Raw genomic sequence first — 72,089 nt, 5'->3', positions numbered from 1 at the left:
ACAGTCCTACTTCGGTAACGTCAAACCAAAGGCCACTAGGTTCTGAGTATCCACCAGACCAAAACAACGGCATCCCACACAGCCTTGGTGGTCTCTCTCTGGATGCTCATTTGATTCCATGAAACAGCTTCTTCACTTCTACCTGGTGGTTTTAATCACTGAGGAATCCACAGCAGAAACCCTGCCCCTTTCCTTTTTATAATGTGCTGTGGACATCGGAGAGATCGAGAGTTGCTCCCTTAGAGGACCTGAGTTCCATTCCAGCACCTTTATCATGAAGCTCACAACCACCTACAACTCCCGCTCCCTGGGATCTGACACCCTCTTCTGGTCTCCACAGACACCCATGCCCCTCTACACACACAAATAAAAACAAAATCTTTTTTTAAATGAATTATGCTTTTAATTTTTAATTCTTGTTTGATTTTAAATTAGTTTTAAAAGCAATAGGTTTTCATATGCCATTTCCACGAACACTTCATTTTAAGACCAAGTCTCCCCAACCTTCCCCTTCCCTCAGTACCCTCCCTCCACCCACCTCACCCCCAGTGCTGTTTGCTGCCAGACATACTTTGCCCAGGGTGAGTGCCATCTACAGGTGTTGAATTAAGAGTCATGAGTTTTTCCGAACTCCAGGTGTTGGACACAGACAAGACTCCAAGCTAGGTTCTGTTATCATGCAACAGGTCTTAGTGTATACTAAATGACCATCGACCCCATTCGCAGACATTCCTTGGACCTTCCCACAGCCCAGGCTTACTCCCACGGACCCTAACAGCAAAGGAAGCCTTGATCCATGAAGGTTGAATGAGCGATATTTGAACTGAAGAAAAAAAAAAAGGCCTATTTGAGTACATATCCAGTGTCACATGACAGGGTCGAGAACCATGGACAGGTGAAACTATCAGAAGGGCGTCGCCTGTGACAACTTCTTATCCGAGGCTCTCTGTCTGAACCACCTAGCTGGAACTCAGGCTCTCTCCTCTCCCACAGAACATCTGGCTGGATCCTCTACTTGCTTTCCAGTTTGTCTATGTCCCTCCATGTCTCCACAGGGTTTGCAGCTATTTGCTTGAACCTAGCCCTGAGGTGGGTTCAACCCAGCTGGCAGCATCCCTGAGCCACAGGATCAGCTTGGGTCTTGCATCTTGAATTTTCACCCGTATTCCTAGTTGATACTTCCATTATGGAAGGTAACAAGGGAGGAAGGGGCAACTTCTGTTTGCCCTTGAGCTCCAAGTTATCTTTGTGAAGGAACATCTGGCCTCTTATTTCTACAGCGGGGCAAAAAGGATTTGCTCATGTCATAGCTATAATGTGATACATTATAATGTAAACTGTATAATATATAATGTATATATTATAATGCATAATATACAATCTAGAGGAGGCACTGAATGCAAGAAGAGAACTTGTCTCGTTTAGTGCCCAATAGATTTTTGCAGTGGATGGATCTTCCCAGCCTTGGCCAGTCACAAGCCAGGAACTGCTACACCACAGTGGTTCTCAATCACAGGTGATTTTCCTAGTTACATAGGTAGCGGGTTCCCAAGCTCTAATAGGCTAGAGGCCAGTTATGCTGTTGACTTCCTGTGATGTGCAACACAGTCCCTTACAAGAAAAGGATCATTTGGACCAAACATCAGCAGTACCAAGACTCAGAAACTGTGCGTGGTCCTAGCTGCCCACCTGGATTCCTTTAGCTCTTCTGTTAATGTACTTTATGAGCTATAGTGACTGTGGTTGGTCTCTATGCCTGACTCCTCCCAAGTCTAGCCTATCCATTCCCTCCTGAGCTTCCCAGAGCTCAACTGTTGGATTCTTTGCAAAATGGCCAACAGGTTTCATTGCTTTGACCTGAGCTCATCCCAGCAGGAGACAGGTAGAACAGCCAAGCTTTCTCGCTGACCAGGAACAGGCAAGAAACCGGTTCCTGCAGGGACCTGGCTGAGAGCCACAGGAAAGCAGGCACAGCCTGGAGCATTCCACCCAAACTGGCTCCACACCAGACCCAGCCAGTGAGTCACCACCACATGCTGCAGCCTCCCCCCCCCCATGACCTTTCTTTATCCCTTCATTAGCTGTAAATCTTTAGGAGTAAAACAGCAGAGAACAGACTGGGAAAGCCTTGGCAGACTAACACCCCAGGCAAATGCCCAAATCAAAATTCAGAGTTAAAAACCCGGGCTCTGAATGAGTGCCAATCATGGCAAGCTAGGCTCTACAGAGCCATCTCTGCAAACCAGAGATGTGGACAAATGGAGCCTGTCTCTCTGCATAGTTTAAATCGTGTGGCAACCCTGGAGCATCCTTCAGGAGAAGGAACAGATGTGTTTAGCAATACCCAGATGGTAGGGGACAAATTGAAGGACCTCTGTAACGCTGGCCAGTAACTCATGCTTACACCAAACCGCACTGTACCCTGAAAGAAACCACCCTCTCATCCCCAGCTCCTCTTGCATCAAATGGAATAATGAAGTCTCCCCACACAGCGACAGAGAAACAATAACACAGATTAGCAGGCCATGTTTTGGCACAAAAGAAAGCAAAAGTGATTTTCTGCTTTGTGGTTTTTTTTTTTTTTTTTTCCCTCTGCCTCTTGGGGGAAAAGACCAGTGAGAAGAGCAGCTGCCTTCCCCAGGGTTTTTACCCAGCTTGTCCTTTCCTGAGCTGTCCTTCTCCATATGGAGTCTTCAAAGCAGCTGCTTTGGAAGCAGCCACAGAACTTGAACATTCTAGGGCTATCCCAAGCACCCACTGGCTCGGCCTTTCTTCTGATGAGGCTTTAGATACGCCTTGTAAACACACCCTTCACTTCGATTTTACACCTGCCAAAGTCTGAGAACCTTCGAACTGAACAAACCCAGCGTGACCCAGGAGCCGCCTGTTCCCAGAAGAAAGACCAACTCTTTAGCATGCTGTTTTTCATCTCTCCGCAATGTCACTCCAATCATTTGCAGGTGGAGCTCCTGGCCAAGATAGGACAGATCCAATGACTCATTTGAACGAGGCTGTTCCACCCGCACACTTCTGCTGACAGCCACGTTGCCATTTGTCCTTCTGGGTTTGGCAATTCCTGGTAACATTGTTAAAGCGGAGAAAGGGCGGAATGTTTTCCCTCTGCTGTGGCCTCCTTCTGCCCTGTGTGAGATCTCATCTCCCTGCCTTGCTACCAAGCAACAGGTCAGGAGTAAGCAGCCCTAGCTGTAAATTGATCCATCTCTCCCTTGATCATCTCAACAGTTGTTTTGAGTTTTCAGTATGTTCTCCAAGTATTCCACATGTTGTGCTCTATATGGTCTTGTGAGAAGCCAGTTCTGTAGATGAGCAACCAAGGTGACCATCAAACAATAAATAGCAGTGATACATGCAGAGGCTCTCCTCCAAACCCAAGGCTTGAGCAGCTGGCCTGCACCTCCTGCTTCTGTCTGAAACACAACATTCTTTTATTTGTTTGTTTCTTAGTGTATACTCAGAGTGCAAAGTATGGGGTTAAACAAGGGCATTTCCATACAAGGATACAAGGTATTTTGAATACATTTGCCCGAATGTCACATTACCCCCCAACCCCCAATTTAGTCTCCTTGATTTCTGGACAGTTTTAGTTCTACTTTCATGTCATATATACATAAATGATTTTTGTGTATTTTGCATATCTTATGTAGATTCTTGTATATAAAATCTGGGAACCACAAATGAGAAAAAAAAATGTGTATTTGCCTTTCAAAAACAAATTTACCAGTCTCTCTCCAGTTGTATCCATTTTCCTGTAGATAATGAAACATTGTTTTTTCCCTTGTGGCTGAAAGAACAAAACCATCATTCTAAGTAACTACTCACTGCGTATGGTTATCTAATGATAAAATCCTTGGGCTTAGCTAGATGAGTAAGCAGTTAGAAGTGTTTGATGTTCTCTTGGAGGAACTGAGTTCAGTTCCCAACGCCCGCACAGATCAGCTCATAACCCCTTGTAACTCTAGCTCCAGGGGATCTGAGACCCTTTTCTGGCCGCCATCCAAATGCATGTGGCATTTGTTCTTACAGATGCACACACACACATAAATAAAAATAATTTTAAAATTTAAAACTAAAATAAAATTTCCTCACCCTTGTTTGATTATTGTTTGCTCGCTTGATTTTGTTTGGTTTGGTTTGGTTTGATCTTTCCAGACAGGGTTTCTCTATGCAGCCTTGGCTGTTCTGAAACCCACTCTATAGACCAGTTGGCCACCACCATCTAGCTTCTTGGTTGGTTTTAAAACAAGGTTTCACTTGCAGACCCGGCTATCCTGGCACTCTCTAGGTAGCCCAAGCTGTCCTTGAACTCATGGTGATCCTCCTGCCTCAGCTTCCACACTGTTGGGATTATAAATGACAGTCAGTTCCTGGCTTCAATACACCATTAGTAAGCATACACATGCCAACTACCCACTATGGAATTATCTGATAACACAAGGCATCAGCATCATGTGACTTTGTGAGCTTGTAAACAGCAGCTGACATGGCTGAAGTACTTACTCTTACAAAGACCTGTCCCAAGGACTTTAAGTCTTGTAACTTGTTTCATCCTCCAACCATCTCTGAGGTGGGAACACCACTGTTTCCTCTTAACAGCTCAGAAGAACACATCACAGAAATGTTGTCCACACAGCCTCTCAGTGGTCTGGGAAGCACAGCCAGAGCCTATGGTTCCAAAGCCAGTACTTTAACTAGCCCTCTTTACAGTGACTCAGTATAAACACAAGAACCACAGCTGTCCAAAGGAGGAAGGAGGAAGCTGGCCTCATCCCACACACTGCTTCAGGCCTCAGAGAACATGAATTGTTTTACGATATGGACTCCACTGCTCCTGAAAATGGAGACCCATAGTGGTGTGACACTCTGCAAGCTGCTGTCACCTAGGGCCATGGATTAGGATTCTTACAACCCAATTTAAGGCTGAAACCAAGTTGAAAAAAAACTGAAAGTAAATTGAACTCAACCCATGAGCCTAAAAGTTGACTTCCAACTGTTTTAGTGACTAAGAAAATGCTGAGAAAATATACAAATGACTTTAGTGACTTAACAAGTGCTAAGAAAATATACAAATCTCTAATTCATGATTTACTTATACTCATGATTTACTTCTACAAACTAGAAAGGACTGTGTTGGAGAACTGGGAGCTACAGAGATCCTGCTGCCCTTTCCGATGGGGACCGTGATGAAACCTTCAGATAAGACCTTTGATTTAAAGCTGTGTCCAACAACTTCACTACTGCTTGAAGTGGATCCCAGCTTGGATGGAGCACAGGTCATTCCCACATAACAGCATATCTATCCAGTCAGCCTGGATCTACAGCATCTACAAGGTTGTTTCAGAGCCAGCATGCTTCACCTTTGCTATGCATTTTATAGAATGCATTTCTCAGTTCTCTTGTTACTATGGACAAATAGTTGGCATGAAATAACTGAAGGGTAGAAGGGCTTGTTTCATTTCAGTGTTTATGGGACTATAGCCCGCCATGGCAGGGAAGACTGATCAATGAGAAGCACAAGGCATCTGATCACATTGTGGCTAAGGTCAGGGAGCACAGACACGGTGCTCTGACTCCTTCATTTGTCCTTTTTTATTCAGTCTGGGAACCCAGACCTTGGGATAATGCTGCCTTCATTCAGCGTGGGTTTTCCCTCTTTGGTTAATCTTCTCTAGAAACACCTTCAAAGACACACCCAGAGGTGTATCTCCTAGGCGATTCCAAATGTAGTCAAGCTATTGTAAAGATGAACATCTGTACAGCTTGCCATGAAGACCAGAAATCAGAGTGTGTGTCTGCTAACCCCAAAGATAAAGTTTGTCTCTGACTGTGTCTGAAATCTTCCAAATTCCTCAACTCAGAAGAACATTCCAGGGATGCTACTGTGGTCTGTTACTAATTGTAGAATGCAAAGACCAAATGCTAAGACCATATTTGGCCAGAATATGTTTTGCAATTTTTATAAGACAATGTGATCAAACTAAAATCTAGACAATATCACCCAGAAAAATGAGCAAAAGACTCTCTTATGCATGAACTTCAGCCCTGGGGTTCCCTTCTCCCTAACTCTGCTAGGTAAAGCTAGTCACACCCTCTTCTGGGTTCCCACAGCATCTGGTTTAGATTCCTGCCATAACATTGAATACAGCGTGCTCTGTAGTCCTTTTTACACGTGTGTTCCTGGAGACAGAGACCACTGTCTCAACAGTGAATGTTCTTGGTACTTAGCACAATTCACAGTTACAGTCCATGAGTATTCAGTGAGCATTCACCAAAGAAAAGAATTAAAGTACAATGAGGGTGAACCTCTAAGCTCAATGGTCGTGTTAGCTCTTGCACTAGGCCAACACTTCTGTGTCTGTCTCCCAACCCACTCATTCATCATTGTATCTGGTCCTCTTCAGATATGACCTGTATACTGCAGACTAACCAGGGACCCTCACGTTGAGGCGACATGTACAGACATGACTTTTCAATAACCTGACACACTATTTAGTGGATTTCTTGGAGCAAGAAAATAACTGGCTAATAAATGAATACCTCCATTGCCCTTAGGAAACTAGGTATAATGCATCTGGGTCTTTTACATCCTCTTTACTCCACCAGAGCAGGGACAACCAGTGTGGCCATTCTCACACAATCCTTAGAAACCAAATGGATCTTTTGTTGACACCCTTAGTCCCCTAATTTGTCCCTAATACCTCAAGCATCATTTAATACAGGGGAATTGTGACTCTGCTTCCAGATGGCAGACATGGTGAAGACCCCATCCCAGAGCAAAAGAAGCTGGAGAGGGTGGCAGGACAGGGCAAGAGTAAAATTCTGTAACCTTTGCTTCCATGGCTTCCTCCAGATCCCACAGACTGAACATGCTTAGAGGTAAAGCTGTGTCCCAGATTCTCTTCCACCACATATTAATCAGCCCTTATTTCCTAGATGACAGAGATTTATTAACACGTGAAGTTTCTTCAGCCCCCTCAGAAGAGGAATTGTCTTTGTCAGCTCACTTCATAAATCTTGTCTGACATGGAATCAGAGGATGGGAGTGAGAAAGAAACTCAGGGAGGCGTGAGAAAGCAGACAGAGTCTAATCACAGAGCCTGGTAGCCTACCTCACTAAGCCGGGAATGGGGGTGGGGGATGAGTCTGGTTGGCATCAAAAAAGTTGGGAAATAGTGAGTGAAAGGGAATTAGAAATGAGAAGAAACATGATTTTATGATGTATGACTGGCAAAGAATAAATCCCCCTTTAATGCACTTTGAGAAACTCATATAGGTTGAGATAACTTTGGGGTTATTTTTGTTCTAGGCTGGGCTCATCTACAAGGTGTTCTCTGCAGTGATTGGACAATTTGAGCTGTCAGTGTGTTTAGAATTATACCTGCCACTAGCTAATGCAATAACACCTTTCCAGCTTGGGAAACCTGTCTATGATGTGAACCACTTTACCACACCCTTCTAATACAATCCATAAGAAGCCCAGTCAGATTCAGAGAGGGTAATTACACTCATTTACGAGGACTACATAAAACTAACTCTTATGTTATGGGCTTACTATTCCCCAGACATTGTGAAGAATGTTTTAAATTTGTGTGTTCACATATGCATTTTTATTTCATTCTGTCTCATTTCAGAAAGATTAAGATCTGTAGAGTAATAATACATATTAACATTATGGAAAAGTGAGAGCCAGCTTTTGAAATGGCGAGCATGTAAACATGAGCAGCACATGCGGCCAGAACCATCTTATAATGATGTGCACAGTTGATGCTGACGGACCACACGCTTGGCACTGGGCTTTCTAGCAGCTGCTTTAAAGATGAGAAAACAATCACTTGTATAAATCACCAGATCCATGAGATGAAAGTGCAGGAAAGAAAAAATGACTGCTCTCTGGTAGGATTGCCAAATGAGAGGGGGACACGGGGACACGGGGACAAAGAATGCAGCATCCTATAGCAGTTTCAAGAGCAAGCCTCATGTGCTGTGACTTAGAGTGACTGACGTTGGCAGCTCTGCATCTAAGCTACATGGGGATACTACTGTCTAGTTTGATCAGTGAGGTGTTTGAGGTTCAGAATGTTAGATGACTTGCCCATACTCACCAGTGAGGTGCACACTGGGATTTATGCAGCACCACCTGACCCAAAACTGAAACTCTCTGTATCCCTCCCGCAGCGTCAATCCACATAACGTGAAGAATCTCCCCCATCCAAAGTTACTCTCTTCAGCCTTTGCATGGACACACATTTCCCCTTCAAAACCTTGGAAAATTGGACTATGAGGAAGCAAAATTATAAGCCTTTGTTGTAAGAGAAAATTCCCCCTTAACTTTGGGGTGCCTTCTGTTCTAGCACCCATGAAGTCAAAGTGTTGGTTGAAGTAGGACAGGAGCTTGTGAGTTCCAGCTTGCAGAAGCAGCTGCCCCTGTGACTGGTGCCAAGAGCCCCTGGTCTTCCCAGCTGGTCTCCCACAACTGGCAGGTGATGTCATCTTTGGCAGGGAAGGTGCTCATGGGAAGAGAAACAGAAAGGCCAGTGGGAGGGCAGGCTGGGTCACACTGAAGGGACTCAGTGGCAAAGCCAAGGATCAGGGATTCATTTCTCATACTCAGCAGCCCATAGCCAGGGCAGCAAGCCAAGGCGGCCCACACGTGGGGCAGGAACAGCTAGCTAAGAGCACAGAGCTTTCCAAAGATGTGTTTGCACCCCATCCCAGACCTACTGAATAAGGATCCCAGGTCAAGCTGACCTCAGATGGCTCAGAAAGGCAGAAACCTAAAACCTGACTCAAGATCAGTTCTTCACACTCTGTAGTATTTATGAAGGCCTCTTAAACATCAGACTCCAGGCTAGCCACAGATGAGAGAGATAAACACAAGACAAGACCTGGTACTTAAGTGCACAGTTCACCAGAGGAGACAGAAGTGAAGAAATATACACAGAAACACACATAAAATTACTGACATTTCCTCTCGCCCAGAACCCAGGCTGTCTACCGCAGATGCATCAGCTGATTCCCCAGCTCCTGGGAAACTCAGTGCTATCCATCAAAAGGAGTTGTGTTCAGTAAGGCAGAACTTGAAAGGAGGAAAGCGCCCTCTGGCGGCCTTCTGAGAAGTGGCCACTTGCAAGAGCCCCAATCCTACCTAGAGTGGAAGGTGGCTCCAGGTTGGTGGACAAAGCAATTAATTAATCTCAGAGTAGCCAGGAGCAGAGAAGATTCTGTTTTGCTTGAAGTGTCCAGTTAATTTCACTCTTCCTTGTGTATTTTGGTTTGGGGGGTCATGTGTCTGAACAATTGTCACCATGCGCAGCTACGCTATCACGTGACAGGTTCTACAGCCAGGCTTCGCTCTAAGTCCCTGTAACTCTAACACACGGAAGACACAGCAGAGAAGCACTCAGCACACATGTGGCTGAGAAGCAAGTGAACTGCACTGTCCCAACCGGCCCAGCTGTGCCCGCTTTTTTATTTTTTGTAGGCTCTTGGGAGCAGGACAAATAATCACACTCCCGAAAGTCACTGAAGCCTCTGAAAATAAACGAGTTCCTAAAATATTTAAATATAATCTATGTCCTTCCTAAGAGTCTCTGTGAAAATAATATTCATAAGGGGTAAACTTTGTGCTTGGAGCTAAGCCTGGTATGGCTTAATTTGCAATAGAATAACATGTAAATTTATGATAATAAACTATATTATTTAAATGAAATTATAAAAATAAGAGTAGCTCACTCATATTCAATTTTCATGAATGCTGACACCTCTTGAAGAACATGGCAGCATGATTTGTATTTGGGCCTGGGTTGGAGAGGGATCCACAGGAATCCGGGAATGTTGGCTGAAAGCATGGACACAAGAAGCCCAAGCAAATCCCCTCGTGGTATATTTAGCATTTCCTATACATCTTGACCCAAGAAGCCATGAAAGAACCCACCAGCACAGGCACCTGTGTTATGGGGCTGACATCACTCACTCTACATCGATTCTCGCAGGCTGTCAGGAATGCAGAATGGAGGGAGTGCTTCTGAGGGTATGGTGGGGGATTCAGGAGAGCAGGTAGAAAAAACACAAGGAGAAGCGTCAAGAACTGTTTGCAGTGGGCTGCTTAACGTATGTCCAAAGGAAGCTTTCCTTTTGAGACACGTTGATTCTCCCTAACTGAAGCTTGTGAAATTCTCTCCTGAATGAAGAAATAACAGAAACTATGAAGTACATCTGCCAACGACTTAATACATCTGAGTTGGAAGACAGCAGCAACACACAGGCAAAGAGATGGTTGGCTGAGCTGCTCATCACCGGGCAGCGTGGTCCCTCACTGGATTCCACCTGTCAAGAGCCAGGCGTCGATCTGTCCATAGTATCTGGCTGAGCCCAGGGTGTCAACCCAGCACCTGTGTCTGGGAGGTACTTGCCAGGGGCTGACAGTGGCCAGGGAAATGGCTCCAGTCACCTCCAGATGACAGACACCAGTCCTCATCATTCATAATTTTGGATTGTGCCTTTGAGGCTTTCTGGCGGTGAGAAGCCTGCATGACTCCAGGCACCACTCTGGCAAAGACTACGAAAGAGAGGGTGGTTACAAATAACAGTGTTAGACTTGGAGTCAGCGACTCAAGGGTTGAAATTCTATGCTTGTCAGCTAACAGTCATGCTTCCGTGAGCATTGGTTTCTTTGTTAAAATGCCAATTTTAAGACATTTACCTGAGTAGAGGAGTAAATGGTAACACATGCGTGAACGTGCTCTCAGAGGTCAGTCACCATGAACTTCCCATGACTTGTCTCTTCCCTAAACCTGAAGTCATTAAATGGGGTCCCTGAGCAACTCTGCATCATTTGCTCCTGCATATCATAGGCCAGTTTTGAAATATATTTTATTAAGTCTTTGAGAATTTCATGAATTCATTCAATATATATGATCCTAGTTGCTCCTTAGTGTCCCCTTAACTCCTTCTAGAATCACCACAACCCTCTCCCAACCTCATGACTTTTTTTTAAATTTGTGCTGTTCTAGCAGAGTGGTGGTGGTGCATACCTTTAATCCCAGCACTCAGGAAGCAGAGGCAGGCAGATCTCTGTGAGTTTGAGTCCAGCCTGGTCTATAGAGTTCGAGGACAGCCAAGGCTACACAAAGAAATCCTGTCTCAAAAAAAATTTTTTAAAAAGCAATCAAAACAACAATCAAAAAAATAAAATAATGTGCTACCCATGTACACAGACAGGTATGGGACCACCCAACCATCCAGGGGCATGGTGGCTCTACCAGGAGCTGCACTCGTAGAGGAAACCGACTCTCCCTCCCTGAGATGCCATCAGCTACCAATAGTTCCTCAACTAGGGGTGGGGCGGGGCTCATGGGGCCCTCCTCACTTCTGGCTAGAATATAGATTGACCTCATCTTGAACAGATCCTATGCTGTTGATTCCTGAGTGCAGAGGATGGACCGTTTTTAATTTCTGTTTTTATTATGCGTTATTTTGTCCCTCGTCTGCTCTATTAGGGAGTGCATTAAATTTTAAAGGAGGCTTGTTACATCAACTAAGCGTGTTGGCCTTTTCCGAAGCAATAGTTACTAGTCACCCTGCTGTGTGTCCAGGCCTCAGGGTCTCAGACCTGTAAGGTCAGGGACTCAGACCTGTAAACATGGGAAGGATTTTGAGAGTAAAATTTCACAAGTGTCCACACAAAGTGTTTCAATTAACTCAAATTTTCTCGATTTGATATTAACCTTTAAAATAGCAATTAATCTCAGCCGGTGGTGCTCTGCTTCTTTCTTCCGTCAGAATTCAAGCACTTACGCCTGGGAGATGGTCAGGTGGGTAAAATCACTACCTAGACAAGCCTACTGGCCTGAGTTTGATCCCCAGGGCCCACATACGCAGGACTCGCTAGCAAGCATCTGGAATCCCAGCACTTGTGTGAAGAGATAGGGGATGCAGACAGGAGACTTGTCTGGAAGTTCACAGGCCAGCTATCCTGCAGTACAGAGTGCAGAAGCAGGAACAAGAAGGTACCCTAATTCACCAAGATGGAAGGAGAGACTGGACTCCCAGAAGTTGCCCCCACCCTCCACACCGATGCTGTGACCAGTATGAACTCACACTCACACATAGACACAGGATCCCGCTGTCGCTTTCTCTATCTCCTGCTCAGTCCTTGGCTCTGAATCAGGCTGGCAATCGTGTGTGTGTGTGTGTGTGTGTGTGTGTGTGTGTGTGTGTGTGTGTGTGTGTGATGTGATATGTATGTGATACTTCTTGTCATCTTGGAAGAGGAAGCATCTGTGAGAAATTGCCTCCTCCAGGCTGGCCTGGGCTATGTCTGTGGTGCATTTCCTTCATTAATGATTAATATGGAAGTGCCCAGCCCACGTGGGTGGCGTCACCCCTGCACAGGCAGTCCTGGTTATACACAATAGTAAGGTGAGCAAGCCAGGAAGCAGCACTCGCTGTGGCCTTGACTTCGGTGCTGATACTAGGTTCCTTTCTTCAGTGCTGATGCTAGGTTCCTTTCTTGACTTCCCGCCTTATCTTCCTTAATGATGAATGGTTGCTTATAAGCCAAGTAAGCCATTTCCACCAAGATGCTTTTGGTTATGGTGTTTACCACGTCAGGATAAAGCAAACCAAAATACCATATACCTGATGCCAATGAAGGCAACTATGATAACTTTTAGTTTAGGGAAAAGGGAACTGTATTAAATTGAGTGCTAAATTTCATTTTACTAAAAAGCATAAACACAAAGAGAAGTGATCAAAAGCAAGTATCTTTGTGGCTACTGTGACAAGCTCAGACAGCACAGAGGGAGGGAACTAGCCTCCTTGAGTTCCTGGACCCATACAGTGGGTTTATTATTTAATTTAGTAATTAAAGCATTGAAGTAAATGTACACTTTCAATCACAATGTGGGTACATGAGAAATTGCCAATCATATTTCCCCTTCGCTGGCTCATGAAGGATCTCACCAGTGTTGTCCTGCCTTGTCTAACTAGCTCCATACTGGCCACCACTACTGGTCACAGACAGTCCTCCAGCTAAGGTCATAGAAAATCCTAACTCCTTGTCTTGGAGTCTATGCTTAATGATTAAAAGTCTATAAATACCTCCAGCACCAACATAATGTCATCGTCCCTCCCTTTGAGCTCACTAAACCCCGACCACGCAGTGATCTTTATAAAGAAGAGGAAATTATCCCAACTAAGTCCACCTTTGTCATAGCACTGTACCCAGTGTGTGTTCCAAGATCATCACTTAGCAGGGTATCTTGGCTGTGACACTCAATCCACAACTCAATCAATGTGGTGAATTACTGACACTTGGGTTTCCTTGTCTGTAAAAGTGGGATGATGATCACAAGGGCTTTTGTGGAGAGTGAAGGAGACAAGGCAGGAAGATGGCAAATCGGAACACTCAATAGATGCCCATTATTGGTACACCCCAAGAGTGACTCATCAGGGAGCTATGTCCTAGCATCTTTCTCCATGGGTGGAAGCAGGGGCACCTGAAAACACATCCTGTTTTCCCAGACATTACGCAGAACACTATCAGACTCTTATCAAACTAAGTTCGTGCTCTTTTTCTGTTTTTTGTTAAAGCACATAGGACCTGCTTCCCCGAAACTAATTTGCTTACCCAAGAGAAAGCTCCTGTTTGCTCAGCACACATATTTGCAAGGTTCCCCTCTCACTCTTCAGAAGGCTGGAGACATTTGCAACAGTGTAGCAATCTCAGCAGACTATCAGGTTAGTGAAACGGTCCACAAAGATGCCTTCCGGTGTCTGCTTCCACAACAGTTCACAACGATGCCACTATTCACACACCTACAAGAGGGACACACATCTTTGAGGTCCCTTTCAATTACTTTCAATTTAGTTTTCAATCATATTATGAGTGTGTGTGGGTGTGGGTATGTGCATGTGAGAACAGGTGCTCAGGGAGACCAGGGGCATCGGATCCTCTGGAGATGATGTTGAGGGTGCTTGTCAGCCACCCGGTGTAGGAGCCGGGAATCAAACTCTAGTTCCTCTGGAAGAGCAGGTACATGCTCTTGACTGAAAAGCCATCTCTGGAGCCCCTTGACTTATTTTTAAATACACAAAGGTTATGTCTTTACATATATAGTAGATGTGACTTTCAGGCATTTACAGTCTGCCAGCTGAGGCACAGTTGATTTATCTCAGAGATTTTGGTTTCCTGGTTCTTCCGAGCCTCTTTCCAGGGAAAGGCTCTCAATCAAAAAATCCTTCTTCCTATCTGGGGTTGCCGGTTTCCTTGAGAAAAGCAAAGACAGCTGCTGCTTCTGACTTTATCATGAGACTTTCCCTACAGCCAGGAGTGTGCCCCGCTCTCCTCCTCAATGCCCCTTCTCCTCCTCAGTGCTCCCTCTTCTCCTCAGTGCCCCCTCTTCTCCTCAGTGCCCCCTCTTCTCCTCACTGTTCCCTCTCCTCCTCAGTGCTCCCTCTCAATGCTCCCTCTTCTCCTCGGTTCTCCCTCTCCTCCTCTGTGCTCCCTCTCCTCCTCAGTGCTCCCTCTCCTCCTCGGTGCTCCCTCTCCTCCTCAGTGCTCCCTCTCCTCCTCGGTGCTCCCTCTCCTCCTTGGTGCTCCCTCTCACTGCTCCCTCTCCTCCTCACTGCAAGCTCCCCAGCTCTCAGCTCTGTGCTCAAGTTCTACTGCTTATCACCCTTCCCCCACCCCAGTGCTGCCCTCCACATTTCAGAAGACCGAATGCCCACAAGGCCTTCCCCATGCTCTTCAACCCTTCTTGACAGAACAGCATGTTGAAAGAGTACACTGAGACGCTCTGGAGCACTTTCTGTATACTCTTGAGGGCAAGGTACAGTTTTCCCTCATTCCACTCCGAAGTTAGAGTGCCCCATACAGTTCTCAATGTGGCCATGCTTACCTTGCTTCTCAAAGTGCTCTACTCTTGGGCCCACACTCGAAAACCACCTATAATTCATAAAAGTGAAACAAAAGTATTGCTCTCCCGAAGCCTCTTGGCAACTCCGTTCTTTTAAAGAATATCTGCTTCCACATCTTGCTTTCTAGCCTGAAAATGTCTTAAGAGCTGGATCTTAATTTTGTTCATCTGTGTAGACTTAACAAGTGCTTACTTTCTGGAATACAATAGGCAAGATGTTTAGATGGATGGACAGATAACTAGATGGATGAACAGGTGAATGGTCTGAAAAGGCCATTTATCAGATCTACCTTGAACAAATCTAACCTTAGCTTCTCTTAATGGTGGTGTTTCTCATGGGGTTCCAGCCAAACTATTTTTGTTGGTGTTACTACCAATACTACGAAGGTTTGTGAGTGTATCAGTTGCGTTCTCACTGCTGTGACAAGATAACTGGTGACAATAAGTAACTTGAGGGAGGACAAATGCATCCACCATGCTGGGAAACATGAAGATTACAGAGAAGCTATTATAGCCAGAGGCTCTCCTTCCTTTGTGGATGTCCAGGTCATTCCCATCACAGGAGTCCCATCAAGCCACTGTCTGTCCTTTTGTATGTTTGTTTGTTCTGTCTTTTAACAGAGGCAGATTTCCCCTGTTGGATATTCTTAGCCTTTCTAAGTTAGGGATTTTTAAACAACTCATTGCTTCTGTGTTGGAGAGCCCAACCTTGTCAGATTGCTCCTCACTGTCAATTTGAGTGGATTTAGAAGGACCTGGAGACACTCCTCTGTGTATCTGTGGGGGCTTGGGGGAAAGCACTGTTTCCAGAGACTTAACTGAGGTGAGAAGACCCACCCAGAATGTGGGCTCTGGGCCAGACTGAAAAAGGAAGAAGCTAGCTTTAGTCTAATCTCCACTTCCTGACTGAAGATTAAATAGAGGCCGCCTGCCTGAGTGCCTGCTGCCATGTTTCCCCGCCATGATGGATTCATTTGTCCCCCTCAGACTGTAGGCCAAAATAAACCTTGTTTTCTTGAGTTGCTTATTGTCGTCAGTTATCTTGTCACAGCAGTGAGAATGCAGCCGATACACTCACAGACCTTTGAGATACTGATATTAACACCAACAAAAGTAGCTGAAACTTACTGAGAGGGAGTCCATGCCACACACTGTGATAGAGTCTGACCTCCATTGTTTCATGTAATCCTGTCAAGTAGATGGGGCTTAGACAAATCACGTGCGTCAGGTGACAGGGATGGGTAGAGACACTGGGGGATCCAAATTCTGACCTTCTAACATTCAGCTCGCTCTATGTGTTTAACCTCATCTCTGTGATGAAATCTGCCAAGTTCTGTCATGTAACTATTTCAAGAGTATTATACTTATTTTTTATTTACTCATTTTTGATACAGGGTCTCACTACATAGCCCTGACTGTCCTACAATACCCTGCATAGACCCAGTGGGCCTTGAACTCACGGAGCTATGCCTGCCTCTGCCTCCCGAGTGCTAGGATAAAAGACATATATATATCACACTCTTGGTGAGAGTTTTGCTCTTAAGGATTAATTAGTTTCTTCCACTTATTAGAGATGTAAAATATTTCAGATACACTGATTCAATTATTAAGTCTGTTGATTAGTCATTTTATGTCAACATGACACAAGCTAGAAGCATCTAGGAAGTGGGAATCTCCACTAAGAAACTGCTTCCAGAAGGGTGGGCTGTGGATAAGTCTGTAGGGCATTTTCTTGATTGGTGATTAATATGGGAGGGCCCAGCTCACTGTGGATAGGGCTCTCCCCCTGGGCTGGTGGTCCTGACTTGTATAAAAAGCAGGAGGAGAGCAAACCAGTAAGCAGCACTCCTCTGTGGCTTCTGCATCAGCTCCTGCCTGCATGACCCTGCCCTGACCTCCCTCAGCAATGGGCTGTTCTCTGGAAATATAAATGAAATAAACCCTTTCCTCCCCAGGTTGCTTTTGGTCATGGCATTTGATCACAGCAATAGAAACCCTAACTAAGACACTAAGTAAGACGTACCTAGGAACTAATTTTCTTCCTAAATTAACCCCATGAAATGAGAATGACATCTATTATCAAGTGTCTTTGAGATGAGAAATGGAACGGGAAAGCAGAGAAACCAGGCTAGCCATCGTCCTTCAGGAGGGAGCAGTGAAGTCGAAGGGGATCACACGCTCTGTAAGGCAACACGTCTCTATTAATTTTTTAAAAAGGAAGGGAAGGAAACTATAGCCCCTGTTCAGCTGACTTGGGCACTGCCGACAATGGGTGGGATGCTGGTGTCGTCTCTCACTGGCTTAAACTGTATAATGTAACTTGTGCCTACTTTGAATTTGGGGAGGAAATTCCTCTATGAATTCCTGGTAATGTTATTAAGTCTCGGGACATTCACTCTCCTATAACCTAATTATTCATGCTATTTTCAACCACAGATTGTGACACCACCAATTCTGTCCAATGACTAAAATAAAACAATCTTTGGAAAATTCCTGTGGCGTGTACATCAAAGCGAGAGGGATGTGACCTTCAAACGTCTCGGTGAAGCTCTTGCTCAAAGAGCCAGCATTTTCGGCACCTCACGTGCCCGAATGAGCTCCCCAGCCCAGACTGTTCATAACTTCATTTTCTTTGACCCACCCCACCCCCACCTGCTTAGCAAAAGCCTTTCCCTGCCAGGACATGCCACAACTTGTAGAAGAATTCTAGCCGATAGGAAACATGACATGATCAGTGGCTATGAATAAGCAAGTTGGGCCAGGTGTTTGAATGTTGTGAATACCATCCATGTCTGTCTATTTATAACACAAAGTCCGGGCAATGGAATGTACAGGCTTATTAGCTGCTTCCCAGAGTCATGTTGTATTTTAGTTCGTATCACAGGCTAAACGGAGTTTTGCTCAAATTTTCAGAGGAAGAAGAAGGAGTTTAAAGTATACGGAATACCACCTAAAGTCCAGGCGTTGCAGGAAGTGTGACGTGGGTTACTTCTCTAATTCTTCCCACAGCCTAGGAGGGAGGCATCACCATCTTCATCTCACAGATAAGGAAATGCAACCTCTGCATGATAAATGTCTGCCTCGGGTTAAGAAGTAAAGCAAGGATGGAAAGTAGATGGTGTGGACCCAAACCTCTTGCTTGTTGTAGGTGTTAGGTCAAACTTAGCCACACTGCCTGACCCAGGACCAGGAGCCCCGTATGGACAGTCTGTGGTCTTTCTGGGTGCTTTACCTTGTTTGGGTGTATCTAGTTGTGCAACCTTTACCTCTTTAAATCTCAAGATATCGTCTTAAAACAAAACAAAAACAAAACGAAACAAAACAGAAATCATGGGGATGGGGAGACAATTCCATCCATACATCGCTAGCATGAAGACCCGTCCGTGTTCACTCCCCAGAACCCACATTCAAAAAAAAAAACAATGTTAATTGTAGTGACACATGGTTGTAATCCCAGCAGTGAGGAGGCAGAAACAGGCAGGTCCCTGGGGTGCACTGGCCAATTGGTGAACTAAGGGCCAATGAGAGACCCTGTCTCAAAAACCAGAGCTGAAGAGACGCTGAGTCAGCAGAGTGCTTGCCTCCAAGGAGTGAAGACCTGAGAGTGGATTCCCAGAGTTCATGACCTTTCTCATAGTCTCAGTGATGCTGAGAGAGACCGGTAGGCCACTGGAAGCTCAATGGCTCTGATCTAATCTTTTCTTAAAAGATGCATTTCTTGGCTTTTCATGTTACCTGTAGTTACAATGCCCAACGAGGCCAGAAGAAGACACTGGAGACCCTGAGAATGTAGTTACAGACTGTTGTGAGCCACCATGTGGGTGCTGGGTATTGAACCTGGGTCCTCTGTATGAGCAGCAAGCACTCTTAACCACTGAGCCTTGTCTCCAGCCCCAGGTCTATTCTTCCTGACTAAGCCCTTCCTTCTTGCACCAGTGAGAAACTGGTGTCAAACAAAAATAAAGAGGGTACCTCAGGATGACACCATGGTTACCTGCTGACCTCCACATGACTGCATATACACGATCATGTGTACACACACACACACACACATGAACACACACATGAACACACACATGAACTCATGCACACACACACACAAAAGCTGAAGGTGGATGAACTGTGCCCAACGAACAACACCTAAGGCTGGTTGTCCTTTGATCTCCACACACATGTGCACATACATGAAAATAAACACACTTGAATATATATATATACACAAAGTAAATACCATTATAATTTTAGCCCATACATTTTAAATATTTTTGACAGTAAAATAATCATAATTATTTTCTTTTCTAACAGGCTTCTTCATATTTTAAATAAAATAATAGTACTAGCTAATGTTACTAAATGCTTGTTCCAGGTCAGGAACCACACCTAGGGCTTGCATTTAATTTACACAGGCCTCTAATGAAATAACTGCTAACACTAATAATAATAGCTAACACTTACTGAGCTCTTACTACATGCCAAGGTCTATTTTAAGCACCCCACTCATCTAAACTGTAACAATATGTACTCATACTGAATAGTGAGTAACTCAAACACCCAATATTAATGCCTCAGGTTTGAAAATAATGAGATAGACATCCAGAGAGGGTAAGTATGTTATCTGTGGTCACACAGCCAGAAAAACCAGGGCCTTGCTGAGAACCCAGACCTGGGAATTCAGTCTCAGATTTCACTTTTGTGCTTGTGCTTGTGCTTGTGCTTGTGATTGTGACCAGGGCCAGCACAGGATCTTTGCATTAAAAGCTCCCAAATGCAGGCCAGGCACAAAGGTACGTACCTTTCATCCCAACACTTGAGAGTGAGAGGTGGGCAGATCTCTGTGAGCTCAAGGCTAGGCTGGTCTACATAGTGAGTTCCTGGTCAGTCAGGGCTATACAGTGAGACCTGTATTTTTATTAAGGGAAGACATAATATCCTGTAGCCAAATGCCCCACTCGTCTGCTTTCTATTGCTGTGATTAACACGATGATCAAAAGCAACCTGAGGAGGAGAGGATTCATGTCCATCTCCACTCCCAGGTCACACTCGCTCGCTGAGGGACGCCTGGGCCAGTGTAGAAGCAGGAAGTACCAAAGCAGAAGACATGGAAGAGTGTTGTTTATTCTCTCTCTCTCTCTCTCTCTCTCTCTCTCTCTCTCTCTCTCTCTCTCTCTCTCTCTCTCTCTGCTGTTTATTCTCTCCCTCCCTCCTTCCCCCTACTCTCCCTCCCTCCCTCCCTCTCTCTTACTTATCTTGCTTTCTTATATACCCCAGCACCACCTGTCTAGGGCGGCACTGCCCACAGTGTGCTGGGCTCTCCCACATCAATCATCCAACAAGAAAATGACCCATCTACTTGCCTACAGGCCAGTCCAATAGAGGCATTGTCTCATTGAGGCTCCCTCTTCCTACATGACTCCAGCTTGTGTCAAGTTGATCCCGCCCAAAAAAACTCACCAGTACACATGCAAAACTCCAGAGTAAAAGCCCCAGAATGTAACTGAGGGGATGAGGATGTGGCTTGTGGGTTCTAGGGAAACCCTCCTTGAGAGCATGCGGCTTTGTTGGAGGCTTACAGGATTAGGGGTGGGAGGAAAGCAATGAGGGGGAGGCCTCAGCAAGAGAAAATGGAAAGTGTTTGACAAAGAATGAGGAGATACAAACAACAGAAGGTAGGAATCGTGTGGGAAGGTAGGGATAAAATTAGACGTGAGAATCAAGAGAGGTCACGGAAGAGCTTGACAACAGCCTAAGAGCATGACGTCACTTACAGGAGCCACAGGAAGCTCAGGTCTGGAGGAGGAAGTGACGAAAGGAGATAGTGATAACACTCCATCGCTGACGGGGGGGGGGGGGGGGGGGGGGACCAGAGAGACCAGAAGGCTCTATAGGCATCCAGTTTGGACTGAGGTGACGGCAGCTGACAAGAGAAAGGCTGAGGCAGACAGAATCAGTAGACTTGGTGAAAGACCAATGAAGGAGAAAGCAGGCCCGCCCCACCCCCTACCTCCTGCCTTTGCTAACGACCAGCTAGCAGGTGTAGATGCCACAGATGTGTATGTTAGATAAATGAGTAAGTAGTCTGGCTTCAGGCCCAGAGTCTTCATCCTGCACATGAATGAAAACATCCTGGGCTCTGGGTAACTGCTCAGTTGACAGCACTTCCCATGTGTGCACTCAACCTCAGCACCCATGTAGAAAAAGCACCATGTAGCACTGGACTGTATATACACCAGCACTGGCAAGGTAGAGATAGGAGCATCCTTGGGGCTCACTGCTCAGACAACCTAGCCAAATTGGTAGGACCTGGGACCCAGTAACAGACTGTCTCAAAAGACAAGGTGGGTGGCCCCTGAAGGAAGGGAAGGTTGACCTCTGGCCTACATACACATGTGCACCACCCCTCACACACATACACGCATGCACACATCACACACACACACACACACACACACACACAAGATCTTGGAGTTTATATAAATTAACTGAATGTTGTGTGGCCTAAAGAATTAAACTAAGTCTTCAGATCTTGACAACTACCCTAGGCTTTTTCCTGCTCTAACATGCTGTTAATTTGAGAACCCTAATATCAATAAGAGGTGACATCCATAGCAGAGACCGAGGTGTGAGGAGAGACTTCTGGGGTTCTTGTTTAAAATTTAATTTGTATTTTGCATGGCAAAACTTGCAGCTAGGAATCCTCTCAAAGCATTTTCAATTTGAGACCGGAGTAGAAGTGAGAATTAATGACTAAACATAGATATATTTGAGAATCATAAACAAAATTATCACTGGAAGGCATTTGAAACACATTTTTTGTCATTACAATGCATAAAATGTTCCTGGTTTCTCATTATTTTAAGGAAGCACTCTCGGGCTGTGAGAGAATTGTTGACAGAGCGCCACACTTAGCTACACACGGCAGCTCGTGTTGCTAGAATGACCTTGCTTGCTCATGTCAATCACTGACCTGCCTGTACACAGAGCCATTTGTGGTCTGTGTATACTGCTGAAAGGCACTGTCCGGCTTCGGGTATGTCTTTGTGGGTCTTTTTATAGTTCGGAAATTTTTGATCTATCATGTCAACCATTGTCTCCAAAGGCAAAGGAAAGTTTTTGAAACTTCTCTGAGGGTCACAATTAAGCCTCGATCATAACGGAAGCACAAGAAGCCTTGGCTATTTCTGCCACTTAAATTCTTTTTTTTTTTTTTTAGAATTCTTTTTTTAAAATATTTATTTTTACTTTAGATGTATGTGTGTTTTGCCTGCATGTGTGTCTGTGCACTGTGTGCCTGCAATGCCAGAAGAGGCCAGAAGAGGGCATCAGATCTCCCTGAAACTGGGAAACTGTTACAGATCCTTGTGTGGGTTCTGGGAATTCAACCTGGATCCTCTGGAAGAGCAAGCCATTCCTAACCACTGAGCCATCTTTCCAGGCCACTTAACCATCTTTCCAGGCACGCTTTAGACTTTAAATTTGAGTAAACACACCAAAGCCACCATCTGCTGTGGATGAAGCCAGACATTGCTAAATTACTAACATTTATAATAATATCTTTTTTTGGCATGTAAGATTCTCACACAAATCTCAGTTCTAGTTACTGAGCACTGAGTGCTCCATACTATTTTGTGGGATAGGGTAAGGAATCCTAAAGTAAATATATACAATAAAATACTGTGGTATAAAAATGCATTTAAATTGTATTTAAATGTATGCATCTGTTTAGAAAGAGACTAATTCACAGGTCAGAAGAGCCAATCTGTTGGAGCCTATAGTGACTAGTGGGGAGCTACTACATGAAACCTGTGCCCACACAGAATCTGTGTGGCCTCATTTGTGGTTGGGATTTTTGAGGTGCATGTTGAGATATGCACATCCTAGATTATCCAGATGGGCTCTCAATGACATGTCCCGGCAGAAAGAAGGAAGACACAAAACCAGGGGGAAAATGGAAAAGGGACAAGACAGAAACACAGGGAAGATGTCTGTGCAGACCTGGAGGCAGAGACTGGTGTTATCCATTGCAAGTCAGGGACACCCACAGCTACCAAAAGCTACAAGAGACAACGAAGGAATCCCCACGAGAGCCTTCAGAGCAAGCTCCATCCTACCGACACCTTGGTTTTGGGTTTCTGTGAGAACACGTTTTTATTATTTTAAGCCCACAGTTTGTGGTGATTTGTCACAGCATTCGCAGGAGGTGACAGAGAATTCTGTGAGCATCTTTGTCAGCTTATCTCGTCACGGAGACAGAATGCCTGACAGAAGCAGCTTAATGGGGACAGGCGTGTCTGTGCTCTTGCTTCCTGAATAAGTCACACTGTAGCATGAAAGCACCATGGCTGAGCCACCATGTGGGGCAGCGGAGGGATCTTGAGATGTGTCTTGTTCACACGACAGCGGATCACGGAGCAAGAAAAGCTACGGTCTACGAAATCGTTCACACAGCAGTCCACTTCCGTCAGCCATGATACCTGCCCCAAAGGTTCCACAGCCTTCGAAAACAGCACTGCCAGCTCAATACCAAGTGTTCAAGCATGCGAGCCCGTGAGGAGCATGTCACATTCATGGAGTTAAAGGGAGACTTTCATCTCACTGGTCGGTCTTGCCTTTGATGGCACAGCAATTCAAAAATTCTATTCTTAACTTCCAATGAGTTGTGTTTTGTTATTCGTTTTGTGAGTTTATGGTGCTAGGAATTGAAACCAAGACCTTATGTGTGCTAGGCCTTCTGGGATGAGGGAAGGAATGGATTCATGTTGTACATGACCCGCCCCCCTCCCGGCCTCCTCCACTGACACCATGTACATAAGATATGAACATATCAGTACATAGACAACTTTGACCTGTTTTTAGCTTGGGCAACATAAACCTCCCAATGAAGTCTTCAACCTAAAGCTGTAAGTACTCTGGTGGCCTCCAGCTTATTCTTCATATTCTAGTCTGTGCCTAAATCCTAGAAAATGCCTTCGTTGCCAAACCTCCTCCCTCCATGTCTGTCCTCTATGAAGAATGATCTCCAATTCTTAAGCAAAGGCAAAGAATTTAGGCTGGAGACAATTTTGAAACCGGGTGTACAGATATAAAAATGCCATACTGACTATGAAATTTTTCCTGCCATTGTAGCCAACCCTACCTCATAGCTTATAAACTTCCTGGTATCATTGCTTGGCTAAGAGGGATCCCTCTTCTCATCTCAAGCTAGATTCCCTCCCCGTACCAGATGCATCTGTTTTATTTGGTTTCTAGAGCTCCGTCTCTTTACTCTTCCTCTCTCCCCACATTCCTCAAAGAGGGTCCAACTGACTCACACTTTACCATCGCTTCAACCTTCACCTTCTCATAACCCAGCCTCTTGGAAGCGATGGACGGTTATCTTGAGGTTTCCTACCTTGTATTTACTGTCTAATTTCCTAATAAGGTCACTTAAATGCAATATGAATGCTTCTCCTCCTACCCAGCATCTCAGTGGCTTTCCATGCTGTCTAAGTCTTCCTGCCATACCCTTCCCCTCTCTTCCCAGGTACTATGGACTGAATGCTCCTCTCAAACACACACATGTTGAACTCCTGACCCCCAATCTGATAGCGTTAGCAGGAGAGACCTTTAGGGGATGGCTATGTCATGAGGGTGCTGCAGCTAATGGGAAACAGGAAACGGACAGTGCTCTCCTTTTGCCCCGTTCCCTACTGATGCAGACACAACAGCTGCCATCTCAAAGCAAGATGACAGAGAGTCCTCACCTAAGGGCTTGATCTTAGATCGCTCAACTTCCAGAAATGGAAGAAAGTCTTGTTTTTGCTCTGAGTCTGGGATGATTTATTATAGGAACCCAAGCAAAGACACTGGGCCCCATGAGTCACTTGTGTCTCCTAAAACTTCCTGTGCCATTTCTTCCCATCCTGTGTAGTTACAGTTTGGCCCTTGTTCTCGTCCTTTACGCTCACCTGTACAAACTGTTTCAAAATTACTTCCAGCCTAAATTCTTTGCCCTGGGGTGAATGCCCGTCTTCATGCAGGCACGTCAGCCTCAACACTAAACTGAACTTCTCATGTTCCTCAAACATTCAGAAGTCTCATCTCAGACAGTAGGGTTCCTGATCACCCGTTCACCCTCCTTCCTGTGATTCTTCTTCCTAAGCTCTTCTCATGCCAACTGCTCCCTCTCCAGATTACCAGTAAGCCTTACTTCAGGCTCTCATGACTCCCCGAGACCACAGGCTCTTACATATTTCCTTACTACCGTTAACTTTAGTCTTTCCACATCCAACCTCCCTATTCCAAACAGAAGGACCTTCCTAAAATAAGCACCATTCCTTTTCTTAAATGGGTGAGTGGCTCCGTGTGAACTAACACCCACTTAGTGTGACCTGTAAAGCGATTTGACAGCTGGCTTCTTTGTACTGTTCCACCCTCGCTGGCCCTTCTCTCTCCATGATAGCTGATGCCCGTCTTATCATGCTAAACAGCTCAAAACCTGGCAAGAAATGTATCTGCTTTCCCTCTCTGACCTCTTGGTGATGGCATTAGGGTTGAACTCTCTGTCCAGAACGAGCCCTTCCCATTCTTCAGCTACCTGGTCCACTCATCTTTCATGAGTTCACACCATCCCTTTATCTGAAAAGCTTCACCCCAGTCCCAATCTTGGGCCACACCTACCCTTACGAGGCATCCAGGCATTCTTCCCCTCCATTCCCTACAGCAAGCTTCTCTGTAACTGCTACGACCTAGGTGTCTCCAAAGTTGCCAGTCTGCATGCTCATAAAGTAAGCCCTTTGTTTGTCCTCATGACTTCAGGGTCAGTCTGGCACTGTAGGAATGCAAACCATTTTAAGCAGAAATCTCCTAACACCTGCTCATCAAAGGATCAGTTCTAGCAGTTTCTAGAGAAAGGGGACATTGTCTACCCATATTCATTATACCAAGAGGGACATATTCTTTCCCAATCAAAGAATTTCACAGATGGGACAGTGACTAGTGGGTGGGTATGCATGGAGGTAAGGAGTGGAATGTGTGAAGACTTGGACACAGGGAGAAAACTGATCTAATGGCACAGAAGAGCAAGGGGATAAAGACAGGTAGGACAGATGCGTTCAGACCACGGGGTCATATAGGGATATAAATAAGACTGTGTGGATTGTTTCCTACAGCTGCTATAACAAATAAAAATGTTCCATATCTGAAATCCACAAAATATCTATTATTTGACAGTTAAGGAAGCCAGAACTCAGACACTGTGCTCCATGGACTATGGCAAGTCTGTCTCTCTGAGACTTTAAAATCTAGTCTTCTTCAGCTTCCTAGGGCTATTTTCTTGTGACTCATAACCCTCTTCCAACTACCAACCTACCAATGGCCAGCCAAGTCTTTTCTAAGTCACTGTATCCTGATACTTCCTTCCACCACTCCCTTTAAGGGTCTCACGTTTATACTGTGTTTACCCAGATAACCCTGGGCCATCTGCCCAGCTCTTCTTTATCGCGCACTCTAACATTTTCACAGGCTCTGAAGATCAGTGCATGGCATCTTTGGGGAGCCATTCCTCTGCCCGCCACTCTCAGCAGCTAATGGGAGGCCTCTGTCCACCTCTCTATCTCTGGCTGCCTGGCTGACAGCATAGAACCCCAATTGCCTGAACGAGGGTACAGAGGCCCCAACTGTCTGGATGTTGGAAGCACAAAGGTCTGCGTGCTCAGAGATAAGCACTAAGGAAACCAGGAATGTCAAACATGCAGGGTCAGCTCTTCAACAGAAGAAATGTATAATCTGTTTTTCCCCAGAAGGCTAGGGCTGAATGTTGATAGCCTAGTGACCTGTGCTATCTGCAGAGACAGGCCACACCTGACTCCCCCAGACTCTTATTATCCCAGACTTTCTCTCTAGACCTTTATCTTGATCATTGTTTCTCCATCATTAGAACCCATTCTTGTGGGAGATGTCACGTGTACTTTATAGCTTGGTGACCTCTGTGCTGTCTGTATGACAAAGACCACACAAGATCTTCCCCTAAGGCCTTAAGCTATAGAGCTCACCTTTATGGAAGAAGTCAATTGTACTTTGGAAAAGAGTTTTGATGTAGTCATGCTTTAAGCTTGATTGTGCACAGGAGATTGAGTTAATTGTTACCAGGAAACTTTTTTCCAAATTATACTGTACTTAAATATGCCTAATGACAGGTGTGGTGGTACATGCCTTTAATCTCAGCATTTTGGAGCCAGGGGCAGGCAAATCTCTGTTAGTTTAAGACCACCCTGGTTTGCATAGTGAGTTTCAAGACAATCAGAGCTACATAGTGACACCCCGTCTTAAAAACAAAAAAAAATGTCTAAAATAAACTACCCCATGCTAGACTGTCATAGTTAGGGTTTTGCTGCTAAGAAGAGACACCATGACCACAGCAACTCTTATAAAGGAAAACATCTCATTGGAGCTGGCTTCCAGGTCAGAGGTTTAGTCCATTATCATCAGGGCAGGAAGCATGGTGGCACAAAGGGAGATATGGTGCTGGAGAAGGAGCTGAAAGTTCTACATCCAGAACCAAAGGCAGCAGGGAGAGAGAGGCTGGGCCTGGCTTGAGATCCTGAAACCCTAAAGCCGCTCCAGTGACATACCTCCTCCAACAAGACACCTCCCAATAGTGCCACTCCCAAGGTGCCTGTGCAGCCATTTTTATCCAAACCAGGACATAGACTCTAGAAGTTTGAATCACCACCACTACGGAGTCACACTGAGCTGGATTTTCTTCTTGCCTCTTTTACACCAATCCTCTGGCAGCTCTATTGCTTGCAGGGACCCTCCATACCTGGATGAGAGCAGAGTCCCAGCTGACAGATCTACCCAGAGACACTTTCATAAAACCTTGTATGATTTAGCTACAAAGAGGACATTTTTATTTGCCTTTATGCATGAAGGATTGTTTTGTAGGCCCAGTGCTTTTCTGCTGGCTATAGGTAGATAAATAATTTTAATAGTGGATATATACTGGCCTCACACCTATCCCCGAATCTTCTAAGAAGAAATGAGGTTTTAAGAAATCAGAGCAGTTGTCCTGCTGTAGAGGGCCAACGCACGTAAGAATTTTGCATGATCTCACATCACTTACGAGGCTCCGAGTTCCCAATTAGCTGTTAGGTCTTGTGATTCCCACAACAATGACAGGGTTGTGTGACTCTTTCACTTCTCCATAGCGCTAATTAATGACGACAGTATAGCTCTCTTGAATGTGTCTCCACATTTCTGCCAGCTCAAACCACTCCACATGCATTGTCCTTTTCAAGCCATCCACGGTGGCACATGCCCATGGGTCCCACACTGGGGAGGTGGAGGCAGGAGGATCAAAAGTTTAAGATCAGTCCCCAGCTACACGAGACTGTGTTTCAATAAAATGCTTTATCGTTTCATTCCAAAAAATACCCCTGTGGATTAGCAACTACGATGTTATAATGATACCAATATGATAAATGGTTTTCTAACAGCATTCAGAGAGATTTTAAAATACAGCTATCTGACTAAATATGAATCATCGTTTGTTTGCATATACGTAAATTGTAAGTGTAAAAACACACGAAGGCTTCTGAAGTTGACTAATTGTACCTTCAGTACGGGTGACCACGTCTGCATTCAATTGCTGTTTCAGCAAGTGTCTTGTAGAAATCTCCCAGCTATCATATTCTAGGCATAAAGAGTCAACAACGAGAAGACAAAGCCATTCCCCAAGGAAGTGAGTATGAGTACTAGACAGTTACATTTTTGTTTGTTTGTTTGTTTGTTTGCTTGCTTGTTTGTTTGTTTTAAGACAGTGTTTCCCCACAGAGCCCTGGCTGTTCCTGGAACTTATTATATAGAACAGGCTGGCTTTGAACTCATTAGAGCTCCACCTGCCTTCGCCTCCCGAGTGCTGGAATTAAAGGTGTGCACCTTAAACAAGGCTAAGCCTTACTTTCTTTTCATTAATGTATTCATTTACTCTACATCCTTCCCCCCCATTCCCCTCCCCTTCTCCGAGAAGCAGGAGGTCCCTCCTGAGCACCAACCCACCCTGAAACCTCCAGCCACTGCAGGACCAGGCACATCCTCTCCCTCTGAGGCCACACAAGGCAACCCAGTTAGGGGAACAGGATTCACAGGCAGGCAACAGAGTCAGGGACTCCAGTTGTTAGAGGAGGAGCTGCATGAAGACCAAGCTGCACATCTGCTGCATGTGTGTAGGGGTGGGGAGAGGGCTCCAGGTTCAGCTCATGTATTAAGCCTTACAATTTTAACAACAACAAATCGCCTTTCAATTAGTACTCTGAAAAAAATAAAACCCAAACAATCAAGAAAACAGTTGTGGGGGTTGGGGGTGCAGAAAAATCTTATTTTTGTTGGAATAGACTGTGGAGGTCTGAGCAGATATATGAATAAAAAGTAAGTAAGACATATGGGGCTGGAGAGATGGCTCAGTGGTTAAGAGCACTGACTACCTCTTCAGAGAACCCAAGTTCAGTTCCCTACGCCTTGTCAAGAGGCCCACAACAGCCTGTAACTCCAGCTGCCAGGAATCTGATGCCCTCTTCTGGCCTCTGTGGGCACCTACACTCCTTTGTATGAATGCATATCTAATTTAAAACAAAGGTTATTTTTTAACCATTTGAAGAAATGAGGGGAAAGTGAATAATCCAATTTATCTGTATTGAATGACTATTAAGAGTAGACCTGTGGGGTCGTTGGTGGTACTGGGAGAGTAAGAGTCAGCATCCTGCTCAAAGCAAGACAAAGTACAATGTCCATGGGGAAAGCGGGGTAAAGGGCACACAGAAACTGTTCACTAGGCTTACAACTCTCCTGTGTGTCCAAACACTTCCTTAGCTACCACCATTACTAACAAGCCTCCTGCCTCAGGGTTCCAGGAAGCCATCAGATGCTATTAGACTGGTCAGGCCTTGTTGATTTAATCTAATCAAAAGTGACCTTCGGAAGTGGGGATTCCTTTCTGGGGAGCCTAATTCTTGTGGGTGAACATTCCCGTGCCAGAAAATCTGTTTCTGACTCTAAAGTCCCCATGCTCTGAGATCAAATAAATCCTCTTTTGTTTAGAGAAAATTGTCTGCTATAAAGCAAGACTGTGTCATGTAATATGTTTAGAGACCCCACGGACTTCTTCTTTCCCACAGCTTCAAGGTCAGGTCTTCCTTTTCTTGAAGCTTTTCCCTTTTGAGTCATTCAAAAGATTCTGCATTCTGCTCTTCTTGACCTCAGTAAAAACTATAATGTCCACAGCTCAGCAAGCAGATGTTAAATAAGAAAGTAAGGAGAAGTGAAACTTAAAGCTGGGCATGATGATACATGTCATTAATCCAAGCACTCGAGTCTCAGAGGCAGGCAGATAGATCTCTGTGGGTTCAAAATCAGCATGGTCTTCATAGATAGTTCCAGGCCCAAAGGGGTTACAAATGGAGACCCTGTTTAAATAGATAGACAGACAGACAGACAGACAGACAGACAGACAGACAGACAGACAGACAGATAGATAGAAGGATGCTGGGAGAACAAGGTGCATTAACACTCAGACTGGATGGACAACTCTTCATTGGACACCTTGAAAGCCTGCATCACATAACCTGTTTCTTTTCCTTACACATCTCTTCTTCTCTGTCATGCCAGCCATGAAGCCAGGGCCCTAATCATTTACTCTTAACCAAGGGACAGCTAGACAAAGAACAAGTCTTTTCAATGGGTCACTGGGTACCTAAAATGTTCTCCTGCCAGGAGACAGATTTCTTGAGTTATATAGAGAAGAAATTGATTCTGAAGTCACTTTTCTGATATATTCAACAATAAGCATCTGTGGCTCCGTCTGTTGGGCCTCTCATCACACCAGAAAGGTGAAAATATTATGTTTACCAACTTTACAGGATGCTGCAAGAGCTGATTGAAATCTCTGTGGTGCCATCTGATGAAAGTATCAGGCCATGCCTCTCAAGTCACCACAAGATGTGAAATGTCAGGGCCCCTCAAGGGCACTCCCTCAAAACCCAGTCTCCTGATTGTAGGTGACTTGCTGTGGCCTGTAACCAGTATGTCACCCAACTGTACTTTCAGACATGCATGCTGAGCGCCAGTAAGGCTATCACCCAAAGCTGAGAAGTAGTTTTTCTAATGCTGCAGGCTCATGTACAGGGTACCAAAATAGCACAAGAAATACTATACCCATATTGCTTTCTCCTAGACATCTGACACTTGTAAAGCTCATGCCAAATTCCTTGTCACATATGTGTCTGGAAGCCTCCGTGCTGAGAGGCATTTCTTATCTCCTGACATTTCAGAGCTGCACAGAGCTAGACAAGCAGAGACTCCTTGGAAAAGGCAGGAGACAAAGGCAGGCATTCTTTGAAGGTGACCTCTGCGGCCTTCACTCGGGGAGAACGTCCTGACACATCTGTAATCCATGAGATATTCTAAATGTGGGGTTTGCAGCTTTCAGCTGGTAGCAGCTGTGCTGCCCCCAACTCTCCAAGGTCACCTAGAAAGAGCATGCACAGCAGCCAGACGTAGAAATGCTACCACAGGCAGACTAACCACAAGATCCAACATTCTCAGGGGCTTGGCTCAATGCTCTATCCCTGGTGACATGGGCAACACACACACACACACACACACACACACACACACACACACATTGAAGAACTACTGGCTGATGCTATTGATGGCTGGAACTCATGCTTTTGGATCAAGAAACAACAGTAGAAACTCCCAAGTGACTCCCTTCCCTTCTGACCTTGCCCGTGTCACCTAACAAGGTGCGGCAGGCATGGTACTTCCAGTGTGAGTCTTCTACAAATATGTGTATCAGAATCACTTTGCTTATTTACTTATCTGTTTATTTAATTAGAGTCTCATATAGCACAAGCTGGTCTTCGACTCACTTTGTAGACGATGATGATCTTGACTTCTGGATCTTTCTGCTTCAGCCTCAGGATTCTGGAAACTACTGGCATGTGCTACTATGCTGGTTTCTTCAGCGCTGAAGATCAAACCCAGTGCTTCATGCTAACTAGACAAGCAGGCTGTCTACCAGCAGAACCATACCCAAGACCTGATCACAAATGTGGATTCCCTGGTCCTGTTTCAGACTTTTGCACTAGGCCCTCAGGAGAATGGGATCCAAGATTTCTTTTTAACTTTTTAATCTGAGAAATACATTTTATATGCATTAAGGCTTTAATAAATTTCACAGAATCCCCATGTTAATTAAACTACACAAACTCTCAGCTGTGAAGAGGCTCTCTGGCCATGAGCCTCTCTCTGTCAGAAGACAATGAATCAGCCACTCTAAGCTTAACCCAACACAAGCAAAGCACCTTGTGCTCAGTAGGAAGGAATGCCCCCGCCCCTTTCAGCCTCCCTTGCTCAAGCCCAGCTTATAGAATAATACACACAGCCTTATGATGGTCTAGCACCAGCCACCTTGCATTCTTTAACATTCTATAATCGATTTTATTGCTGCTGTAGTAAGTTACCGCAAAGTTAATGCAATTCAAGGAGAAAAGCACAGTCAGGATGGCAATGACCTAAAATTGAGGTCTCAGGGTCTCAGGACACCCCTTGGTCCCCCCAGAGGCTGTGTGTAGGAGAAGGCTGGCTTCTTGTCTCACAGTCAAGATGGCAATGACCTAAAATTGAGGTCTCAGGGTCTCAGGACACCCCTTGGTCCCCCCAGAGGCTGTGTGTAGGAGAAGGCTGGCTTCTTGTCTCCTCCTGAGTCTAGCAACCACCCACTTTCTCTGGCTCATGGCCCCTCCATCTTCAGACACCACCCTGCTCCTCTGTGACTGTTAACCATTCTCTCTACCTCTCTTCTTCTCTCTTTAATTATCAAGAACCTTTGTGGTTACTTGGAGACTTCTAGCTAAATATTAATCTATTTATTCAGTGCACGTACAAGTGTGTGCATGTGTGTTTGCACAAGCAAGTGCAGAAAAAAGCACATATACATAATACAATGTATTAGTGGAGGTCAGAGGACACCTTGAGGGAGTCAGTTCTCCCCTTCTCTCATGTTGAGCCTAGGGATCCAGATCAGGTTGACAAGCTTGGTGGTCAGCATCTTTATCTTCTGAACCATCTTACCAGCTCTCCAGTTCAAGATTCTTAATAACGTGATTGCATATTTGGCAACACCCAAAAAGTCCTTTTGCCATGTTAACAGAATGTTTTCATAGGTTCCACGGATGAAGATGTAGACACCTTGGGCAAGGTGCACTGCCACCTACCACAGTTTGGATATGTAACATAAAGGTTGTCTTCAGTTGAGTTCCATCCAAAAACAGATGCTGATCCCGAGATCTGAAGAAAGGTCTTGGAAATTCCAGTATAGCATGGGGGTGTAGGGAGGGCAAATGTGGTCAGTAAAAAGGGGGAGAGGAAAAGAAAGAGGAGGGTTCATATAAGGAGACCACTACCAACAGCTGGGTTGAATCCTCTGTGTTCCATACTAAACACTGCTTACAACCATCCCATGATGGGTGAAGGAACTGAGGTGGTTACCCACCAATGCCTGTCATCTATTAATAAGGAGTTTGTCAACTCCCATCTTGCTATCTACAGCGGGCTCCATAGCTATAGAGTATCCTTGGAGGAGATGCACAGAGCCACAGGCTGGTTGCTTCCCAAGTACTTCTGTGATCTAGAAGATAAGAACATCAGCAATGTCCAATACAGAAGGGTTAGATTCTGAGGAATGTACGTCAGCGTGCACTCAAAGTTTGAATGTCCCTTCGATCTAGGGAGAACTGATGGCATCATGTTCACACAAGCAATAGCTGTATAAAACATTTTAAATAGTGAAATCATTTAAATGTCTACCAACAGGGGACTAGCTAAATATATGATGGTGATACAGTGAAATATTCTACTATGATTAAATATAATGATATCAGTCTACATTTACTGATAAGGAAACCAGTTCCTATCATAAAGCTTAGTTGGTGACGGGAGACAGATTACAAATAGTCGGTATTTTATCCTGTTGTATACAATTTGTATTATAATATATGGTGTGTATATATAGCTAGATGTCTTTTAAAATGTCGGTCAAAATGTCAGCAAAAGTCATTTCTAAGAAGCAGAACCTATCTCCCTTTAGATTATCTTCTTCATGTTTCTCCATATTACAAAAATTACAATGTGCAATGTATTATTTACTAATCAACTATTGTAAAGATACTTTCGACTTTGAAATTTTCATTGGTCCTAGAACTTACATTTCTGTATAGTTCTAATGTGGTAATGTCAAATTGCCTGTGTATCTGGACTTTCATTTTAAACTACATGGGGCTAGGGATCAACCATTACACAGAATATTAAGTCATATTTTGAATACACCAGATATTTAATAAATATTTATTTCTTAATTGATTTTTATCAGAATAAGATTGAGTAAAACAACATAACACACTGAAGAACTGGGTCAAAGAGAGCTTTTTATACCATGTGGCAGTGACCTCCCAGGAGCTCTGAGGTCTGGTGTGGCTTATCAGGCAACAGCCTGCTGCTGCAGGCTGGGACAGGCCCACCAATGCAGACACACCCACACTACTCCAGAGATGCCATTGAGAGCTACATTTGCCTTAAATAGGACTGAAAAAGAAGGCAAGTGAAAACTGTTTCACAGCTCAAATGAGACGTGTGGAATCTGTGTCAATCTGCTCAAAATTAATTCCAGTTTGTCCCCTGAGACACTGGGCCTTCGTCAGAAGCAACATGCACTCCAAGAGCTGACCGAGCTGTAGAGAAAAACAAGGCAAGATGAGAATAAGTCCTGGGACAGGAAGGGAAGACGCCTACGTACAAGCCCACAGGCTTTTCTCTACCCACGGTTGCACACCCTACTTACGTCAAAGGGAGAAATCTCCCTCCTGTCTAGGTTATGTGAGAATTCCTTTGATGTTCTGAATCCAAATAACAGGCAAAATAAAGAGAAAACAGAGAAGTGGATAATTCCCAATTGATTTCTGTATTAAAGATCTGAGAGAGAGAGCCTGAGGAGAAAGGAAGGCCCAAGAGCAGAAATCAGGTGAGACATACATATATATGAGAATATGTATGTGTAGCATAGGGAGGTGGCATCTGCAGGTTGTGTGGTCTAGAGTCCCCCTGATGTTTGTGTGGAAGAGGATAAAAATGATAATAAAGGAAGAAGAATCTAAGATGCCTTAGATTTTCTATATGAAAACTGCATTTTCCATCCTAAGAGCTATTGAATTAGTTTAAATGGCTAACTTGCACATTATCTGAATTATGTGCCAATAAAGCTAGTTTTTTTTTTAAAAAAAAAAAGAGAATCCCCCTCCCCAAATAACATACATATGCACTTCCCTTCGCAGTTTATTGAGAAGGCAAAAATAGCTCAAGAACCCTAAATGCCTTTAAGGCACCCATCATGCTTTTGAATTCATTCTTGCACAAGATTGAGCCATGTAAGCCTTCTGTTATGTATTGGGAGTAAAAAGTTAAGAAAATGACCCTTAAAAGTGTGTGTGTGTGTGTGTGTGTGTGTGTGTGTGTGTGCGTGCGTGCGTGCGTGCGTGTGTGTGTGTGTGTTAACAAATACTGCTTGGCAAAGTACCTGCTAGTCCAAAGTACTCGTTTCAAAAGTTGGGAAACGGGACTTTCTTCAGAGCTCCCATTGTTACCAAGCAGCAAGAAGCTGGAAACAGTGGAAGCTTGATCTGGGGTCTTGGAAATTCTCTTCCGCACCCACATCCAACACTTCCTGCAATTGTTTATAAAGAGCAGCAATTTGAGGGTAAGCATGTTTGGAACACAGTCATTACGCCTATGGCTCCATCCAGCTTTTCTGGTCTTTGGAACAAATCACGCTGGCATGGATCCAATCAATTGCGCACCACCACCCAGCTAACAGCCTCAGCCATGTCGTGCCAGCCGCCCCAGCCTAACCTGGAGACTAATCGGTGTCCACGGCCACAGTTCTGCGCTTACTTCCTCTGACAGGACAACAGTGGGATAACAATAACTATCATTTCCTGAGCACCAACCTGGGCAGGGTTGTCAGAGGCCACGGCAGTGAAATGTAGAGAGTTCAGATCTTAACAAGGAATTTTTAAATCACTGGATGTCACTGATGTAAATAACACCCATCTGTGACTCACATCAGAAATTTACGAAGTTAATTATGGGGTATAATTTCTGATTCTCTCCCAGGATGGTTCTGGCGCTGCTATGTGCTAGGCAATGGTCTAGACATTTTACATATGGCAACTCTTAATTTTCACAATATTCTATTACGAGGGTAATAAGCACCCCATTTTGCAAATTTAAAGAAACTGCAAACATGTAGGGAAAAGACACAGTCTAGTATTAAAGTAGTTTCTGAGAGCTCAAGAAGCTTTGATTTGCAGCCACCCCAGAGTTCCTCGGGAGCCCCAAAGCCCTTGCTGCAGCATCCACCATTTCTTCTGTATCTTTATTTTCTGTGACACCCTAAGAGTCACTTCTAAGACTGAAATCACCCCGTGTGTTGGCCAGAGAGGACAATGCTATGCCCCAGGATAAGCTGGATCTCAGTAGGCCGATATAATAGAGATCTCTTCCCCACACAAAGTCAACTATGGGTGTTGGGAGCCCTTTGAGGCAGCTATGAGCCCCCCCCCCCGGGCCCTCTTAACAATCCCCCTCCCAGCTTCATGCCTTCTTTTTTATGAGACAGAGTCTTTCTATGCAGTTACGGCTACCCTGAAACTCACTATGTAGACTAGACTAGCCTAGAACTCAAAAAGATCCTCCTGTGTCTACCTCCCAAATGTATCTGAGCACACATGGCATGTTCTCTCTCTCTCTCTCTCTCTCTCTCTCTCTCTCTCTCCCTCTCTCTCTCTCTCACTCTCTCTCTCTCTCCCTCTCACCCAATTAGTATAATCAGTGTTACTGGCAAGCACATTGGTGTGATGACATCTGCCAAGGAATAGGTCACACCCTCAAAGAAAACTAACTCTCTTGAACTAGCAGCCATCAAATGTAAATAACTCCTCAGTAGTAGTGGTGGGAGCTTGTGAGACCATCCCCCTCCAAGCTGTTATGTTGACCAGCATGAGTCTGGGCAGGTCATGTAGTAGCAGCCACAGCTGCTGTGAGTTCACGAGTGCAGGGGTCATGTGTCCATAGGACAGCATTTCACAACACTCCTCTTCATACTTCAACTCCTACATCCTTTCTGCCCCATCTTCCATGATGTTCCGAGCCTTGGGAGAGAGGGCTTGAAATAGATGTCTCATTTAGAGCTGAGTACTCTCAGTGTAGCAAGGCTCCAGACCTTAATAGGCACAGATGACTCCATGATGGAAATGCCATTCAGGCTGTAAAACTCAGTGTGAAGTCAGCCCTACCTGCCAAAACCAAAACAAAGGTCTAATCTATCAAAATCCATATAGTCCTGGGGAAGTCTCAAGATGTACCAACCTTGCGTTTTAGCTTCTGTGGTTCTCCTTCTGGCTAACTGTTCTTGTTAACTGAAGTGTGTCAACCCAGATCACTTTTTTTTGAGCTTAAAAGCTCACCCTGAGATGGGCTCAGGGCTACACTGGGATCCAGCACCCAGTGTAGTCACTGGCTAATAAAGACTTTCTCTTGGCTTAAAGCCATGTCAAAGCAGTCTTCTCTGGGGAATACCCTACAACACTCAGTCACTTACAGTCAGAACTTTAGCCACTTGTGAGTCTCCAAATTAGCCACTGTCCACTGGGGGTGGGGGTGAAGAGTTTCTCTGCCATACCTCTACTTCTTAGCCATGACACGCTAACTATCCAGAGAGTCCTCGTCCACTGACTCTCATGCAAATCTACTTCACAGCTGACTGTGTGTTATCTGTTGATTTCCTCTGCTGTGCCATCACTAAGTGGATGCTTCCTTCTCTTGTTCCTCCCATCTGCCTCTCATCTTTGTGCATGCATGTACACCTCATCTTTGTTTACATTCCTCTCTTCCCATCTAATCACTACCCTCCCTTCTTGCCTCATCTCAGCACCTGGCATTAACCAGCTGCATGGTTATGGTTGAGCTGCAGGTCAATATAGAACTCCAGTTCCTTTAAAGAAAACCATTAGAGATTCCTCTGAATTATCTGGGCTTTTGAAATATTTTACTTCACTTCAATAGACAGCCCTGTTTCTTTTCTGCATAATTTGAGTTGATATTTTCCACTCTCTGAAAGCCCAGTCTGATTGTTCAATGCTGCTTTTTAAAATCTTATGCTTACCTGTTTTTATAAAGATATTGTAGGTTTTCTTTATTAATTATTCCCTATGAATTTCTTATTTTCTTTCTTTTTAATTTTTTTTTAATTCCTATGTAGCCAAGGATGACTCTTGAACTTCTGATCCTCCTGCCTCCACCCACAAGTTGTTGGATTACTGTCACTGTGTCCAGTTTTATGTGGTTCTGGGAATGAAACCCAGAGCTTCATGCAAACTAGGCAAAACACCCTAACAACTAAGCTATACTACAGCACTGTTCAATTTCCTTACATAACTAATGTAATAACTGTGGTTCCTTCCCCAGCTATGTGAATTGTTAACACGTTGAAGACTGTCCATCATCCTCAGACATGCCTTGTAGTATTGATGAATTCTTCCTTCAGAACAAAGCTATATTTTCTTCCAAACCATAGAGTATCCATGAGTATTATCACTATTCCCACATACTGTTTCTATCTGGAAGTTCCTTTGGGCAACACTAATGGATTGTTATTTTCTTTTATGTAGCCCTGGCTGGCTGGGAACTCTCCATATAGACAAGACTTGCCTCAAACTCAAAGAGTTCTACCTGCCTCTGCCTTTGGAGTGCTAGGATTATTTTTATTTCACTTTATTATCTTTATTTATCACTGGATCTTTGTAATTAACTTGAGGCTTCCTGTGAATTCTGAAAATAGACTATGACGGTTGAAAACATGGACAGCTTTAATCACCCACTAGGCAAACTTTTTTTTAAGGAAAGAATAATACTCTGCTTTAAATATTTATTCTGGAGTTTAGATCAGGGTCTTAAGCCTAGGCAAAACAGTATGTTTCAACACTGTTGCCTTGGGCCTTTCTTCATTCAAGTGTCTTATGCTGCAAACTTGTCTCTTAGAGAAGAAACTGTTATCACAAAGCTGACAGTGAAAGTCTCAGACCTGCCACAATACTGTGGCCTGAAATCCTTTTCCAACAGAGGAAGTGGCTGCTTCCTTTGAGCAACAGAGACTTTCCTACAAATAATTCTTTCTGATATCAAAACAGAAAGAATGATCATTCACCTTATATTTGCGGGCATAGTTACTTGAATGTTGAAAAACAGATAGAAAGAAAAACAACTTCAAGAACAGTCTTCACTGCAGCTATAAACCTGTAAATATCACCCCCAGAAGATGAAAACTGTCCATTGTGATCAGCAGCAGTGAGCCAGCTGACTCGCCCACAGACACTCAGTGATACCATAGTAGACAACCACTTAACTAATCAGAAATCACACACAGCACTGAGATGATAAGTGGGTCAAAAGTCCAAACTATCGCACAAAATATGTAACCAAAACATAAGTGGTATGAAAAATAACAATATAGTGTTATAAATATGCCCAACAAAGAGGTAAGAATTTACACTAAAAATTAAAATCATGTGTGTCTATATCAATAATCTAGACTGAAAAATAAAGGGGTTGACCAGATGGCCAGGTGGGTAGGAATGCTTGCCCACAAGCCTGACAGACCTGAGTTTGATTCCCATGTCACAGTCAGTGTTCTATGCTATGAAGTCACCATGGCCACTGCAACTCTTAGAAAGGAAAGCATTTAATTGGGGCTGGCTTGCAGTTTGAGAGGTTTAGTCCTTTATCATCGTGACAGGAAGCATGGTGGTATGCAGCAGACATGGTGTTGTAGAAGTAGCTGAGAGTTCTACATCCAGATCCACAGGCAGCAGGAAGAGAATAAGATACTGGGCTTGGAATGGGCCTTTTGAAACCTCAAAGCCAGTGACATACTTCCTCCAATAAGGCCATATCTCCCAATTCTTTGAAATAGTGCCACTTCCACTATCCAGTATCCAAACCTATGAGTCTATGGGGGCCATTCTCATCCAAGCATCACAAAGAGAAAGGAGAAAACGATGTCCACACAGTTATCTTCTTGCTTCCACATACACACCACACATACATCTCTCTCTCTCTCTCTCTCTCTCTCTCTCTCTCTCTCTCTCTCTGTCTCTCTCTCTCACATTAATAATAGTAGTAATAATAATAAAATAACTTTAATAAGCAACTAAAAATAAAAAGACATTAAGAAAAGAAAGGGGACTATTGCTAAGGTAGAAGAGGATGGAGGGAGAAAGGAAGGATGAAGAACAGCAGGAGCAGTGAGTTGTTCCATGCATGGATAAAAATGTCACAGTGAAACCCATTAGTTCTCACTAGTACTAAATGCCAGTTAAAAGAAAGAGTGGGGCCTAGAGGGACGGCTCGTCAGCCAAAAGTGCATTGCCCTTCCAGAGGATCTGGGTTCAGTTCTCAGCACCCACACCAGGTGGCTCACAATCTCTGCTAACTCTAGTTCTGGTGGCTCTGACACTCTCTTCTGGCCTCTGAGACACCTACATGCGCATGGTACCTACACAGAGATGTAAGTACACACAGAGGCTCATAAATAAAAAATAAATAAATAAATAATAAAAAATAAATAAAATAAATCTTTGAAGAAAGTGAGGGGATAAAGAAGCAGACAGGTTAGAAAACAGATCTTGGAGTTATACACAGTTATGAGCTGCCATGTGGGTGCCATGTGAACCCTGGGTCCTCCAAAGAGCAGTCAGTGCTCTTAACCACTGAACCATCTCTCCAGCCCCCTAGAAGACATTTCTAAGAGAGAAAATGAGTGTTGAATGAGAGATGGAGTGTTTGGAAATGTCCTATGTTGTGGATGAGAATGTGAACTAGCAAATTACTTCACTGGTTCATTACTCAATAAAGCCTAACAGAAAATTACCTTGGGATCCAGGAGTTTACACCTAGGTACATGTCCCCCAAAACTGAAAGCAGGGACCTGGGGGCTGGGGAGACCACTCAGTGGTTAAGAGCACCTGCAGCTCTTGTAGAAGACCTGGATTCATTTCCCAGCACTCACATGAAGGTTTATAACCCCCTGTTGATTCAAATTCCAGGGGATCCAATACCTTCTTCTCACCTCTCTGGGCTTCTGTACTCACATGGTACACATGAGTTCATGCAAGCAAACACACATACTAATAAATATTTTTTAAGAACAAAATGAACCCTCATATCAAGGCTGGGTAAAGCAACCCAGTAGGAAGGAAACCTAGTAGGAAATCTAATGCAGTAGAAACTCCCAGGAATCTATGAGGGTGAGCCTAGCAATCCTAATAATGGAGGACACAGAGCCTGAACCAGCCATCTTCAGGCATAGTTTTTTTTTTCCAGTAGTTAAACTGGGACACTAACCCAGCTACAAAACCTTCGGCCTACATCCCATCCTCCCTGTAAAATGTGCTGAGGCAATGAAGGCACAGAACTTCTGGGAGTGGCCAAACAATAACTGGTCTAATTTGAGACCAATAACACGAGAGGGAACCCATGCCTGACTGCCTAGATGACTGGGAATCTGCAGCTAGATAGCCCAGAGACCTAGGATAGAAAAAAAAAAAAAAAAAAAGCCAATGAAATGATTCCTATTGATATTCTGCTATATTCATGGGTCATTGCCTGGGGGAGCAGATGCAGAGACCTACAGCCAAACATTAGGTGGAAGGAGAGCCCGAATTACAGCTCTCTATCAGGTTCCTCACCTTGGAGCTCTGGAAAGAGGGGAAGGAAGGAGCCTGAGGGGTTGAGGACACAGGGATAACAAGACCATAGAACCAACTAAAGCAGGATTCACTGGTGCCCACAGACACTGAAGCAGCACTCATGGAGCCTGAATGAATCTGTGTTAGGCTCTCTTCATGTATGTTATAGTTGTTAACTTAGTCTTTCTGTGGGAGTCCTAACAGTGGGAGTGGGGGTATCTCTGACTCTTTTGACTGCTCTTAGGTCCTTTTTGCTCCTATAGAATTGCATTGCTCAGCCTTGATGTGAGGGTTTGTGCTTGGTCTTACTGTATCTTGTTATGTTATGTTCTGCTGATATCCCTGGGAGGCCTGCTCTTTTCTTAAGGAAAATGGAGGAACAGTGGATCTAGGGAAGAAGGGGGATGGAGAAGGGAGACTGGGAACAGTGGAGGGAAGGGAGGCTGTAGTCAAGATGCACTGTATGAGAGAAGAACGAAGAAGAGAGAGAAAAAACAGGGTCTCAGATATGTGTGCACTCATGTTCACAGCAACATGCTTCACACAATCAAAGTTGGGAAACACAAATATTTATTAGCTAACAAATGAATAGCAAAATATGATATAGTGCATAGTATTACAATAGTGCTATTCAGCCTCAAAAGGGAATTTGGTACTGATACCCACTTCAATAAAGATGAACCTTGAAGACATTTTGTTAATGAAAGAAGCCAATTACAAAAGTCCATATTGTATCTACCATCTTACTTACAAAAAAATACAAGTACAATAAAAAGCAAACCCATGGAGATGAAGCAGATGAGACATAGGAAGTCACTGATTGATGTCCCCTGGTTCCTTTTGGGGGTGATGAAAATGGTTGGGCACTAGACCTTGGTATATCATAAATATCGTAGATAATTACACATTGTCAAGAACATTCTTATTGCCACCAAACTGTTTGTTTTCCAACGGTTTAAATAATGAATTTTGCAGTGTGTCCATTTTACAAGTGCATGATAGCATACACATTTAATCCAGCACTAGGGAAGCAGAGACAGGTGGAGCTCTGTGAGTTGGAAGCCAGCCTGGTCTGCAGTGGGTGCCAAGCCTGCTTTGGTTATACAGTGAAACATTTTTTATTAAATAAAAAAATGAGCTATGTGTGGTAACACACACCAATAAGCCAAGCACTTGGGGGAAGTGGGAAGATCAGGAGTTCAAGGTCATTCTCAGCTATATAGTTAAGATCCAGGCCAATCTAGGCTATGTGAGACTCCATCTTTTAAAAACATAAATAAATAAATAAATAAATAAATAAATAAATAATTTAATAATTGCATTATCTTAAAGACATAATAAGGCTTCACAACACTCTGCAGTTAAGAAAAAACATTTTGATGGTGGCATGCTTAGCAGTGCATGCCTTTATAATTTGCTTGCATTATCTATGCCAGATTTGTTTCATTTCTAAGTTAATGCTCTATACACGAGAATTTTTGAAAGACCTAAAAATAGAAGCTGTTTAGTGAATTTTATTTTTTTATTGAATGGGACCAGCAATGCCCTCAAATCAAGTAACACAGAGCCCAAAATCCATTTCTTTGCCTGATAATGGAAGATGATCACAAATACTTATGACTAAACGTCTAAAGGACCACAGCTCTCAGAAGTGTGAAAAACTTAATGTTCTGTTTTAAAAATCAATAAACTTCCAGCATCCCAAGAACTGCTGGCCTGGGTATTAGTCAGCATTGTACATAAATATAAAGATTTGTTCAACAAAATTTATGCTGAGTGCTCAGACAATGTTAAATGCTATTGTAAGAGTTGGAAGTACAAAACTGGTCAAAGCAAGGTTGCTTTCCTGGAGGATCTTATGAACAGAATAGAATTCATAATTTCATACATTACAATTTTACGTATGCCAATCACCCAGGACCAGTGGTGGGATGGATGAGGGCCCAGGGTCAGTGGCAAGTAAAGGCAAATAGTTTATCTTCATCATCTCCCCAAGTGATATTTAAGGCAAAAGCATCAAGAAGGATCATCACAACATCACCCAGTTGACTGCAAATAACAATGACTAAGAAGTATCATTCTGGATATTTAAGTTAGTAATCACAACTGAGCTCCATTTTGTATCTCCTCAGTTAATCAGAAGAATGTGTAAATGCCTCCTCTCATTAGGGATATAAACACTTGAGTCATGGAATCCAGTACCAAGCACTAGAGTTGACTCAAAGTCAGTGCGTGAGACTGTCCTTCTTCTGTATAACTATCATTCGACTGGCTAAACAAAATGCTCATCAGAGGTATTTGAGAGCAATTACAGAATGACATATGGCTCACCACATGTGGATTGACACAGCAGGAACCAATCTATGAGAATGTAAGATACCAACATCCAGAGCCCTTACATAGTACCAACTGAGTGTGGTGATTGCAGAGGAATCTTTGGGCTAAGGCTTGATTTTGAAGACTACATTTTTTTTTCTAACTGCTTTTGTTCTAATAATGTGACACTTCTAGATGATAGTCTAATACTGTTGCTTCAAAGTCATATATATCCAGACAGGTTTCTCAAGACTGCAGCAAGAATGTCACCAAAACATACATATCATACCAAGATATGCAAATTAAAAACTCTAGCACTGGAACCTGGGAGTACGAATCTTTAAAAAGTCTCCCAGTTAATTTTATCTGTTCTCCTGGTTAAGCAGTTCTGCCTTAAATCATGCAGCAGAAGGAAAACATTGATTACATAATTCAAGAGCATTTCCCAGAATTGAAGGACATAAATTTCTAGAGTAAAAGAGCTTGCCAAATGCCTGGCCTAATTGATGAAAATAGATCTACAGCAAGACACAGCATGATGAAATGGTTCAATGCTGAGAACAAAGAGAAAAAAAAACAGTCAACTGTGAAAAGACTTATTTTCAAAGTCATTTAGAAGAAAACATAAAATCTGAGTGGTCTCAGACCTCAGCAACAATGTTAGAAGCAAGAACGTAAAGAAATAATGACTACTAAAGCAGAAGAAAAAAATTTCCTACCTAGAATTTTATACCCAGCCAAACTGTCGGTCAAACTTGAAGATAAGATAAACATCTTCAACAAGTACTATTTGAAAAATGCAACTTTCTACCTCTCTTTCTTTGGGAAGCTAAATTTGGATTCCAGGGTTGGTAAGATAGCCTATCAGGTAAAGACACTTGCCACTAAGCCTGATGAGTCATGTTCAATCCCCAAAATCACACAATCAGAAAGAAAGGACTGACCCTAGGAAGTAATCCTCTGACCTCCACTTGCATACACACATACACACATGGGGGTGGGAGGGGAGAGAGAGAGTCAGAGGGAGAGAGAGAGAGAGAGAGAGAGAGAGAGAGAGAGAGAGAGAGAGAGAGAGATTTAAAATTTAAGGAAAGAGTAAAAGAGTAACATGGGGCAAAATAAGATGTCAGATGTAAGTGAGAAAGGATCCACAGCAAGAAAGGGCAAATGGAGCCTCCAAGGTGGGTGATAACAGGTGACACTGGACAGGGAGCTGTGCTGAAGACCAAAAGCGGGGCTAGAACATGGCTTCGCAAGTAAAGGTGCTTGATGTCAAACTTAACAGCCTGAGCTCAACCACTCAGGGCCACAAAATTCAAATCAAGAATCAGCTCCTACAAGTTGTCCTCTAACTTCCACACGTGACCTATGGTATGAATTCTTACATGCATACACACACACATAAATAATTGCAAAAGAGAGGCAAGAGAGGCATCTTTTGCCAACTGAAAGGGTAGAAACCAAATCATATTGTTCCAAAAGGGATTGCCTGAAGACAGGAAGACAAGGGAATGCCAGCTGTCTGTGAAGGCCTTGTGAGACAATCCTAAATATTTGGGGAGTTTGAGGCTGAATTACCTAAACTGGAAAAAAAAAGGCCAGTTTCTCCTGTAAAGGGATGGAAAATATTTTAAGTTTATCAATCTTCATCAAATAACCTAGTTTGTCTGTCTGACAGTGAAAGCATTCGTAGACAGTATGCAAACAGGTGACCTTGCTGCAGTTGAACGAGATTTACTTACAGAAGCAGAGAGCAGCGACATTTGGTCCACTAGCCACAGTTCTTAATTACTCCTGATATAAGCACAAGGAAAACTCAGCAAATGCGTGAACATGGAACTTGTTTACACATTATTAGTTGGAGGGAAGATAAAGAGCAGTACAGAGCAGATGTTATCAAAGCTCTCATAATTGGAAGAGTGTTTACATAATGACGACTTCAAAGTAGCTGGATCGCCACGCCATTCACATACTAATAAGTCCATATTTGGAGGATGAAGGAGTAGAAAATACGAAAACATGGTGAGAGCCAGGGAGAACAGTGAGAGAAAGTTAAGTCTTCATGTTTTCTAGTAGGAATTCATGTCTCAAAGGAAAACATCAAGAAGGAGCTATGGTGAGAAGCTGCTCGATCTAACCTCAGCTAAGCTTCCCTGACAACAGATCCTTGGAGAGAGCACAAAAATGAAGTGAGAGGATTCGTTGTCAGTGGGGACGATCTAGGCAGGGTCTTCCAGGCTCTGTGCCTCTTATCCAAAATGAAACAAGGACTCACGCAGACGAGCAAAGGTAGCAAGGTGGCTTCATTAGGAGCGAAGTGATGCTATAGATTAGAGAAGGGAACACTGTCAGAATGGACAGCAGGCAGCATGAGTGAGGGTACTCAGGAGTCCCAGTATTGTTTAGGGCATTCTTTTATGGAATTCAATAGAAGAAGGAGTTTGCTTATTAAGAGACATAATAAAGGTGTTTCTCTGTTTTGATTGACAGGTCATACAATCATTTTCCTATTTCACATATCCCTTCCCATAATGTATGTGATTTTAGTTATATGTACATCCAATTATGCATAGATTTAAGATGATAAACAGGGGGATCTCCCTAACAGTTTACTTGATGTCTCACTGTGTGTATTCCCAGAACCACTTGAGGATGGATTGGCCTTCCTACTCTTGGGCCAGGATGTATTAGAGATACATTTGAATAAACATTACCCAAGATTAATGGTCATTTGGGGAAGGAGAAATCTATTCTATTGTTCAGAGGGTATCATACATGTAAACCTCTATAGAGAGTCCAAGGTTGCTGGGTGCATTGTTCAGAAAGGGTTGGATACATGGCATGTGAATCCCTGTGCTTGCCTGCCTCAATAGATGTCATTCTGTAGGCAGAAATACCAGGAGGAGTGTGATGTTATTGAGGAAGTATTAGGGCATTGGCCCTGAGGATATTTAGAAACAGGCACCAACAAAGCACAGAAATTCCTCTCTTTTCATGGTGTATCAAGAGTTTCTGACCATCTGCTAGGAATGCAGGTGTTAATATTAACTCCTTAGGAAAAAGAAATGTGTTAACTATCTATTGCCATGTCTAAGAGAGCATCATGAGAGGTCAAGCATCCCAGAGAAACCAGGTGACACAAGGCTTGCTCCTTCAGGCCAGACTCTGAGCTATTGCATAAGTCAGCACAGGAATCAGTAAGGGAAAAAAAACTGTGCCACACTCAGCTAAACTCTTTAACACAAGTAGTGACTTCTTGCCAGATTTGAGGGAATGTCAGAGGCCAAGATGGGAAGGTCCTCTGACAATTCAGGTTTAGTTGTTCCAACAATTCCATTTGAGATCTTCATAAAATCTAAGTTAAGGGATTCCTTTTGAGTGTTATGTTGAAAGGAAGTGTAGAGAGGTGACTTGAAATGCTTCTGTTACCGGCGCTTCTCTGGAATTACCCAGTGCTACTCCATCTGAGGTACCCACATTGTAACAAACCGTGAGCTCAGGTTGCCAGTACAGACTTCAAGCACATGCTGAGAAGAGACAGAACCTGGGTTAAGAATTCATACAAAATCAGGACAGTATAACGGGACTGAAGGAAGTAGAATGTGACACTGCAGGCATAATAAGTAGCTGGGAAGAGAACAGCAGAGGCAAATGAGCCCCTCTCTATTCCCTGCAGCCACTGAGTATCATTCGATCTGGGGCTGAGAGGAAAATGGCAATGACCTTATGGATAAATGGACTAGAGAAGCCACAGGTAACTAATATCAAGGCACTTCATGGAAACTGAGCCAAAGTTCACTCACTGACCAGTATCATTCTAACGAAAGTCACCATGGGCACACAGCAGCTGGAGGGTAAGATCCCATCACTGACAAAAGCTTGTAATCACCTTGGCATGTCTAGCAGACAGATACCTCTCTTTCCCCAGAGCCTGCTGGATCCCATAGAAACTGACCTTTGAAGACTTCCCAGAAAGCTTTGAGTCTGTGTCACTCAAGAGAGGTCATGGGGGAAGCAACCTCAGAAGCAGGGTTAAAGGCGCTTCCATTGCCGGCACTTAGCCTGGGCCCTCACTATCAGGCTATGCAATGGGTATCCTTTAAGGCATTCAGTGTAGATGAGATTTGGTTTGTCCGCATAGTCTAAAATCCTGTGCTGTGTGTGAAGATGATTTCGTGCCCCCATCATCGTATATGAAGCACGCCTGCGGGTGAGACAGTTCCCCTTAGGGAGTTCTGAGGTTGACGGTCTTGGTTGTTCTCTGATTGGAATGAAGGACTTATTAGTAGCAGAGCCCCCACTCAGGTTCAGTAAACACTCAGGTGAGAGAACTTAATGCTTCAGATAATGGGCATCTGAAGGCACAGCAGAAAGGAAGTAATGTCCCCTTGGGTACCTGACATGTCTAAACATTTGTATGCTAGTCTCATAAGACTGCACCCCTTTTTAGGGACTTAAAGGTGACAGTCCTCTTGCGACCCCATGCACTGGTCCAATACTCACCCAGGATTTGTAGCCAATACTACACTGTTGGCTTGACACTATGTCTGCCTCTTGAGTATGCACTCCTCAAATGTAATAAACACAGAGAAATCTAAGTTTGACAAGCCTTCACCTACTTATCAACAAGTTTTCTCAAAGATGAGAATGATGTAACAATTTTAAAAAACCAGGGAGAGATAGGCAAACAATAGCAATGGTTCAGCCATAAGTTTAGGCCCTAACAGCAAGAAGACAATGTTACCAAGGAGAGACACTCTGGGTATTCCTAATGCCTGTGACGGGACTGTGTGTCAATGTGTCATTAGGAAAGGAAGTTGCAGGGTGGACTAGACCTAAAAGGGCCATGAAGTCCTAAGTGGAACGTTATGACTCAGGGGGAATACTGTGCAGGTGTAAATATGTAGGTTATAAACAGTGGCGAGGGCAGACCAGATGATTTGTGCCTGAGGCAGCTACTAATACATTTCTAGGTACCTTTTCACAACCTTGCCAAACTAGTAATTCCAGGCACAGCCGCTTAAATGCACTGAGTTATATCAAGTCTTAACCAATGAGGTGTGAACTCAGCCATGAGTTGTGAACACAGACAGAGTGATGGGAGGTTATAAAACCCGGTAGGGGGCTGACAGGAAACCATAGTGAATAGAGAGTGAACAGTTAATACTGGGCCCAGAGAGCTGGCTCAGTTGATAATGCCCTTGCCTTACAGGCAGACAAGCACAAGAACCTAGGTTTGATTCTCATTGCCTACAGTAAGCAAACAAACAAATAAATAAAGATTCAAGAGACAAGCATGACATGTTCTTGCAATCCCAGTAGAGGCTAGCTAGAACATACAGAACTTCTAGAGGACTCAGTGACCAGTCAGCCTAGCCTACCAAGCTCCAGGGCAGTGAGAGGCCTCCCCTCAAAAAATAAGATGGGTTCTCCTGAAGAATGAGAGTCAAGGTTATCCTTTGTCCTCTATGTGTATATGCAACTGCAAACATATGTGCACCTCCCATACATGAATACATGCACACAGGTATACACACACATACACACACACACACACACACACACATACAAATATCTTTAATACACTTCAAGTCAGGAAAAGAACCATATTCTCAGCTTTGAGAAGCACTTAGAGATGATCTGACTGAGGCCTCTCTGTTCTAACGATGGAGTAAAGTCGCCCCTCTCTGAAGGTTCCGGAAGGTTTTTAAATTTCCTGTTATACTCGTTTCCCTATCCTCTTCCAGCCTCCGTCGTTTGTTTTGAATTTCTAGGTTGCCCTTCTAGTTCGAAACTCCCTGTTTACCGAGGAGTTTCATTGGTAAAAACCCAGGCCTCTGCTTTCTCCAGACATAGCAACCCTTCCAGTCCCCACACAACAACAAAGGAAGTGAGGTCAAGTGCAGCACACTGCTCTTGGTGGCTTCCGTAATTCATCTCCTGCTTTCAAAGGTGAAGGAGGAGCTCACAAGCCTCACAGGCCTCTGTTAGAACAGAGAGGCAGCAGTCAGATCATCTCTAAGTGCTTTGGGGAGGCTGAGATTTACCTGCAGAAGAACAGGAGAAGAGGAACATGCTACGAAGCAAACCAAAACAGGCATGCAGGGGACAGCGCTGTGATTGGGAAGTGTCTGCACTGAGTCCCAGGCGCATAAACAATCAAGTGAAGAATGGATTTTAGAATGACACGTGATCACTTTTGGGTGGTATACATGTCCTTATTTTGGTGTGTATCTTATTATTTATTGTCTGCTCTGGGCCAAGCAAGGCTTTGTACCTGAAGAAAGGGGATGGGGTGGGGGAGCCAGGGTCCCAAATTCTAGTCATGGTGGGGTGTGTTTGTAGTCCCAGAACTCAGGAGACTAAGGTGGGAGGGATTCTTTGAGTTCAAGGATGATATAGACTACATAACAACACCTTGTCTAAGAATGAAAGAGAGGGAGGGAGGGAGAGAGAAAAGGAGAAAGAAGAAGGAAGAAAAAGAAGGAGGCAGGTCTACAAAGTCCCCAACTCTACCCTTGCAAACACTAATGTTGTTTTCCTGACCACCCTTTCCCAGTTCCTCTATATTCCACATTCTGTATCTTTTCAAATGCCTCGAATCCCCTCTTCCCTTTCAGGCTTGGTGCTAGTTAACCTAGGCCATCATTACCTCATGCCTACACCAGTTTTCTAACATGAATCGGGTCCCCTTTCAATTCATAACCTACACTATGGCCTAATCATAGTTTCTAAAGGTTCAGTTTCTCCTGGGTTCTCAAAATATTCACAGCCCCCGACCCCAACCCAACACTCCCTGATTGCCTGTCTCCACCTTCATGTCCTGGCTATGCTTCTGCACACCAACCTTGATCATCTAGAATGTTTCCGAGAAGCAATCGTAAACCTATGATTGTCTCTGGACTACAAACTCTGCATATTTACACTCAGAGAGAAAAGATTGGGGTTGGGGAGAGGGAGAGAATCTCTTTAAGTGGGTTAGGTTTCAGTAAAGGCCATTTTAAATCAACACAATACACATAGACTCTCATTGTTCCACAGAAACAATGGTGCTATAACGAGTCCATTCTGGTCAGAGGTCAAGGGCCAACATTTTTATTACAGGTTAAGATAATGGGCAAAGTGCTATTAAATCAAATGTTAGGTAGGACATTGGTTTCTGCAGACACGGCCACAGTTCTAACCAGGTGTCGACCAAGCAAGCCTTTGTGGAGACCACAGTCAGCACCTGTGGTCAGCTGCCTGCCTGTGAGCCACACGGCAGGGCTGTCTAAAGTTTATGTAAGCAGGTGCAATCAGGCGATACAATATCGAAACATTTCCTTTGCCAGCTTGCTAACTCCTAGTTTATTTTGACTTCAGTCAAGGTGAAGTAACCTTCTTCAAGGACAACGACTTCAGGAGAAAATAAACCTGGGTGGATTCTGAAAGTGATTTTGAAACAGACCCAGGGCTACTTACAACTTTTCTTCAATGTTGCTGGCACAGAGATAGCTGCTGGTGCCAACTTTTTTTCTGTCAAGAAAAGATATCCTTCTAGTGGTCTTGACGCACTAGAGCTTAGACTAAATGTCTTTATAGTTTTTGAAAACTTTCTTGAGTAGAAATACTGCCTCAAACCCAAAACACACGAGAGTCTTTTAATTCCATTGACACATGGTCTCTCCATACTTCTTACTTTACAGTGTTAGAGAGACTCAAAGTGTGATAGGCAAAGTCAAAACCCCAAAACATGGTGCTGTGTTTAATTTGACTCCAGTAGACTTGATCCATCTCCACTAGGAGTTGTCGGTAAGTTCTGGAAGGCAGCCAAACCCAGCACACAACCAGCCCTGGAAGGGAAAGTTCATAATGTCCTCCAGATTAGCAGCTAATTTCTTCCCACAAACACATAAAACTTTTAAACATAAGTAGGTTTGCTCTGGAATATATAAAATGCCTTTAAACTGTGTATGTTATTCGGTCATAAATTTAGTAATTTCATTGGTAGTGGAGTTTTTTCCTAAGGAAATTTCAAAGATGTATTTCCAATACCGTGCTTTATAACATGGGATGTTTCCAAAGAAATAAACGGGGAAAAGGGAAACCTCTTAAGTGTGCATCAGTAAATCTATATGGAGTGCAAGCAGGTTGGCCTGGGCTCCCTCCAGAAGACTGAGAGGCTGGAGGCTCACACAGATGTAGTTTTCTTTGGGAGGTAAACCCAAGGAAATAGAGAAGGAAACTCCTTCTAACGATGGGTTACAAACACAGAAAGTATTGGAAGCATGATTATTGATGCAGGAGCCCTCTATGGAACCATAAAAGAATGCACCCCCTTTGGATCATCAGCCTCTAAGATAGCACTGGGGAGCATTTATTCACTGCCTCCCATCCACCATTGGGTAAGGCTTTTCCAGTACCGATTAACACTGTCACACTTTCAGGTCTGCACATACTCAAGTGCTAAGTGGGTCCCCATGGGTTTCCCACATGGGGTGTGAGAAGCCCAAGACAGAAACTGAGAAATACACCGTGTGGCTATAGCAGCGAGTTCAAACGAGGTACGACCTGTGGGAGGTCCAGAGTGAAATGGGACTAAGAGGGTGTGAGGTGTGAGGGAGCACGAGGTGTCCCACACAAACACCGCGTGCACCCAGGTGACACTGCAGTCACTGGAACCTTATTGTGAAAGACGGCCATTTTTACTTGAGAAGCAAGGCGAGTTACTCGATGCGGTGTGTCGCTGACTCCTGCTCATTATCACTAGCTAAGTTTAGTTTCTAGTAACAGTCTCTCAAGGTAGCACTTCAAGGAAAGGGTGGTTTAATGAAGGAAGCAATGGAGCAATACGGAAGTGAGGACCTCAGAGGATCCACTGTGCAGTCCTCGGGGGAAACGGGAAGCCACTGAACACGGCGACAGCTGGATTCTGGGCACCTCCGCATTCCACGCCCAGTCTTCTCGGCTCGCTCAGCCTGTCGTCTGTACCAGGGCATCCTTCCCTCTTCCTGAAGCTTGTTTCTGCTTTGTCTCAGCCCTGCCTTTAGCTCTCCTGTACCTCCTGATCAAGAGTTTCTGGGATAGCTCCCTAAGAAAACACCTCCCTTCTTGTCCTCTCCCCCTCAGAAGTGATCTCTCAGGGAACGCCTCTGTTTACACAGATCAGATCGTTGTCCACTTCAAATTTTCAAGGCGCCTTAGTGCACTTAGGAAACAAGCCCACGCTCCTATGAAGATGCACCTGTGACACAGGGCTCTTGATGCCTTCTTCATCACGCCGCTCCTCCAAGGTGACCGGCTTGTGCCCAGCAAGTTCATTGCTACTTCAGGGTCATACTTTTCGTGGCCCCTGCCTGGAGCTCAGATTTCCTAGAGCTTCAAACACCAGTACTGCAGAGAATCCCTCTTGACCCAACTTTAGGGAAGTATCTCTGTGCTTACAGCTTTCTGCCAGTCTGTCTGAGTCCTTCCCAAGTTGTTCCCACCACCTGCAATTCCCTGTCTGCTTACATCCAGGAACCTTTCCCTACCTCAGTGACAGAAGTAGAAGTCAGTTTTTGTGACACAAAACATGGGCACTCTGTCCCCTTCTGCTAAGATTCTAAGCAGGTAAACAAAACCCCTATTATTTAGACCATAATCCTTTATCAACCTGGAAATCGAAGTCATTCACTTTTATAGAATTAGATTCCAACTATGCCATATTCAATATCCTTGTGCCGCTCAAAGCCTACTAAAGAGAATACAAGGGCCTGGTCTAGAATGGCTTGTTAAAGTCATATCCTGTCACTAAATCTCCATCACTGAATTCTCTGTTCTCATTCTCCAACTCTGAGAAACTCCATCTGTGCAATTGCCTCGCCATCTCTTCCTCCCTAAATGCTTTTTCTTCACCCCCGCATTCTTCTTCCCTTTCCCCTGATTCGCCCTCATCCTCTGACATTGCTGAGATGTAGTCTCCTAAGAAGTATAGATTGTCTTCCTCTATCATTGGTAACTTCTCAAGAACAGCTCAGCTGATTCTTGCACATTGGGAGAGTTAGGGTAATAAGCCTTTGGAAATTCACTTGAAACAATGTTTCATTCTTAATATATAGGGCTCGGCTATGCGACTCATAGTACTGTGTCCTAGCACAGCTGTACTGCTCTGTGTGTGGGTGATATTTACTTTGGTAGATAAGGATGCTGTACCGCTTGTTAAATATTTTTACTATCACCTGTGTACACACAGGCTACCATATATGCATATTATATATATTATATATATTATATATAGTTATGTAATGCATTTATAGAGGGAAAAAGATATGTAAATAAACAAAAAGAACCGAGGACTAGACCCAGCGGAGGGAGCTATGGCTGTCGTCATATACAAAATGCACAGTTCATGTACACAGGTGTAATACCTCCACACAGATGAGCTTCCTTCAGCCCAATGCCCAAAAGGACTATGTTTTTCCTTTGGTCTAAACATAGAATATGCTTAGCAAAAGTGATGGAAAATTTGCAAAAGTTTCTCTCCACAAAATACATGCATCTCATGAGACAGATATAAAGATCATGTGTAGGAGTGCACAGCTTTAATCTCAGCAGTCAGGAGGTTGAGGCAGGTGGATCTCTATAAGTTTGGGGCCAGTCTGGTCTCCACGATGGGTTATAAGTCATCTGGAGATACACAGTGAGAGCCTGTGGAGGGTATTAATATATCCTTCTGAGATATATCAGAAAAGTTATGGGCCTTTGTGGTAAAATGTGTGAGAGTTGGAAAGCATGCTATGTTCATTCTGAGAACATACGGAAGGATACAACCTTTGTTAGCTTTGTTATTTGCTGTTTCAGCCACTGTGTTTACGTGAGTCATCTTAATTTCCCTTCAGTGCCAGGCCACATGGTTTGCATAGCTTAGTCCTCTCTTAATTCCATTGTGAGTCATGACTAGACTAAATTAATCAGCACATTTAGTCCTTTTACTTAGTGCAGTGGTTCTCAACCTTTGGGTCCCATCCCTTTAGGAGTTGCATGTCAGATATTTACATTACAATTCATAGTAGTAGCAAAATTACAGTTATGAAGTAATGAAGGAATAATTTTATGGTCAGGGTCATGACAACATGAGGAACTGTATTAAAGGGTCACAGCATTAGGAAGGTTGAGAACCACTGAATTCATTGATTTAAGGATTAGTATGTGATGTAATTTGGACCATCAACAGACATGGAATGTTTGTTCATCCTGAGATATGGAGACTCTCTCCTCCACCAGACTTGACATCTAGGGATTGTGAAGCCTTGAAAGTCAGCCTTTTTGGACCCATGAAGAGACTGAGAAAGAAGTCACTGTGTGGGAGAGAAAAGTTGGGAGTGAGACATGAACCTGAAGGTTTTGTAAGAGCACCTGTGCTAAACAAAAGTTAGGCTAGCCTCCCAGTTAGAGTTGTCAGTCAGGCTAGCCTCCCTGCTAGAGCCGCAATCACAGAAGCAAATAATCCTTTCTTAAATCCACACAGGGCAAGCCTTCTTCTCTTTCAACCAAAAGAAACGTAATCAATACACTGACTACAATCTGTTACTGACGATTTGTTTCTATGTTTTTTTTAAGAATGTATAGAGAGGCCAAACTTAACCAAGAGTACCTCTTGTCAACAAAGTATTCTGTAAGGGAATTATCTTAGCTAGTTCTGACTACTCTAAACCACTAAATCTCAAGTTTAATTGAGTTGTGTCTTCCACTATAGCCACTTTTAGTGAAGAGACTTCATGTGATTCTTCATTTCAGTACTTTGTAAAAAAGATTGTGGAGAACAATAACTCAGCCTCTGTAATGGGGACTATAAACATCTGTCCACACAATACAACTAATGTAAATACTCATCTATCAATTGCAAATGTTGTAATTCTGTTGCAAAATTTTAAATTCCAGACTCACTAGGGGATTATGGTTTTGAAACACTGGCTTAATTAGGTCACCAAAACAGCCACTTTTTGTCCTGATCCTCTCCCTTGCACTGTCCCTGTCACAGTAGGTGAGGACCAGCTCTATGCTTCAAGGAACCAGGACCCTTATCCATGTCCATATGTCATTTACAGCCTCTATGTGCTGTCTCCAAATTCCCTGTCAGAAACCACAGCCTTGTTAACAGCATCACTAAAGAGGCCTCACCAGGCTTCCCTACTACTCCAGACCATTTTTAGCCTCATGGTTCTTCCCAATTTAAAAACAAAATGAATCTCGCAAACAGAATTGAAATGTCAAATTTTACTACCATCTGGATTTGAAGACTGCAAAGAAAACTCAGTTTGGGTGTTTTATTTTTGTAGCCAGAGTGAATGTATTACAGTACATTTGTTTTCAGACCATTTACCTCTTGATGTCTATGCATGCCACTCCAGGGGAATAAGGTACTGAAGTGAAAACGAAGAAACCGTCCAGAAAATTCCAAGAAGAACCTATAACATTCAGTAGTTCCATCCAAAATAATGGAGGTTCGTCTTCGTTGTCATGATGAGCATAAACCTGATGTGTTCACTGGCTAAATTTAGAGCCATGAATGTGGATTAACAACTTGGCTCTGCTCCTCTGGGGGGTTACAATCTGATACATGAACAGACATAAAGGATATATGAGCAGCTTAACAACACATTTATGGTCCATCCGTTTAAAGCACAAGGCAGCTATGGTGCCTCCGGGGTAGGAGAAAGAATAGCAGTGGCTGTGATCAATTAGGTGAGACAGACCTGCCACAAAGGAGAGGGATGGTGTGCTGCAGCTGAAGTCACTCTTACCATTCTTATCATGCGTGCACAACAAAGACCTCACCTTAAGCAGGAGCCGGGGACTGTAACATATAAAAATACCAATTCTCTTAAGAGCAGCAAAAGGGGCCAGCCAAAGGCTAACCACAGAATTTGAAAAACATGGAAACTTAAACTCTGAGAAGTTGTGAGTGTTTTAGGAGCACTGTGGAGTCAAAAAAAAAAAAAAAAACAGGACCTGTAGCACAGAAATAATGCTTACACTGGATTTTGGCCAGTGGTCTCAGGATGGCAACTAGCTTTATTTCCTCCCACTCCACGCACCCTCTGTATGCTGATCTGCTCAGCTCCAATGAATGATGTCACTGTGCCCCATATCCTACATCAGATGCAGCGGAGAACACAGCCAAGGTTGCTGCACCCAGTGAGCTCCAATGTAACAGAAAATGTATAGGGTTTTTTTTTCTTCTCAGTTTTGCATTTTTATTGTGACAAGAGTACACAAAGCAGAAAGCTTCTCATTTTTAATCACATCTCGGCACCCTGCTCCGCAGCACTGAGCGTGTTCCTACTGTCGTGGACTGCCTAGCCACAGAACTTTTTGCATCTTCTGAAACTGCCACTATGTAGCAACTGAGGAGTATTTCCCCCTTCCCTCTCTCCTCAGCTCCTAAAAAGATCAATTTTTCTTTATTTATGGATTTGACAATTCTAGGTACCTCACGGAGATAGAATAGTACAATATTTGCCATTTGTATCTGGATTGTCTCACTCAGCGTACCAGATGGCCTCATGTAGAAGCATGTGTAAAAATTTAGCTCCTTTATAAAACTGGGTAGTTATATATGCATAAACGGACACAAGCAAGCAAGCGCACACACGCACACACGCACACACGCACACACGCACACAGGCATAGAATATTTTGTGTATCTGTTCACCTATTCGCAGGTCCTGGGCTTTGTCCCCGCCCACTAGCTCTCGTGAACGACGACGCTGCCAAGGACTTAAGTGTACATTATCTGTTTGAGCCTCTGCTTTCAGTTCTTTTGGAAATAGCTAAAAAAGGCATTTCCGGATCAGAGTCTGTCTTTAATTCGTGGAGCAGCAGACGGCTTTTCTTGGGCTGTGCAGTTTTGCATGCCTCCCAACAAAGTGAGAAGGTTGTAATTTCTCTACATCCTCACCAATGCGTGTTATTTTCCAGCTTTTTGTTTGCCTGATTCCTTTGAAAACAGCCAGCCTCCCAATAAAGCAGGAAGTTTATCTTATTGTGGGTTTGATGTTCATCCCCTGAGTGGCTACTAACCTTTCAAATCGTTAAGTGGGTTTATTACCCATTTATGTATCTTCTTTGCAGAAATGTTTACCCAAGACCTTGCCCCTGTTAAATTTTATTTTATATTATAGAGTTTTAGGAATTTTTTTTTACAAGTCTGGAGACTACTCTCCCTTTTCAGATATATGATCCGTGTGACTATTCGTTTTTATTGTCAGCTTGACTGGCTTTGAAGCTACCTAGGAAATCAACCTCTTAGTGTGTCAATAAACACTCTCTCCAGAGGGAAGACCCATGCTGAATGTAAATAGCACTGTCCCATGGCCAGGATCCTGGACTGAATAAAAAAAAGAAAGCAAGGAAGCTTACCTCTGCTTCCTGACTGCAGGTGCTATGTGACCAGCCACCTCACCTTCTTGTCACCAACACCACCACCCCACCACCCCACCACCCCACCACCCCACCACCCCACCACCTCCTGACCGGCATGATAGGCTGTAGCTCTTCTTAACCCAGGAGCCAACTAAACCCTTTCTTCCTGGCGTTGGTTTTGCCAAATATTTTATCACAGCAATGAGAAAAATTCATTCCTTGATTTGCTTTTCTTGCCCTGTTGATAATGGCCTTTGGTGTAAATACAGATTTAAACAAAATACCAGGCATACTGAAGTACCAGGCTTACTGTGATGCTGGAGATAAATTTAGGGAACCTCATGTGTACTGAGAGTATGAGGGCTGTCTTGGCCATTCATTTCCTTGACCGTGGCTACTCTGTGCAACAGGGAGCAATAGTGAACAGAACTCACAAGTCCCTAGCCCCAAGGAGCTCCCATTGCGATGTCAATCATGCAGTAACGCCTAGTCGGGAGATAAAGGATAAGGCAGAATCTAGGAGGGATCCAATAGTGGAATATAAAGCAGAAGAATGACAAAGGGTGGTCGGGACTCTCCAGGGACAAGGAATGGTCTGCCTGAATGCCATAAGATGAGGATGTGACGCTTAAGGGAAAGAATGAAGACACCAAGTCCAGGACAATGAGATCAGCAAGCTGTGTGTGTGATGGGCACACACTAGGAGCCTCGTTGGCTGACAAGAACAGTGGGAGAAGAAGCCCCTTTCTTGGGCAACAATGACATAAATTCTGGCTTTAAGTTAGGAATTTGGGTCCTGTCAAGTAGTGATACATTCTAAGGATAGTGGTTCGCTAGATTGCATTCTCAGTGAGTTTAGGCATTGTTCTCAGCTGCACGGACAACAATGCACTATTAACCCTGCTCTCCAGCAATTCTGGAACTCCTGGACTTTCTAGTATCTTCCATTAAATCTTATCTCTACCTAATTAAGCTGAACTATCAGGAATAGATTCTGTTGCTCCCAAATAAAGTTATTGACTATTACACCAATTTCTCCTTGTATTTAAATGTGTAAGGGTATACATATGTGTGTGTGTTCACATGTGTGGGTGTGTGTATGTGTGCATATGTGTGCATGTCCCTGTGAAGGTCAGATATTATGTTGGATATCATCCTTGGCTCTCTCTCTAATCTTTATATTGAGGTGGGTCTCTTGCTGAACCTGCATCTCACAATTCAGGAATTCTAGCTAGCTTGTTTAGTTAATGGAGATCACCAGCTTACCCGGCTTTATATGGGTTCTGGGGATCTGACTTCAGTCCTCATGCTTGAATGACAAGCACTTCATCCCCCAGGTCCACCTCCGAAGCCTCTCAGGTCCTTCTTGACATTCTGACCTCATTAGCTCCTATACATATAATCTATGTGGCAGAGAGAGGCCACCTACAATTGTTTTTTGTTCCTTAACCCAAATAGCAAGTCTTCTGCATTAGCACCAAATGGAAAAGTAGATGGATAATAATAGCTGCCATTAACATAGACTAATATAGATTTACTATGAACAAGAGTCATTCAGCACGCTTGAGCATATTAGCTTATTTAATCCTTGCAACATCTCTAGGAAGAAGGTGCTATGATTTTTTCTCTCCTTTTTCTGTTTTTAACATCAGAATTTTATTTTTGAAATCACTGTACATTAAACATATGACGGGGTTTTCCGTGACATTTTCATACACATATACTATGTGCGTTGATCATATTCACCCCTCCATGACCCTCTCTTGCCCACTCATTAATCTGTTAACTTTTCACATTTAGCTTTTAGCTGTGGGGTGAGGAGGGGCAAGGAGGCCAGGGGACAACTTGTGAGGGTAGATCTCTCCTTCTACAATATGGGTTCCTGGAATCATACTCAGACTACTCAGGCTTGGCAGCAAGTGCCTTTACCTATTGAGCTATCTCACCACCTCACATCACCTCATTTAAAAAAAAAAAAAAAAAAAAAAAGTATTAAATGTCCAATATCCTATTGCTAGGAAGCGACAGATTCAGAATCTAAACCCATGTAATTGGACAACATAGACATCTCCAGGGTGGGGTTATCCAAGATCAATCAGTAAACAATGGGAACCAGAGAAGTTTAAATACAAATCACCAACGTCTGGGAAGATAGCTAAAGATAACTCTGAGGGAAGTTTGGTGGCTTGGGAAAGAAAGGATTTCAAGAAAAAAGAAAATATCTATTCAGACATCAGCGAAACAAATCACATGTTCAACAAGTCTTATTAAGATAATGCAGAGAAATTTCAAAATGGAAAACTATATCATGAAAGAACTTACAGTGAACTGTGAATATACTTTCATTATCTATTAATAATTCTACCTTTATAGTTCATTACATCAAAAAAAAAAGAGGAAAGAAAAACTCGATCTTATTTGCAACTCAATATGAGACAATAAGATTGGGGCCAAAATTTGACTGCTCTAGTAGGATCTATCAAGAAATCTGAATAAAAACCATTTTATGGTCGAGCAACGGATGTAAAAATAAGTGGACTCAGGATGACCAATGAAAGGAAAAAGTGATGAGAGAATGAGACAGGAAGTATAAACAAATAGCTTGAAGATTATGTGAGGAGAGAAATGGATCATGGAAGAGATGGGGCAAGGGTTTATCCTTAGACATGATTAATAGTTAAAATGAAGTCTGTATGTTGTTATGAATAATTCAATGGTGAAGAAAGCTATGAGAGAAGATAATTTCAATATCGGGGACCTTGGGTAAGCAAATGACAGTCAGAGTAAAGATACCAAGGGAGAGTTGGGTCTTAGTCCCACCAACACTGCTCCCAGTGTAAGAAAAGCACAGAAAAGTACATACAAGTATGCCAGTTTTTAGTGATAGGTGAGGGGTGAAGGGCTCATTATTATCAAATTGCACCAAGCTGGTAGAAAGTACTGACCGAGCCTAAGTGAGATGAAAGGAGGCCATGTGGAAGGAGAGACTTCTGCAGACAGTGAGAGGCATGAATGTGCCAAAGACAAAAAGTAACATTATCTAGTGGCATTGGTCATTGTTTGGGATATAAGATAGAAAAACAAATTCAGGCAACACAGTCATATAATTTTTCTATAGTAACATCAGTTTCTCACATGTAGCTAAAGTATAAGAGAACTACTGAGCTTCATGGGAAGTTTTCCATGATGAGCCGTTTCCCTAAGAGACCCAGCGATGCCCCCGCCCCCATATATCCCAGGCTCTAACATTCCTGGTGAGATATATAGGAGGAGGTGCCTGGGAAAGATGACAAATGGCAACATAATATGAGAAAAGTAAGAACTACTGGTAGAGCCAATTTTAGGGACACTCGGTCCCCAACGTGTCTTGAAGGGTCAAAGTTTCAAATGGGTAGGAGTAAGACAGAGGCTCAACACATACTATCAAATAGTGTGACAAAGGTCTCAATATTGAAGGTTATGAGAGTGTCTGCAGTGACAATAATGGCATGGGATGGCCATGGGGGTAGCAGTGGTCGCCTGAGATGAGACAGAAGAAACTACTGCAACACAAAAATTTCAAGATATTTCAATAGCAGGGTGTTGGGTGGATCAAGGATAAAGGACCAGATGGATTATAGGAAACAAGAAGGGAATAAACACAGTTCACTGATGATAGAGCCATGAAATAAAGATGGGAAACAGAAATGAGGTTTAGGTGAGAAGCGTTAGGAAAGAGATTAGGTGGCAAAGTCTAAAGGTGGGAGCTCAGAGGGTTTTCAAAGTTGGAAAAAAAAAAAAAAAAAAAAAAAAAACAGATGGCTTGTAAAGACCCAGAGGAATCAAAAGGACAGCTTCACCTAGAGTTTCCAAGACAACCGAATTGAGGGAGAAAATACCTTCCACTTTGGGAGGAACCTGGCAAAGGAGTCCATTTCTATAATCTTATGAGAAGGATAATCTTGCTTTAAAAATTAATCAGCAAGAATGAAGCTAACTTTCTAATTCCCCATCTTCTGCATCCTAGAGATTACTGCAGTGCTCAGACATACATAGATGCGAGCCGAATGGGCCTAAAGAAAGAGTTAGAAGCCACTCTAGAGTGGTCGTGACCTCTGCATCACATTTATTCTTCAGGACTTTAGGATAGAGGAATCCTTTGAAGGCAAAACCAGAGCTCTAATCCTGAAATCTGATTCAATAAAAGCTGAGTCCTCTGATGCTGTTAATGTCTCTATAATGGGAAGGAGCATGAATAGCCAATGTCTCTTAAAATAAAAATAAAAAACAATAACAAAAAAAAGCTGCCCTTGGATTGTGGCAGCTCAAGGAGTCTTTGGCAGTGGAGTGTTGAGTAGAGCTGTCTACAATGCCCTCCCCTTCAGCTCCCCTTGAGAGTTTACCTCTCAGTGACCCATAAGACGTCCTCTACTTTCCCTTTATGTAAGCACTGTGCCTTTGTTCTTTGTTCATCTCAGAGAGTCAGCTGAGAAAGTAAACATAGCCTAGACCACATGTTCTCAAGCTCTGGTGTACACTATCCGTTTCCCGAGGAGGAGGATCGTGGTCATCTCAAACTCCCAGGATTCTGTTTTCTGAAACCAAAAACCTTCCTGTTAACCTGGCACACAATCTCTGGGGTGTTCTGCTTTCATCTTCAATCACAGAGAAGGGACTGAAGCTAAGGAAGGTTAAGTGCCTTGCTCAAATCATTCTATAAATACAAGGTGAGGCTGGTCTTCTGTCCATCACCAGATTCTGTGTGGTGTTTACTCCTTAAACACCAACCCGTTCACTGATGGCCACAGAAGGTCCACATTTGGGCTGTATGAAAAGTTGGTTTCCTTGTGGCAGCTTCTTCCCCAGCTGCATTATTCACAGCAGCCAGGAGACAGGACCAACCTAGATGTCCATCAACAGAGGAATAAAGAAAGGTAGTACAGTAGACACAGTGGAATTGAGAGAGAGAGAGAGAGAGAGAGAGAGAGAGAGAGAGAAAGAGAGAGAGAGCCTGTGGAATTTGCAGGGAAATGGATGCAAATGGTAATCATTCAATTAAAATAATTGTTAAGCAAAATAACCCAGACTTACAAAGAAAAAAAAAGCACATTTTCTCCCATATGTAGACCTAGATAAGAAATTATACATACGTGTGTTTATAGGTCACAAAACTAGATAGGGTATTGTAAGAGGGAAGGAAGAGATGCTAAAGATAATAGAAAATATGAAAAAATACATGTGGGAATAAGTGGGGAAAGAAAAGAAACCAGTTGGAAAGGAGAGGGGCAGAATATAGTGGAGGGGTGGAGAAGGGGGGAGGAATTTGAATAAATTATAATGGCATACATGCATGAAGACATCATGAAGAATTCTGCTATTTTTGTATGATAACCTAAAAGCTAATATAAAAAATGCACCTGGAAAATGCACATACGAGATGGTTACTGTTGGTGCAGCAGGTATCCAAGAGAAGTGGGAGGTGCTTTTAAATTTAACAGCATTTTGAAGAATGTTAAATTACAAAAAAGTGAGAATCATTTACCCAGGGAACAGAGTTGTTTATACAGCCGTCATGCCTTTTAAAAGAACATTCATACATGATGAAGTTTGTTCTATTTAAAATAGGGAAGAAAATGCCACACCTATCTCTCCTGACCTTTTCTGGCTCATTGTTTTTTAATTACTTGATTCAAAATCAGCTTCTCAGGCATCGTTGTACAATAGCTCCATTTCATAACACTTCCCTGGTAGGATGCACTTGACCTGTACTTATGCAGGTTGGGTTTAGAAGTACCTCGGAGCTCAAACAAACTGAAACCTTACTAGTGCTTCAGAGAACTCCCAAGATCTCTCAGCCTTCTGTTCCTCTTCTCCCTCTCATCCCGACTCCCACCAGCATCCAAGCAAACTCTAGTCAATAGTCCCCTCATCTGAGGGAATCTACACACACACACACACACACACACATGTACACACACTCACACACACACATACATACATATACGCATCCCTTCTGAAGTGAATATATGTTCTTTAGACTTTCTTCCCACACATTACTCTGATTGTGTTATATTCCAAGGGTGTTGCTTGCAATTAGCTGTCCTCAGAGTTAAAAACACTGCTTTTGTCAGAGACCCATGTTCAGTTCCCAGAACCCACTTCAGGTGTCTCACAACCTCCAGTGATTTCAGTTCTAGGGGATCTGGTACCTTCTTCTGGCCTCCACAGACACATGCAGTACACACAAACTCATATAGGCACACACACACACACATACACACAAATTTTTAAAAAATCAAATGAAAAACAATTAAAAGAAAAACTTTAATAACCTCACCTCATTTCCGGCAAAGGCACTTGGTTTCCACACTGTCAACAGCATCTTTTCACATTGTCCATAGACCAGAAGCATCTTCCATAGCTGCTTTAGGACCAGGCTGTCTTCCTCCAAGCCCAGGCCTACATGAACATCTCTGGGTCTTCCTCTGAGCTCAGCCCTTTCCATCATCTTGGGAAAATAACAATACATACTAATATGATGGGCCTGTCAGGACACCATCCGTCTCCTCTCTAGTCCAACAGACTGTAAACTTCACCTCAAGTACTAACTAATCTTGGATTTTTCTGTCGTCCACTCTGCCCCATTCCTAAGATCCTAATATATCTCAGACCTTTTAGCCATGATGAGGGGGAATGAGCTGTGTCAGTGATAGACTGAGGCCAGTGTCGCCTCTTGAGAAAATGCTGATGTCTGGTGGCCAGTGTGAAGGTACAGTGGGTCCTGATGATAGCACCATGAGAGGCCTGGAATCCAGGAGGAAACATCTATGGAGCATCGACAGAGGATATTGGGCTGGTGCTGAGAAGACGGGGAAGCAAGGGCCACTGTAATAATTGCTGTTTGAGGACACACAAGATGTGTAGTGAAGAGATTCAGCAACAAACAACAAAAACAAGTTTGGGAACATATGATGCTATTAGCAAGATAGAAGTTTCTTCATTTCCACTTTCTTCATCTTTCCTTGTATTAGTCAGCTCTCATTTACTGTAACAAAACATCTGAAACAGTCAACTTAAAAGCAGGAAAGGTATATTTTAATCTCAGTTTGGTAGGACTCAATACATGGTGGTTGGCCCAGTCCCTTTGGTCTTATGGTGAGGCATCAGAATAAGAGTATATGACAAAGAAAGACCATTCACCAAGAAGAAATGACCAGTAAGGTACAATCTTCATTGAGGACCATCTCAACAACCCCAAAGCTATGGCTAGGCCCCACCTACGAAAGTTTTAACTACCTTCTAGAGTGCTGGGCTGGGAATTAAGCCCTCAATATTGTTTGGGAGAACACCCCAGATCATTCTAGCATTCCTCTTTGCAAACTCCCTAAAGCTTGCCTCATCCTCTTCATTTGCACCTTACACACATTCTTTGAGCATCTCTCCTCTCCTTCATTTCCAACTCTTTGATGTTAATGTTTTCCAACATAGAAGCCTTGTCTTTTCAGCCCAAGCTTCCTTCCCACTACATCTAATCTGTACCTCATTTATTCATGCCCTAAGGTTTCAGGTTCAACCTAACTTTTGCTACATTGTGCATCAGGACCTCACACACAGTAGGTCCTCAATGGGTCATGAGATGAGTGAACTATGGGAATATCTATAAACAATCAACCCCTCTGGGTCTCAGGTCCATGGTGATATTATGTAGTTATATGTCACATAAAGAAACTTATCTAAGAATCGGGAAACATAAATGCTGATTTTTTTCCCATGTAAATAATTTTCAAATGTCGATCTTTGTGAGCTGTGCTTGCATGGGAACCCAGGTCTAAACATACTCTCCCCTTTATCTATACTATTTGACTCCTTGGCCTCGATCATTTGAAACTCCAGGCAAGTCTCAAATCAAATCTTCTCCCTTCTTTCCTCTACCGCTACAATCAGCTACATTCTTCTAGATATGTAAGCACTGAACTTCGGAAATCATTGAAGTTATTTTTACCCCTTCCCATATCTCAAAGACTACACACAGAATGCCCTCCGATGTCCCTCCTCCTCTCACTCCCAGGCCTATTGCCCAGCCAGACACTGGCTCTTCTCAAGAGCCCAACAACATTGCCTGTACTTTTTTCTCACTTCAAGTCTACAAAAGTCACCATCCTACAAACAGTTCCTTGCCTGCTCAAAAGCTTGGGTATACATACCCTTTCGCTCAGTAAGCAGAGTAGGCTCCCAAGACTGGCAATCAAAGCACTCCACGGTGTGACCAGACTTGTTACTACGTGTTTTCTAAACACACCCTGGGTTTCTCACCTCTGTGTCTGCTTCTGTGTCTCTTCTGCCTGTTCAGCTTTCATACCCAACTATAGCTACTGAAACCTGGCCAGCCTTCAAGGTCTGCCTCAAATCTTGGAAGCCTTCTCTGGTTTCTAAGCTGGGTTTGATCTTTCTTCCTTTCTTTTCTTAGCAGTTCCTCAATAGTTTTATTTTTATGGCTCTTATTTTATATAATTGTAAATTAAAGACATCTATCTGCCTTTTCTGCTATGTGATAAGCTCCATAAAGACAGAGATTATGTCTTATTATATTTATATCCCTACAGGACTTAGCAAAAATTCTTTGCAATAAAAGACCATCTGTACAATTAAATTCACATGTACATATCTCTGAGAAATTATATGCTAGAATATGGTGGTTTTGAAACTGTTCACTATACCCACTTGTCTATGTACACAAAATGCCCCTTTCAGAGCTTGGTGTTGCCATTTCTCTTAAGTACTGACAGAAAGGCCCTACGAGACAGATATTTATCAGAGTTGCAAAATATCTCACTGCTCTTAGGGCTCCTCCCTGGAATCACACCAAAGCCTGAGCTTATGAATGAAATGAATGATCAATTTGGAGGAAAATCATTGTTTTAATTGTCTTCTCTGGTTAAAAAAATATAAGGAGATATTGTTGCTTCCAAATAACTGGTTTTTAAGGAAGGGCCATCTCAACTCAAAAACAGCACCAGATGGACGATTTGCCCAGGACTTAGGGTCCTTCAGAAAAGCCACATGGACATTGCCTCTTTATAGTTATCAAGGCCCGAGAAGCTGCATGGTGCAGCGGAAGACTGGATTTGCTCCAGCTTAGTCACTGACAGTCCCTGAGAGCTTGTCAAAGTCACTACTTGCTTTTAGTCTCCATCTCTGGATTTTAAAGGGAATAACATCCAGATTGGCCCTGACCCCCGTGCCCGCACACACAGGCACATGTATATGCATGCGCAATCCAGAGTCCTGCTCCCCACACATTTTAAAAAGAAGCCAGGAGAGAGAAACTATAATTGTTATTTTTCGTGTGTGTGTGTGTGTGTGTGTGTGTGTGTGTGTATCCCCAAGACAGTGTTTCTATGTGTAGTCATGTCTGTAGACCAGGCTGGCCTTGAACTCACAGAGATCTTCCTGCCTCTGCCTCCCAAGTGCTGAGATTAAAGGTGTGCGCCACCACCGCCTGGCTATAATTTTTATCTATTGGCAAGTAATTCAATTAAACAACAACACTGCAGGGAATGTATTCATATGATGTACAACGTGTGACTTAACAGTCTGTAGCCAGTAACCCCTGCCGTCTAAGGCTGCCTCAGCCTTTACCAGGACACACGCTGAGCATCATCAGGTTATATTTGCTGGTTTTGAAAATGGACCTCACTAAAATTAGTGCTCAGGAAATCCATCATGCACTTATGCTATGACAGACACTGGACCAAGCAATGTACATGTTTCTTATTATTATAGCAGTCCTGCGATGCTGTCGCTGTTACTATTATTATTATTATTATTGTTATTATTATATTATTATTATTATAGCAGTCCTGCGATGCTGTTGCTGTTACTATTATTATTATTATTATATTATTATTATTATATTATTATAGCAGCCCTGAGATGCTGTCGCTGTTACTATTATATTATTATTGTTATTATTATTATTATTATTATTATAGCAGTCCTGTGATGCTGTCACTGTTACTATTATTATTATATTATTATTTTATTATTATTATTATTATAGCAGCCCTGCGATGCTGTCGCTGTTACTATTATTATATTATTATTATTATTATTATTATTATTATTATTATTGCAGCCCTGCGATGCTGTCGCTGTTACTATTATTTTATTATTATTATTATTATTATTATTATTATTATTATTATTATTATAGCAGCCCTGCGATGCTGTTGCTGTTACTATTTTATTATTATTATTGTTATTATTATATTATTATTATTATAGCAGTCCTGCGATGCTGTCGCTGTTACTATTATTATTATTATTATTGTTATTATTATATTATTATTATTATAGCAGCTCTGCGATGCTGTCGCTGTTACTATTATTATTATATTATTATTATATTATTATTATTATTATTATTATTATTATTATTATAGCAGTCCTGCGATGCTGTCGCTGTTACTATTATATTATTATTATTATTATTATTATTATTATTATTATAGCAGTCCTGTGATGCTGTCACTGTTACTATTATTATTATATTATTATTATTATTATTATTATTATTATTATTATTATAGCAGCTCTGCGATGCTGTCGCTGTTACTATTATTATTATATTATTATTATATTATTATTATTATTATTATTATTATTATTATTATTATTATTATAGCAGCCCTGCGATGCTGTCGCTGTTACTATTATTATATTATTATTATTATTATTATTATTATTATTATTGCAGCCCTGCAATGCTGTTGCTGTTACTATTATTATTATTATATTATTATTATTATTATAGCAGCCCTGCGATGCTGTTGCTGTTACTATTATTATATTATTATTATTATTATTATTATTATTATTATTATTATTATTATAGCAGCCCTGCGATGCTGTCGCTGTTACTATTATTAGTACTATAGTATTCCTGCATACAACAGAAAGACACAACAGAGAAGTAATGGATGGTTCTTGATGTCACACAGCAGGAAGGGACAGAGGTAGGGTAGATACCCAGGAGTCTGTCAGTTATGTTCAGAGTCTTCACCCCTGTATGGTGTTGCTTCACCCCTGTACGGTGTTGCTTTACAGAGTTGTAGACACACAGTTTAGATCCGGAAAAAGTCAAAACGCTCATCAGTCACCAAGTATATTGAGTGTGTGTGTGTGTGTGTGTGTGTGTGTGTGTGTGTGTGTGTGTGTTTAAAATGTGTGGGGAACACGACTCTGGAGAGATGGTGCAGCAGTTTTAGTACACACTGCTCTCACAGAGAACTGTGTCTAAGTTCCCAGCACCCAACCTGGGAAGCTCACAACTGCCTGTAACCAGCTCCAGAAAATCTGAAACCTTTTTTCTGACCTCTGAGGCACCGCATTCATATGCACAAACCCTCATACTACACACGTATACAATTTTTAAAAGACCATTTTGTTTTAGTTTATGTGTATTATTGTCTTGCCTGTATGTATGTACTTGTTTGCCTGGTGCCCATGAATGCCACAAGAGGGCACCAAATCCCCCAGAACTAGAGATACAGATAGTTACGGTGTTTGTGGGTGCTGGGAATTGACCTTTGGAAGAACAGCCAGTGTTCTCAGCTGCTGAGCTGTCTTTCTAGCTCCCAAATATAGACATGCTTTTTAAAAAAATGAAAGTGAAAACATGCCACTGGAGTATACGGCAATATGAACCTGAATTTCTTATACACCTTGCTGTCCTCAGCCTGCCTGTTTCACTGCATCAATTGTTCCCACAGGCACGCTGTGGTTTTGCTTTTATATCTGTTTTATTTTGGTGGGTACTGGAGATAAAGCTCATGTTTGCTAGAGAACTGTGCTACCGCAAGCTGCACACCCAGCTTTAATCTTTGCCTGAGTGATCGTGACAACCGTTTGTCATTGTAGAGAAACCAGTTTTACCCACATGTGCAGAGTCCATGAAGGAGCCAGCATACAGAAGGAGATGAAGCTGGAATTCAGAGCTGAGGGAACTCTGATCATCTGGTCTCCAATTCCAGCCAGACCTGAAATCCTCATATCCTTGTACTATTGGAAAATGAATGACTTCTGAAAATAAACACAGTATTGGGAACACACCGAAAAGATACTGGGGCCAACTGGATGAGCTCTCTGTGGCTCAAATTTGAGTGGTAGAATAAGAAACATAATATTGGATCATAACTCAACTGTAAAATAAATATCCAAGATTCTATGCAGCTGTCAATAAGTGGTGGAATAAACAACTATGGAAAATATTTAAATCTCCCATACAGAACAAATCCAAATAGGTCTTGTACATGTTCTCCTCATGTGTCTTGTCCATGCATCACAGGATCTTGATGGAATCAGAATGGCACTGTTATCACCATGGTCCACTTTCCAAAGTATATACCCTCATGAGAGAAGCATGAAGAAACCTAAAGTGTACAATCCTCTGCAAACCACCAACTGGTATTTCCTAGAACCCATTATCAAAGACAAAGAAAGTTTTGGAAATGACTGCAGACCAGAAGGGGCTGTGGTGATGTGACCTGCCCAAACAGGGCAGTTTGTGGTGAATGTCAACCGGTAGATTCACAGCTCTGGAAGCTGGAAGTTCAGCATCAAGGTGCCATAATCTGGGGAGAGCCAGCCTGCTTCATCACCACAGGCAGGCGTAGCACGTGGAAGAATGGCAAAGGTGGGGAAGCAGAAGAAAGTGACAGGGAATTAACCCAGTCCCAAAAGAGATAACTGGCATTAGTCCACCCATAGCCCTCAACCCCTAAACACCTAAAGATCCCACTTCCCAACACTGCTCCAATTCAACATTCAGATCAAGCCATGACCATAGTATGATGTTCTGTATAAGATCTGAAGACAAACAGGGAATTTAGATAAAAACTAGTGAAGCCAGAATGATCACTTTAAGCTAATTCTTTACCAGTATTGTTCTTTAACGTGCTGTAAACACACACAATGAAGGATGCTGACATTCAGGGAAACTGCGTGAGGGTGTTTGGGAGTCTTGGAATTGTCTTTACAACCTTTCTGGGAATCTGGAGCTATTTTAAGGTTTTTACAATGTTTTTTAAGAATTATAATAGGGTTGGGGAGACAGCTCAGTCAGGAGAGCACACATCAGGCAAGCATGAGGACCTGAGTTCAGATCTCTGGCACCCACTGGGCACAGCAGTACACATCTATGGAAGATTAGAGAAAGCTATATTTCTGGAGCTCCCTGGTCAGACAGCTTAGGCAAATAAGTGAGCTCTGGGTCCACTAAAAGACTCTGTCTCAAAAAATAAGGTGAAGAGACATAGAGGAAGGCATCTAACATAGACTTCTGGCCTGGGTCTACCTGAACATGCATACACATACATGTATTTCTGTATGTTCCTACATACATGTACATGTGCCTTCACATGCACAGGCACACATACATATGAACAAGTGCAAACACATACAAATAATAATAGACCAATTAACATTCTGAAGAGAAGTCCCATTATAAAAAATGATGTTATTTCACTGATTTTAAGAACATAAACATTACACTTGTCTAAAAGATAGATTTTTTGTGTTTTATATATTCTCCATAAAATATAATGAGAATCTCTGCCATCTTTCTAGACATTTTTCCTCAGTGTAC

The 72,089-nt window shown here is 43.1% G+C and overlaps 1 long non-coding RNA gene across 1 annotated transcript; it reads right to left on the bottom strand.

Moving 5' to 3' along the window:
• Positions 1-34,377: 34,377 nt before the first annotated feature.
• Positions 34,378-66,770, bottom strand: LOC143441866 (uncharacterized). Its single transcript, XR_013109607.1, has 3 exons — positions 66,649-66,770; positions 64,782-64,952; positions 34,378-34,696 (listed from the first exon to the last, which is right to left on the bottom strand). It is a non-coding gene; the product is annotated as an uncharacterized LOC143441866 (long non-coding RNA).
• Positions 66,771-72,089: the final 5,319 nt, after the last annotated feature.

This window comes from Arvicanthis niloticus, chromosome 4 (assembly GCF_011762505.2).
Source record: "Arvicanthis niloticus isolate mArvNil1 chromosome 4, mArvNil1.pat.X, whole genome shotgun sequence".
Classification (NCBI taxonomy): domain Eukaryota; kingdom Metazoa; phylum Chordata; class Mammalia; order Rodentia; family Muridae; genus Arvicanthis; species Arvicanthis niloticus.
Note: the sequence above shows the minus strand (reverse complement) of the source record. Positions and strands in the feature narration are given on the sequence as shown.